This window comes from Microtus oregoni, unplaced genomic scaffold (genome assembly GCF_018167655.1).
Source record: "Microtus oregoni isolate MIOR12 unplaced genomic scaffold, Mior012 000107F_001, whole genome shotgun sequence".
NCBI lineage: Eukaryota > Metazoa > Chordata > Mammalia > Rodentia > Cricetidae > Microtus > Microtus oregoni.
The window spans coordinates 1-50718 of record NW_024544723.1 but is presented as its reverse complement, the minus strand read 5'-3'; the positions used below and the strand labels follow the sequence as shown (position 1 = coordinate 50718).

The window sequence follows — 50718 nt, the reverse complement described above, 5'->3', positions numbered from 1 at the left end:
TCATGAGCTCAATTTCCATAGAATGTTTTGCTCAACAACTCTAAAGTAGAAATGCCATGATAAACCATCTATAATTTTTCCATGGCAGAGTTTTCTTATTTGACTTCCATTAAATGAAAGTAACATATTTCAGATTTAGAAACTTCCATTTAATAATGTAGGCTTTTGGAAGAGCAGTTGATGGGCCAAAATTTCACTAGTACAGAAAAATGAATAGGCGACACCATCAGATAAATGAATGCTTTCTCTAATATTTCAACAAACACAAACGAGTCCCATCCTAGCACATAGTCTTACCCAAGAAAACCGAGCCTTAACAGGAAAACTGGATTTATCAGGCCCAAGTTGTTAGCTAAGGAGGCTGCATTATATCCAGGAAGGGAGAGGCCTCACATTCTTCTTCGCTTAATGCAAGAGTTATAGCCATATTCATGTCTTGAAAGATACAAGAAAGTAAGCAAAATAATGAAATCTGAGCTAAGTGGCTTTACTTCAATCTAATTGCTGGTATCAAAACAAGCGCATGAAGATCATATTTTCCAAATGGCTCTATAAACTGTAATCCTATACGGCGTGACAATAGGATAAAATCAATGGCAGCATTGTATCCTTGAAAGTATATAATCTCTATATGCAATCCAAATTATTTATCCTGCTTGATTTAATTATTTAAGCTGTTTGATAACACTCAGTACAAACAGTCCCTTCTGACATCTTCTGAGAATACCTCAGATCAGGTACCTAAATGCCAGAACAGTGATAAATGTTCGCCTTTTTCTGACATATATAACAGCACTGATTCAGCACTGCAAAAAAAAAATGTTGTATAAAAGAGGAAAGAGTGAGTGTTAATATGCTATAAATATGTGCTGGAAAAATGATGAGGACAGATGTAAACAATGTTATGTATGGAAATCAAATATAACTCTAATGATATGTAATGGAACAGCAAATGTTTTCCAGACTAAGTACCACTTCCATCACAACCGTTTTTCTGATTTTGTAAATGCCACTTTCATTGACCCACAGAAGCATTGCTTTGTTTGACTTTTAATAAAAGCAGAGGTAATTAAAGTATAACAGAAAATGACATTTTATTGAAATATGTTTTACTTCTGTGTAAGATTTGCAGTAGAATGGAAACTACTACCTTATTAATTAGGTCCAAATGATAATGCCATTGTATTCTTACTTGGCACTGTAAGATTTTTTTTTAAATTACTAAGTGATGAAAAATACCATCTTGATTTAGCAATGAAATTATTCTATGAAATTCAGGTTTAACTTTGTCAAAAATTATTTTGTGAACTTATGAATGGGACAGAAATGCTTACAATAAATTCTAGTTAATCTTACATTTTTTTATGAATGGAAACATGCAAAAATAATCTTTGTTGCGGGAGGTCCTTCTGCTCCTCCAGCCTATAGCCGCTGAGATACCAGCCCATTGGGGCGTAGTCTCTCTCCCTTTAAAAAAGCGGCTACTTCCTTCTCGCTCTCTTCGATTCCTGCTCCATTTCTGGCGACTAGACTCCTTCCTGATTGTGCAGAGGGCTGTTGTCTGGGACGGTTATCTGTAAGTTTTTTCCCCTTTAAATAAATTCCACCCTATTAATCATAATTCCAAACTGGTGTGGCATTGTTTGTGACTTACGCCTTCAGCTGGCACCCAACGTTTGGTTTTAGGACCTCTCCTTCCCCCCCTCGGCTGCCGGCCGTGAGTTTGGCTTGGCGCAAGCCCTCCCTTCCTCAGCCGCGGCTGTGCCTTATGGCCTGTGCCTTGTGCGTGGAGCCAGCAGTTTAATATAAATTATTACACAGTGGATTTTCTTGCTTCCGTTCTTTATATTTTCCCTTTAGACACCTCAGATTGACTTCATGTCCCCACGCACCCTATCGTCTGCCTCCCCACGTGGATTTAAACTCCAAAGGCCCGCATAGTCTCTGCCTGCGTGGTTTTCTCTTTTCTGAGTCGTTTTTAAATCTCCCTTGCAAGCACAGCTCTTAAGTGGCGCGAACCAGAGCACACGGTTGCCGGTTGCTGAAAGCTGCAACCCCTCAGGGTGACTCTGTCACTTGGAGGCATACACGGCTTCTGGGTTACTCTTCTCTACCCCTGGATTCTGGGTTTATGATTCCATGTACGGAATTGATTTAATTACATTTACTTTGTTGGGCAACTTGCATTTCCCAATTTTTAACAAATACTATGCGGACACTGAAACAGGACCCCCGTTTTTGTCGCGACTTGGCAAAAGTGCCACCTGCTGGATAATAGGTAATATGGCAGTTTTCGTTTCCAACACTAATTTTACTGTTTTGGTTACCAATAAAATGGGTTATATCATGCAAAGATTATATGACTATGGGGATAAGTTAATTTACTGGTAACTAGGTTTCAGTATTCTTTTGCATATTCTATCTTTTAGGAAGCATATGGCACTCCTAAGAACCATACAATCTTTACTAGAAACTCATGCAGGTCAGGAGATTCAGGATTCAAAAGAGACAATAATAAAAAGACATGAAATGATTGAAGAAATTATTGGAGCTGGTGAACAGAGTAAGAAGGCACAAGGACAGGATACAATGCCAACATGAGCTATTAGAACTGGCTTACCCAAGGTTTTAGTGGCATACCCTATACTTAATTCTGACAAAGCGTCAACTTCTAAAGGCTCAAGGGAGTCAGAGAAGCTAGATGGACGCCAATAGCAATGAATGATCTAAAAGAAATTAAGCAAACTGTTGTTAATTTTGTCTTCCACTCTGCATATGTAAAGGAAATGATAATGACTTAGGCTTCTAATGCTAGAGCTACCCCCCATGATTTCCATCAGTTAGTGTCTGCAGTTTTAGATAATTGACATTCCTTGATGTTTGGAATTTATTTCAGAGAAGAATCCAAACATATGGAACAGCAAGGAAGAGCAAAAGGTGTTGAGGTTTCCCAAGATCAAATTCTTGGTGCAGGAGAATATGCTGATCCACAGGTCCAAGCTCTTTATGATGATGAAGTACTGTGTCTATGTCACCAAGCAGCTTTAAATGCTTGGAATAGGATACAAGATCCAGAAAAAAGGGTTGAATCATATACCAGAATTAGGCAGGGACAGAGAGAACCCTTTATTGACTTTTTGCAAAGATTAATTAAGGCTCTGGACATAGGGGTAACAGACCCAGAAGCTAGACAAATACTTCTTGAATCTCTAGCTTTTGAGAATGCAAACATAGAATGCAAAAAGATAATTGGGCCTTTAAAGTCTAGATCAGCACCTATTGATGAATGGATTCAGCATACGATGAATGTTGAGACATTTAGCTATAATGATGAATCATGGGTAGGAGAAGCGATTTCCACAGCAATGAGGAGACATCAAACTGCCAGGTGTTTTAATTGTGGTAAATTAGGACATCTGAAAAGGGATTGCAGGCACAGAATTTCTAGGAATAATATCTCCTCTGGGAATGACAAAAATAGGAGACCTCAGCCTTCAGGTATATGTAGGAGATGTGGTAAAGGCCGGCATTGGTCCAACGAATGTAGGTCAACAACAGACAGATGGTGCAAACCAATATCATCAGGAAACTCCTTGGGGGGCCTCTCGCAGGCCCCCAAGCCAACAGTGGCCCAGTCATTCCCAGTCACAGTGGAGAATATGCCTCACCAAGAAAATTAAAAGCTCCAATGTCTGCTGTAAAAAGTAATAATGGTCTAAATGATGATTTACGTGTGGAGGATGAGTCAAAAAAACCCAGTAGGACAGAGTAAACGTATATTTTGGCAGACTTCTATTAATGATCAAAGACCAAAGCTAAGAGTCTGTATAAATGACACTTTTATTGAAGGCTAATTAGACACAGACTCCAGAATCTTGGCATCCAAATTGGCCTCTTCAAGAGGTAGATGTTCAGTTCCTGGGAATTGGAACCCTATCTCGTGTAAAACAAAGCACAAGATGGGTTGAATGCACAGGGCCCGAAGGGCAAATAGGAAGACTAAGGCCATATATAGCCAATATTGCAATAAATGTATGGGGCTGATACCTGCTACTGCAATGGAATACCCAGATTAACATTCCTGTAGTTCCAGGAACTCATAATTCTGGGAAGGATATGATGAGGTATTAGGGAAAAAGGTCACAAGCCATTCTGGCTGTACAAGAACGTACAGCAAATACCAAACCTTTAGAGGTACCAACAGCCCTACCTTTAAAATGGCTAACTGAGAAGCCAATATGGATCAAACAGTGGCCTCTAGCTGAAGATAAATTACAGGCATTGGAACAGCTGGTGCAAGAGCAACTAGATGCTCACCATATTGAAGAATCAACCAGCCCTTGGAATTCTCCTGTTTGTTGTAAAAAAGAAATCTGGTAAATGGAGAAATGTGACAGATTTAAGAGCTGTCAATAAGGTAATTCAACCTATGGGCCCACTACAATCTGGAACTCCTTTGCTTTCTCTGTTACCAAAAGGATGGCCTCTTATAGTTATTGATTTGAAAGATTGTTTTTTCATTATACCGTTACAAGAAAAGGATAGAGAAAAATTTGCCTTCACAGTGCCTACTTATAATAATTCTCAGCCTAATAAGAGATATCAATGGACTGTCCTCCCACAGGATATGCTCAATAGTCCCACATTGTGCCAATATTTTGTGAGTAAACCATTGGAAATAATTCATAAACAATTCCCCAAGTCCATAATTTATCATTACATGGATGACATCTTGTTATCTGATTCAAATAAAGATACTTTAGAAAGGATGTTTGAAGAAGTAAAGAAAGTCTTGCCTAGGTGAGGATTACAAATTGCCCCTGAAAAGATTCAAAGAGGAAGTTCTATTAATTACCTAAGTTATAGAATAGGGTTAGAGAAAATTAAAACGCAAAGCGCACAGATTAGGAGAGACCAGTTATAGACTCTTAATGACTTCCAAAAATTGTTAGGAGACATTTCCAATCTACGACCAGCAGTTGGGATAACACCTGATCTAATAGTTCATTTAAACCAAACCTTAGATGGTGATAAAGATTTGAATAGTCCAAGAAAACTGACAGCTGAAGCAGAAAAGGAACTGACAATGATTGAGGAAAAATTACATGAGGCACATGTGGATAGGGTGAACCTAAATCTTAGCTGCATCCTAGTCATATTGCCTTCCAGAATTTCTCCTACAAGGATTCTAATGCAGAGGGAAGATATTATTTTAGAGTGGATATTTATACCTAATAAACCTAGTAAAAAATTAAAAACTATGTGGAAAAAGTCTCTGAATTAATTATAAAAGGTAAGCCAAGACTTCGTCAACTAGCGGTTGTAGACCCAGGAGAAATTATAGTGCCTTTTACTACTGAAGAAATAAAAAAAGTTATGGGAAGACAATGAACTGTGGCAAAGAGCTTGTGTTAATTTTTTGGGAGAAATTAATAGCAACTATCCCAAAAGTGGTAGACTTAACCTCATAAAAAGAACTTCCTGGATTCGTCCTAGAATTATACGTGATGCTCCAATAACTGGAGCCCGTACATTCTATACTGATGCAAATAAATCAGGGACAGCATGTTATAAGTCAGATGAATTGAGTAAGGTGGAACAAAGCCCTTATAATTCTGTCCAGAAGGCAGAATTATATGCCATTCTTATGGTGCTAAGGGATTTCAAAGAACTTCTTAATATAGTTACAGATTCACAATATGCAGAAAGAGTTATCTTGCATATTGAAACCGCTGAATTTATACAAGATGACACAGAGTTGACTTCATTGTTTATCCAGGTACAAGACATAATCAGGAACAGGCTTTGTCTGATGTACATAACACACATCCGGTCCCATACAGGTCTGCCTGGTCCTCTAGCCCAAGGCAATGCTGAGATTGATCAATTATTGATTGGAAGTGTGTTGCAGGCCTCAGAATTTCATAAGAAGCATCATGTCAATAGTAAAGGCCTAAAGAAAGAATTTTCCATTACTTGGCAACAAGCTAAGGACATTATAAAGAGATGTCCTACTTGTTCTTTCTATAATCAAACACCGTTGCCTGCAAAGAGTAACCCAAAGGGTACTAAGAGAAATGAAATCTGGCAGATGGATGTGTTCCACTTTATGGAATTTGGTAAATTAAAATATGTACACCACACCATAGACACGTATTCAGGTTTTCAATGGCTACAGCCCTGAGCTCAGAAAAGGCTGATTCAGTAATCACACATTTATTGGAAGTTATGGCCATCATGGGTATACCTGCACAAATAAAGACAGATAATGGTCCAGCATATGTATCTAAGAAAATGAAACGCTTTTTTGCTTATTATAATATAAAACACATTACAGGTGTGCCTAATAATCCTACAGGTAAGGCAGTTATAGAAAGATCAAATCGTATTATAAAGGATATGCTGAACAAACAGAAAGGGACAAAAAATACCCCCAGAAATAGATTACATAATGCTTTATTAACCTTGAATTTTCTTAACGCTAATGAGAAAGGAACTACAGCAGCAGAAAGACATTGGATAATGGAAAAGTCTACTGAACTAAATCAACCGATTTATTTCAAAGATGTGCAGACCTCTCAATGGAAGCCATGAGATGTGCTACATTGGGGAAGGGGTTTTGCTCTTGTTTCCACAGGAGAAGAAAAATTGTGGATACCATCAAAATTAATAAAGTTTCGATTTGAAGAGGAGAAACCTCCTGGAAAGGAGAAATGACAACTCATCCACAATGATGATATTCATACAGGTAGTAAGAAAACCATATAGAATGTGGGCAGGGTTCTGTTTTTATCTCCACAGGAAAACACTCATCTTTGAAAAATTCAAGGGACCCTGGATGTTTGGATTCTGACAGATGGAAAAATACCTGCCCAATAGGAAATATCAAGAAAACTGAATATTTGTGTAAGTAAAATATATTAAACCATATTTCTAAATTTATAGAGCTGGTTTTGAAGTTGGACTCTGGCTCAGTCCCTCTCCAATTCCAAGCCTGTTAGTAAGAGAAAAACCCAGAGTTTCTGGAGTTTCTGTCTCATGTCAAGAGCCATGATATGGGACAGAAAGAAAAATGAGTTTAGAAAACAACTTTGCTTTTTTTCATATCTATCATACTTTTCATTGAATATATCTATCATGCCTTTCATTGAATATATATATATGTCTATATGATTAATGTTTAAGTTTTTCACAATGAACAATGAATTTTTCCTGAAGTGACATTTGAAGTTTCCAGGAAGAAGATGGGGCCCCATAACAACAACTCCACCTGGTTGATATGACATCATGATACTGATAGCCCTACTACAAGACCTGCTTTGGGTACCAGCTGTACAAGACAGTTCCAACTTGGTTAGCTGAAATGGTGCACATACAACATTTTGGCCAGACCTGCACAAAATACTCAGAGACTATTTGCAACTTTAAAAGACATTGATCTTGAAATTTATCCATCATTTTTACTTTCACAGGATCCCCCAGAAATAACGTTGCCCCCATGACAGCTGGAAGTAATTCTAGAGGACGACATCCCCTCTCCCAGTAAAGTTTGCCCTTGGGTTTAGGGACATCATTTAGGGGTTGATTATAATTAATATACAATTGAGGGTTGGGGGAGGAATTTTATAAGCTCAGGTATCATTTGAAAAAAAAAGAGGGATAATGGGATGATGGGATAATAGATTGGTACTTGTTGGTACTCGTGAGTTATTGTTTTGAGACAAATATATTGGTATCAATTCTTATATATTGATACAATGTGAAATTATATTGACTATTGTATGCATGCATGTTTCTACCTCTGTTTAAAACATTTTTTATGTATTGACATATATTGTATTGATATATATTGTATATATTTACCATATTGCAGTGTACATTTCTACCTCTGATTAAGATACTTATATAATGTTTGTGTATTGATATATAGTTACCATATTGCAATGTATATTTGTACATTGTTTATATTTGGAGGTCATTATCCTCATTTGTTACACAGTTGTTTATTGTCTTAGTCTTTAAGTTAGATAGATATTGAGAATTATATAGATCAATAGTCATTTAAGTTTGTCATTTATAATTAGACTAATCAGGTTCTTTAGATATATAGAGATTATACTCAGTATAGATAGATAATCTTCAACCTCTTCAAAGAGCTGTAGAAAATGGCCTTTAATCTAACTCAGAGTTTTGTGATAGTGAGACACAATTGCTCCTGGCAGCACCAATCTTTTCCCGACAGAATGTTGAACACCAAAGACACTCTACCTGGAGCCTTCCTTTTTGGCTGAACTGGTCTTTGGGCAAAGAAATGCCCATACCTAACCCCAGAAGCACAGACATTAAGAGCAACATTGAATAAATGGGACCTACTAAAACTGAGAAGCTTCTGCAAAGCAAAGGACACTGTCACTAAGACACAAAGGCAACCTACTGACTGGGAGAAGATCTTCACCAACCCCGCAACAGACAAAGGTCTGATCTCCAAAATATATAGAGAACTCAAGAAACTAGACTTTAAAATGCTAATTAACCCAATTAAAAAATGGGGCACTGATCTGAACAGAGAATTCTCAACAGAATAAGTTCAAATGGAAGTAATTCTAGAGGACGACATCCCCTCTCCCAGTAAAGTTTGCCCTTGGGTTTAGGGACATCATTTAGGGGTTGATTATAATTAATATACAATTGAGGGTTGGGGGAGGAATTTTATAAGCTCAGGTATCATTTGAAAAAAAAAGAGGGATAATGGGATGATGGGATAATAGATTGGTACTTGTTGGTACTCGTGAGTTATTGTTTTGAGACAAATATATTGGTATCAATTCTTATATATTGATACAATGTGAAATTATATTGACTATTGTATGCATGCATGTTTCTACCTCTGTTTAAAACATTTTTTATGTATTGACATATATTGTATTGATATATATTGTATATATTTACCATATTGCAGTGTACATTTCTACCTCTGATTAAGATACTTATATAATGTTTGTGTATTGATATATAGTTACCATATTGCAATGTATCCATCAGTTGCTGGATGAAGATTCTATGATAACAATTAAGGTAGTGATCAGTCTGATAACAGGGAAAAACCAGTTTAGGCATCCTCTCCAATGTTACTTCCTGTCTTAGCTCAGGTCATCCTTATGGAATCCTAGGAATTTCCCTAGTGCCATGTTTCTCTCTAGCCCGTTAATGGCTCCCTCAATCAAGATAGCTCTTTCCTTTTTCTCCCTCTCTGTCCTTCCTCGTTCTTGAACATCCTGTTCCCTCATGTTCTGCCCCACTCCTCTGATCCCCTCCCCCTCCACTTTACTTCTCCCACCCACTCCCAATCTTCTCAGGATATATTGTCTGTTTTCCCTTCCACAGGGGATCTATGTATGTCTCTCTTAGGGTTCTCCTCACCAAGGGCCACTTGAGAAAGCTACACAACCAAGCAGATTGACCTTACCACATAGTTGTGGTATCAGCCTCATGCAGCTGGATGCTGTTAATGTACAAATCCCTCCACTTGCTTTTGATCGCTTCTTCATTCACCCCAATGACTAGTAACAGTCTTCACTTTCTAACTCACTCTGTTCATCTTCTTGTTTCTCTGGGTAAAATAAAATACCTGCTTTGCACAAAAGAATTCGAATTTCTACCCGACCATTCACAATATATGTACACCATCTCAAGGATGATTAAGGGGTCTATGTCTTCCTTGTTCATGGGCAACCTCCCTCACAGGTGCCTTTGATCTATGCATGAATAATTACCTAAAATCAATCTTGCATGCACACATACAGACACAGTAACTGAAAGTTTAACATTAAAAACAAATAAAACAGCCCAGTCTCCTGACTCTGTCTCTATCTCTCCTGAGTACCCAGCCTCTCCCTTCTTTTTAATAGTGTGTTCTATACACTATACTTACTGCTTCCAGTTCCTGAACTCCTAGTCATTTCTAAAGCGCAACCTTGCTCCTGTCCATACACGTCTACCACAATTTCTGTTACTGAATGCAGTAAAAACCATGATATTTAGGGTCAGAGGACATTTTTTTTTTATTATTTTCCACTAGGCCTTTCCTGGTAGCTTTTGACAAGTTTTTTCCTCTCTATCTCTTGACCTTTGACTTCCAAATCCTGACTGTTGTTCTCTGCCTCCTTGAAGCTCATTTTTCTTTTTCTCCTGTTCTTAAATATCAAACTTTTCCCCTTCATCCAACTGTATTATCCGCCCTGCATACTCAAACCACCATGGCATGTATGCAAGTCCATAGTCTCAACTCCATGTATATGCTAGAGGCCACCTCTTGAAGGCATGGGGTTCCAGGTCCCTGTGCTGAAGTTCGACTGTGACTATCAAGAGATAGGCACTTAAAGCAGAAGTCACTAGCTTCTGCCCTCATTCTGGTTTTCTTCAAGGGCTCACTGCCTCCGAGAACAGAACTGACATTTCTCTAGCTACACAGATGTTCTTCTCTCTGACATTTCTCAACCTTTGGGTCTTGTCCTGTTCTTCATAAAAGTTGTCTCCGTTCCTTCCTTTTTTGCAGTCTCTGCCTTCTAACTTGTCACCCTGTTTCACATCTGTCTTCTCAGATCCCTCCTTCACATGGCAGACAGAGTTACAGTCCTTTATTTTTCCTTCAGCCACTTCTTCCCTTGTTCTTTCCCTGCCTCTCTTCCCACCTCTCTTTAGATCTTCATTTTGAATTGCAAGTAGAACTAAGAAGATTAGAGGGTAGGGAAAGAAACAGGTGGACAGTTCACGCATATTCCCTGGTGATGTTAGAGAGTTAGGAACTTTTTGTTAAAGAGGGAATTTAAAATCTATGAAATACTTAAAGAGTCAACGTCTCAGAGTTCAGGTGATGGAGGTGCGCCAGTAGGACAATACTGATTGTATCTCAGTAATAAATTATGAGAATTGCAAGTACCAAAAGAAATTTTTCCATGTTAGTAGAGTCATTAAAGGAACATTTTCAATTATGGTCATATCTTTAGTCATCATTTCATTATTTCACGGTGTTCAGTATTTTGGTTTCTTGCTCTCTTTGATGCTAAAATATATTTTCTATCCTTAATAGCAGCAAAGGGAGTTAAGAGGAACATGGAGAACTGTTTTTGAAACATCATAAGCCGCCAAATAGATGACAAATAGGGTAGTCATTGCTATCAAGCCCAATTCCTGTTGAAGGAGCTGCAGGCAGGCCCGCTTCCTGCCACCCAGCTCCTGGCCGCCTGGCTAGCTTATGCCCCAAAATAATGAAATACAAACTGTATTCATATAAACACTGCTTGGCCCATTTCTATTAATGTGTGTATCACCACGAGGTGCGCTTACCAGGAAGATTCTAGCCTATGTCCATCCTGGGTCCGAGCTTCATCACGTCTGCCCCAGAGAGGAGAGGAAATAGCATCTGTCTAAGGCGTCTTACCTCACCTCCTCTTCCTTCAAGCATTCTGTTCTGTTTACTCCACCCACCTAAGGGCTGGCCTATTAAATGGGCCAAGGCAGTTTCTTTATTAACCAATGACCTTCCTCCATCAAATTCCTATTTTTTTAAAAAAAAAAATGTGTTCTAGTTGCTTCCTCTTTGCATTTCTTGTCAGAATGCAAGCACAGCACATGCAGGGAAAAGGGAAAATGGAGCTTTCTCTTTCACTAGCATTTCCTTTAAGAGGATATAGTTTCTTCACATTTTAGATTTGGCTGAAGAATAACACTGAAACTTCAGCTCTGTAGAGAAACGTTGATCCGATAGTCATGTAAAGCTTTTAAAATATGACCCATATAACATATCAATACTAGACCACTTATTATTATAATCTGATTTCAAGGAAGAGAGTGCTTATATTTTAACAGTAATATTATAATTGCATTCCTTTGACTAGTATGTGATGTGTGATGAATGGAATTGGTATTAAAGATTTGAAATATTCAGTTGATGAGAACAATATAAACATGAATAATAATGAGGAAATTGGATAGTGAGACCTGTGTTGCATGATTTACATTTTATTCCTAAATGAAATCATTATAAGCAAAATGTTTTCAAATCTCAAAGAATATTTGGGAATTGTGAAGTTAGCACTCTAAAGATAGAAAAATAAAAAGACCTAACAGTTTTTTCTGTTACTTGTTCTGGTCTTCAGGTCTCCATTATGACAGTGCCAGCAGAAGAACCAGGAAGTTTTGCTGTTCGGGTCATTGAGTTATGCTCTTCAACGATGACATGCATGAAAGGCACATGTAAGCCCAGGACTATTTCTCTCTCTCTAAATTCTCCTGTTAATACTTTTTACTGATCTGTAAGACTGAAATGCATATTAGATAATATACTGTTTTGGTAATTTATACATTGTACAATGTATTATTTAATGTTGGTAAAGGTCTTTACAGAAAGTTCTGTCATCTGTAAGAAGTCACTATTTTTCCAATGTGGACACCTTTTATTACCTTGTCTAGATTGTTCTAGTTGGTACTTCTTACAATAGAATGAATAGAAGCAATGAATATGGATATACCTATCTCTTTAAAAATTTGCCTCTCCCCCTTTTATCATACTAGGAAATGAACATACAGCCTCATGTATTTCAGGTGATCTAGAACTAAGGCACAACTTCAGCCTTTAATTGTTCATTGTTGAATTTAACACAGACAATTTCTTTGCCTGTTTGCAGAAAATGAACATCAAGAGTGATAACAGCATGAAATAATAGGACCTGCCATTAATCCTAATAGTGATATTTTTTCGGTGCTAACGTTTACCCAGTGCCCTAGGTTGAAGTGGGTTTCCCTTCTCTGTTTCACTTCCTTTAGGTAGGTGCAAGTTCAAGTTTCTAGAAACATAGAAAAGCAGCACCACCGCCTAGGAAGCAAGTGTTCAATACACAGAACTTTGGCAAACACTTCACGTCCAAACTAAAACAATACATAATTCAGTTAACCCTCTGGGATATTTATTTCTAGATCACTGAGATGTAGAAACATTTTACATAATCATCACATTTGACTCTTTTTTCCTTTGTATTTTTTTCCTGTGTATTTCAAGAAATACAAAGAGGGAAAATGTGACATTTGTCTTTCTGTGTTACCTCACTCAATATAATCTTTCCTAGTTCCATCCATTTATATGCAAGTTCATGCTTTCATTTTTCTTTTATTTGAATAGTATTTCATAGTGTTTATGTACCACACTTTTATTCTCAGTTGAAGGACATTTAGGTTTTTTTGCATTTTCTAGAATAGAAACAGCAATGAACTTGGTTAAGCAAGTATCTCCAGCGTAGTATGTAGCATCCTGTAGACATATGTAAAGAAGTGTTATTGGTGGATCACGTGATTTTATTTATAGCCTTTTGGGGCATCTACATATTGATTTGCACAGCGGCTGCACTGCTTTCCCATCCCACCAGCAGTGAACAAGAGTTTCTTTTTCCTGCATCCCTTCTTCATATGTTTTCAGTTGCTCTCTTGATCTTTGCTATTCATACCATGGTGAGACAAAAATCTCAAAGCTGTTTTGATTTGCATCTTTCTAATTGCTATGGACAGTGAACATTTTCTGAGATATTTCTTAGTCATTTTTTTCTTCTTTTGAAAACACTGTCTAGGTGCAAAGCCCAACTCTGGGATTTGAGTTCTTTATATTCTGGATATTAATTGTCTGCCAGATAAAGAGTTGGCAAAGATTCTCTCCCAGTTTGTGAGCTCCAGAATGTTTATAAAGCATGTAATAGTATGTCTATGAATAACAAAGTATTGTTGTATATAGTAAATGTCAAATGCTGTTGATACGTTACAAATACATTGGATTATGGAGTCTATGTGTAACGAAACATTATACATTTTAATTTTAAAAAATCATATGTTTTTTCCCTTCCCTGGCTCCTTACAAATAAATCCCACATCCCTGTCCATCCAACTTCATATTCTTTCTCTCCTTTTATTTTTTTTTTTTTTTGGTTTTTTTTTTTTGTTTTTGTTTTTGTTTTTTGAGACAGGGTTTCTCTGTGGCTTTGGAGCCTGTCCTGGAACTAGCTCTGTAGACCAGGCTGGTCTCGAACTCACAGAGATCCTCCAGCCTCTGCCTCCCGAGTGCTGGGATTAAAGGCGTGCGCCACCATCGCCTGGCCTCTTTCTCTCCTTTTAACAACAACACAAAAAAACCCACAGTAAATCAAAAAAAATAATAATAATAAAAATGACTAATAAGACAAAAAAATCTCAAATAATATAAAAAGAAAAAGTCCGTTTTGTATTGACCAGCTACTCTTGGGCATAGTGCCTGCCCTTGAGTGAGGTTGCTAAACCCAGTTAGACTCTATTGGAGAAAACTTATTCCCCTTTCCTATAAGGTATTAGCTTCTTAGTTAGGGGTGGAACTTAGAATCCACTTCCCCTTCTTAGTGCTGGAATTTTTGTCTAGCTTGAATATATGCAGGTCTCTGTGTGCTCCCAAAGTCTATGTGAGTTCATATGTACATCATTCCTATTATATCTGAAAGACACTGTTTCCTACGAGTCATCCATCACTTCTGATGTCTACCCTGTCTTCTCTTCTACATAGATCCCTTAGCCTTACAGAGAAGGATTTGATGAAGACCTCCCATTTAGGACTGAGTGTTCCAAAGTCCCTCACTTTCTGTCCATTTTCTAGTTGTGGGTCTCTTTTTTTTTTTTTCTTGGTTTTTCGAGACAGGGTTTCTCTGTGGTTTTGGAGCCTGTCCTGGAACTAGCTCTTGTAGACCAGGCTGGTCTCGAACTCACAAAGATCCGCCTGCCTCTGCCTCCCAAGTGCTGGGATTAAAGGCGTGCGCCACCACCACCCGGCTTTAGTTGTGGGTCTCTTACTAACCATCTACTTCAATAAGAAGATTCTCAGATAAGGGTTGAAGTATATGCCGATATATGGGTATATCAGGATGCTACTATGAGTTATTTTATTGTTATGTTTCTTTCAGAGAATAATGGTAATAGATTTTCCCCCAGCACCATAACCAATTTAGTTTCAGATTCTTGGTCTCTTTTTAACAGTGTCTGGTATGGTTTCCATTTCATGAAGTGGATCTCAAATCCAATCAAAAAGTTGTTGCTCTTTCTCCTAACATTTGTGCCACTATAGCATTAGTACATCTTGTAGTCAGCTCTCTTTTGTAGAGCACAGGGTTTGTAGATGGGTGATTATTTTTCTCTTCTGGTATTCTACGGAGTACCTTCTAGCATGAAGAAACTAGACATCAACAAAATTCAATTCAAAAATTAGGTACAGATCTAAACAGGGAATTTTCAATGGAAGAATCATAAATGGTCAAGAAACACCTAAAGAAATTGTCAACATCCTTAGCTATCAGGGAAATGCAAATCAAAACAACTCTAAGATTCCATCTTACATATGTCGGAATGACTAAGATCAAAAACAAAATTGACGGCTCATGCTGGAGAGGATATGGAGCAATTGCTGTTGGGAGTGCAAACGTGTACAGCCATTTTGGAAATCAGTATGGTGGCTTCTCAGAAAATTGAGTCTGTCTACCTCAAGACCCAGCTATACTATTCCTGAGCATATACCCAAAGAATGTTCTACCATACCACATGGACACATGCTCAGCTATGTTCATAGCAGCTTTATTCATAATAAACAGAAGCTAGAAATAAACTAGATGTCCATCAACTGAAGAATGGATAAAGAAAATGTGGTACATTTACACAGTGGAGTATTACTCAGCTATTAAAAACAATAACATGATGGAGTTTGCAGGCAAATGGGTGGAACTAGAAAAGGTCATCCTGTATGAGGTAACCCAGATCCAGAAAGACAAACATCCACTCATAGGTGGATAGGTATTGGCCATAAACGATAACCATGTAGTCCACAGACCCAAAGAAGCCATAAACATGAATGGCTCAAGAGGGGACATATTAATCTCAGTGCAAAGGGGTATAGAGTAGACAATGGTTTAGATTTTTAATCTGTTATGTCTTGTCTCTTCACTAGAAGTTTCTGCTATCTAAAGTTTTATTTATTTAAAGTGTTTAGTTTATCTGTAGATGTGTGTGTGTGTGTGTGTGTGTGTGTGTGTAGTGCTAGGAATGCATATGCTAAACAGTTGATCTAACCTTGTAGACCTTGGGAAATTCTAAGTCTTCCTTAGAAATTATCTTAAATGATTTTGAAAGAAATCAAGTGGCAGGAGCCTCCAGGATTTGCGTGTAGGGAAGAAGCAACTAGTCACATAGACATTTTCAATAATGTATGAAAACATTTTAAACAAACTGGCCAAGATCTTTTTGATTCAGAAGCCCTTCCTTTCTTACTTGTTTCTACCTTGATAAAATTCTCTGGTCTTCGCTGTAACTTAATCATTTCATATCAATATAATAGCAGCAATGTGTACAAATACACTAGCTGGTTTTCCCTTGTTTCTAGCCTGAAAGAGGTACTCTTGAGTTCATTAATGATACTTTGCCTTATCACAGAGAAAAGGAAGCTCTTGATTATTTTTCAATCTGTTTTTCATTCATTATGCAGTATGTGTTATTTTATAAGTTAATAGTGAGACTTAAAGTTTGTTATAATACGTAGCAAAATTTAAGAAAGATACCATATTTGTTATTTCCTTACTTTGTGACTTAATTAGAATTTTGCTTCTGCCTTTCCTTATGCTTTAAGCCTCTTCACAGACTTTCAGGAGCCATTTTAACTCAGACATTGAAAGTTTTTAATAGCACATTTTCCTGTTGCTCCCTAATTTAAGAGTCATTGATGTCATATTTAGTTTCAAATTGTTCTGTTCTTCATCTGTCTTCTAAAATAGAATTGTCTGATAATATCACAGAAGACTTCCATGTCCTATTCCTGTTGCCTTCATTTTCATTTTGTCTTTTTCTATTTCAAGTCAGGAAAAAAAAAACAGGCAAATATGCCGTGTTTTTATTTTGTGTGTCCAAACCTGCTCCTACTTCATTTATTTTTCTCATTTGATGTTCCCTGATGATAAACATAATACTTTATTCAGAATGTTACACTAGCTTTTAAACTACTGCTCTGTCTCTTTTGAGGACTTTATTTTTTTTTCCTGAAGCTTTGAATAAAGCACATTGTGGACACAATAGAACATGTTCTTAAAATCTGCTTAATTGTCTCCTCACAGTCTTATTCAGAAACAATTTAATCCTTTCTCTCGTCAAGCAGAGAGAAATGGTAAACTACTATGTGGTATGGTAAGATCCCACATTTTGGATTCTCCTCTGGATTTCTCGTATTTGTTCTAATTATGATGAACTGCAAATGATAATTCAGGTTGCTTGTGTTGTATAGATATCAACAAGTAAAATAACATTCAAGAATAATTCTCCATCTGCAGATTTATGTGTATTTAGGCACTTAACTATAAATGGATTTTGAAGTGACTTGTTTTCCCTGTGCACAATTACTTAAGAGTAATAGAAAAATCCTAGCTGATCACATTTTATATATTTTATAATCACCTTGCCAAATATATGGAGCTGAACACATGTACTTGTCCTAAAATCAGACTGAAATGCTTCAATCCTAAGTGAAATTCATCATTCTTTCTATTGGAGGAATCACTTGACAAATGTTGGCAAGCACTGTAACTAATGCAGTTATACCTGAGTAAATCAAATGTAGTCCAAATATATTCCAGTGGGGCTGACTGTATCCATTCCTCAGAGGAAATGAAATGAAATTTATAGAAAGTAAATTATGTGAACTTTGGTGGTTTAAGGTGAGGTTGTTAAAGAAATACATTTTAAATATTTCAGATATTACCCAAGAGCAAATTAACTTTTTTTCTGAGATGTACTTTATAAATAATTATGATTTTATCATAAATAGAGGCAAAGAATTAAGGGTTGAAAGATACTGAGATGTTAAAAGTGTTTCACGTTAGCTTGTTCTTGTAGCATATGCTTTTTTTTTTAAATATTTATTTATTTATTATGTATACAATGTTCTGTCTGTGTGTATGTCTGCAGGCCAGAAGAGGGCACCAGACCTCATTCCAGATGGTTGTGAGCCACCATGTGGTTGCTGGGAATTGAACTCAGGACCCTTGGAAGAGCAGGCAACGCTCTTAACCACTGAGCCATCTCTCCAGCCCCCTTGTAGCATATGCTTGATAAAAACTTACACTTTTCAGAAAGAAGCTGAGAATTATTTACTAAAGGTATCTTTTTGTACTTTCATGGTAGTCTTTACTGTTTTAAAATTTTGTCAACTAATAATTATATATGTTAATAAAATGTGACATTATGATCTATATACATTGTCAAATATTACAGCTGAAATGATTGTCATGTCTATCACTCCCCTGATATGTTCCCCCTGTGGTAAGAATATTGAAAAATCTGTTGTTCAGGCAGTTAACTGTGGTGACCCTAATGTAACCTGATCACTACTAAACTTACCATTTTTGTACAACCAAAACTTCACACACTTTGATCATTGTCTTTTTTTCCTCTCTTCCTACCCTTGGTGATGAGTTTTCTAGTTTTTATAGTATTGACTTTTAAAAGTGTGTGTGTGTGTGTGTGTGTGTGTAATTGGGGAGAGAATATATGTATATATATATATACATATATATATACATATATATACATATATATACATATATATACATATATATACATATATATATACACAGACATATATGTTACTGACCATAATTTATTCTTGTTTTACATGTATTGGAATAGCATTGTATCCCTTAAGTGTATAATATTATTATGTATTAATTACTTAATTAATTAATTAAATAATATTATTATGTACTTGCAATGAAGATGGAGACCAGTGCTTCTCAAGATGCTCATATGCAAGCCATGCTGAAGGAGATGGAAATGCCAACTATCTTCTTATGATCATTGCACATTATACACATGTTTTATTGTGTTATTACACTATTCCATATAATACATAAAATTTAACTTTTATAGAACAAGCCTATAGAGACTTGTCGCCTAAGGAAACTAGAGATCTGGTCCTTCAAAATAAAAGTGTTTTCAATATCTTCTTAAATTAATTTTCAGTACATTAGAAGCAACTCCCATAGGATAAGGTTGACTACTGCTTAGAAATGTCATTTGTGGATACACACTATTCCAATCCTTCATTATTTATTCAACACACCCTACTATGCAGTGATCTCCTCGGGTAGAGCCAAAACTGTTTTACCGATCTTCACCTTTTTAACATATATCTCACATTTACTTGCTATGCTGTTATAATTTACAGATATCAGAATCATTCATTATTATTATCCATTGTAATTCAGCAGTGCCCTTGAAGGCTACTGAGGTGTTGAGGCCTATTTGCTCCTATGCTAAATGACCCTGTGTCATGCTTTTGTCACTTCTTGTGTCTACATTTTATATGTCTTCCTTTGTTCTCCTTGTCAGGCTGCTTTCCTGCGCCTGGCAGAATGTGCTCTCTGGCAGCACAAGGTACTGAAAGAAAAAGAAAACAAAACCAAAACCTAACATTTAGAAGTCAAAATTCTCTCAACACAGTCAGAAATAACTGTTCACCAAAATTGTTCTGTATCACTGATTTATCTCCCACGATACCTTATTAGCCAGACTTAATCTACCGACGGTCAGAAACCAAGATAAGTAAGCTTGCCTATAATACCTGTAATATTAGCATAAATAAGTCCTTAGTGACGGATTGGGTAGTAAGTTTTTTGTTTAAAATATTAGGAAAATAAAACAGGTACACTCCCAGTTTTTTGACTGTTGAGAAACACCCCTTTGGATAAAAGCAACATTACTGTACTTGCAATTAAGATGGAGACCAGTACTTCTTAAGGTGCTCATTTCTTCTAGTAATACAGTCCTTTTCTTGGCAACCCTGGATTAGGTAAATTATTATAGAATTTGTTACAGATTTAAAAGTCTTTACATCAACTCAAAGTCGTGTTCTCTTGGTTAATTTGGTTTTGTGCCACTGGGACTATTTAGAATTTGGCATTATTGTGTTTTGTAAAGCCAAACAAATCGTATTATTTCCTAAATGAAGGTTTTTTTCTAAAATTATTTATGAATGAGCAATCATCATCTCTGCAACCTTTCCATTTGACATTCAAGTTCATGTTTTTTTATAGTTATTCATATGCTGTGCAGTTAGAAATCTTTTCCTATACATAATAATCAGGCAGTAACAGCTGTTTTATTCTGGGATTTTATGTTACAGGAAGTTATTTATCTGTGAGATGACTATAGATTTGTGAATATCATATATAATAATGAATAATATAAAGTTTCATGAATGTTCTTGTTTATATATTTCTTTCTGGTTTTCAGCCCTACTAGGAAAAAGGTTACATACCATTAATGAAACAAGTTTAGATAATTTTAAACAATTTTCAGTATCTTCTTCCGTTTTGTTGCTTGAAAATGTGATATTTCCAATTGTCCTTATTAGTATTGTTACAAAGCACAGATTTTATTTTCTAAGTATGCTGAAATTTTTTCCTCTTGATCTCAGGTTAACAATCTGGAGCGGTGTTTTTTAAGCTTAAATTTTTCCGTGAAAGTGGAAGTTGAGTCAAGTTTTATTTATTTATTTATTTATTAAAGATTTCTGCCTCCTCCCTGCCACTGCCTCCCATTTCCCTCCCCCTCCCACAAACAAGTCCCCTTCCCTCATCAGCCCGAAGAGCAATCAGGGTTCCTTGCCCTGTGGGAAGTCCAAGGACCACCCACCTCCATCCAGGTCTAGTAAGGTGAGCATCCAAACTGCCTAGGCCCCCACAAAGCCAGTACGTGCAATAGGATCAAAACCAAATCAGGAGCAGAAGGAGAGAGAGCACGAGCAAGGAACTCAGGACCGCGAGGGGTGCACCCACACACTGAGACAATGGGGATTTTCTATCGGGAACTCACCACGGCCAGCTGGCCTGGGTCTGAAAAAGCATGGGATAAAACCGGACTCGCTGAACATAGCAGACAATGAGGACTACTGAGAACTCAAGAACAATGACACTGAGTCAAGTTTTTCAAAGTTGGTTTATGAAACCAAATTGTGTGACATGTGCCAAACTCATTTCCCCATTTGGCAGTATAAAGAAAACGTTTTTTCTGACCCTTTCACTTTTATGGGCACATCCAGGCATTCTTATTTGTGCTATTTTGCATAAATTACAGTTGACTTTTATAAATCTATATGAAGGATAAGTTATGAGCCACATCAACCCCTATACATATACATTACATTTTTTTTTTGGTGATACAACAAAACATACTTTGTTGACTAGCTTGTATTTCAAAATTCCTTTAAAACCTTTGGAACAGATTTGTGTTTTTGTATTCAGTGAATAATTTTAGTGTGTCTGACTTCAGAACATTGAGGAACAGACTTCTTACCTTTTTTAACAGCCATTTGCTTATTCTTATTTTATATTCAGATTTTAATGCTGTAAATTTTTGGTTTGCACTTTTATTATCACTAAAATTTTATAGTTTAGAGAATTGGCTTTATAAGACTTTAGCAGTGATAGTACAGATGACCTAATACCACACTTTCTGCTTAATCATGAGGACACCAAGGCCTGAGAGAAAAACTGCATTAGCATTACAGATAGAGAAAGCAGAAGAAACATGAAAAAACAGGACTGTATTATCGTGCTGTACTGTCTCACCCAGCTACCAGATATTAAACTTGTCATTTTTGTATGTCCTCCTGTATGTATTTCAATGTATTTCTGAGTGGAAATCTTCTGTCTTTCTAATCAGTATCTTGTGAGAGATATTAGTGTTCCAAAGCAAGTTTTCTAAACAGTTATTTCTGACTTTGTGCTGAGAGAATTTAGACTTCTAAATGCTAGGTTTCTTTTTTTCCTTTCTATTTTCAATGATAATGACTGTGATTAGTAACTGGTTTTGCAAGGGTTATCATTACAGACTGGTAATTAAATATTACTTTTATATATGATTTCTTAATGCCAATATAAGTCTTTTGATATCATAGGAATGGTAATCAACAATATATTGAGTTATCTTTTTAGCCCAGTAAGCCTTTAAGCAGTTGCTCAATAAAGTGAAGAGAATGTAGTTTGTAAATTTTACAGTTAGGATTTGCATTTTATTTTAATCAGTTATCCAGCACAGTATGTACTCACTCATAAGTGAATGTTAGATGTAAAGCAAAGGATAACCAGGCTACAATCCACAGCCACAGAGAAGCTAGGTAACAAAGAAGACCCTAAGAGTGGACAAGCACAGATTACCCTAGGGAGGGGAAATATATGAATTCCCCTGGGTAAACTGAAGGTTAGCGGGAGGAGAGGAGAGGGGAAGAGGGATAAGAACACGAGAGAACAGGATGGTAGAGTTGGAGGATGGACAGAGAGGGAGAGCAATTAAAGAGGTAATTTAATAGAGGGAGCCATTATGGGGTAGGGAGAAACCAGGGGCTAGGGAAACATGGAGGAATCCACAAGGATGACTCCAGCTAAGATTCCTAACAATAGCAGAGCGGAGAAGGTGCTTGAATGGGCCTTCCCTGTAATCAGATTGGTGACTAACTCCTAGTTATCATTATAGAACCTATATCCAGTAACTGATGGAAGCAGATGCAGAGATTCACAGCCAAGCATGGGCCCATCTCTTAGAGTCCAGTTGAAGAGAGGGAGGAAGGATTATACTAGCAAGCAGGGGTCAAGATCATGATAGGGAAACCCATAGAGACAGCTGATCTGAGCTAGTAGGAGCTCATGGACTCTGGACTGGGGAGCCTGCATGGGACTGAACTAGGCCCTCTGAATGTGGTGGACAATTGTGTGTGTGGCTTGGTCTTTTGGGGGACCCTGGCATTGGAACCGGGATTTATCCCTGGTGCATTAGCTGGGTGTTTGAAAACCATTTCCTATGGTGAGTTACCGTGCTCAACCTTGACATGGGGAGTAGGGTGAGAGGCTTGGTCCTGCCTTAACTTGATAGTGCAGGCTTTGTTGATTGGCCATGGGAGGACTTACCTTTTCTGAGGAGTGCATGGGAGGTAGAGGGGAGGCAAGGGAGGGGGAAATGTGGTTAGTATGTAAAATGAATTTTAAAAAGAAAAAGAAATTCTCATAATGCCTGTGGGAAATGTTGCAACTAGTGTTGCATATTTCAAAATAAAAGTTGTCGGTAGATGCTAATTAAATATAATACTTTTAGGAAATTATTTTCTCTGCCTGATCTAATTTATAGACTTGTTCACATTTATTGAGTGAGATAATTCCATAAAGAAAAAATAAACTTTTGGAATGAAAGTACATGTCTTATAGCGAATAAGAGAAATATGACAATATGCTGTACAGGTTGGCTTTGAATTTGTATTATACTTTTAAGGCAATCACATATTTTTGATCATGTATCTTTTGAACACAGCTGTGTTGACAACCACAGTTTTTCCTAAGAAAGCTCAAATAAATGCATATACTATTATTTCTAACATTACAAACAAGTATTTGTAGTAGCAAAACTATAATATCCCTTGTAAATATATTCAATGGAATCTAGTAATCATATATTATAATAGGAAATCCTGTAGAATAGAACTTTGTTTTGACATAAACTCTCAGGTGTATATATATATATATATATATATATATATATATATATATATATATATGTATGTGTGTGTGTGTGTGTACGTGTATGTGTGTGTGTATTTATATGCATATAAATGTACTATGTATGTACAAAATATGGGGATTCAAACCCAACATTTCACTTGTCACGCAAAGAACAAAATTGATAATTGCATGATGTTGTAAACATATTTTTCTTTTTTTCTTTTCTCTTTTTTTTTGAATTACTTTTTCTTTTTTTATTTATTAAAAAGTTTAAAAGTTCCACCTCCTCCCATTTCCCTCCCCTTCCCCCCCCATCCCTCTCCAGTCCAAAGAGCAGTCAGGGTTCCCTGCCCTGTGGGAATCCAAGGTACTCCCCCCTCCATCCAGGTCTAGGAAGATGAGCATCCAAAAAGACTAGGCTCCCACAAAGCCAGTACATGCAGTAGGATCAAAACCCAGTGCCATTGTCCTTGGCTTCTCAGTCATCCCTCATTGACCGCCATGTTCAGAGAGTCCAGTTTGATCACATGTTCCATCAGTCCCAGTCCAGCTGTCCTTGATGAGCTCCCAATAGATCAGCCCCACTGTCTCAGTGGGTGGGCACACCCCTCGCGGTCCTAATTTCCCTGCTCATGTTCTCCCTCCTTCTGCTCCTCATTTGGACCATGGATGCTCAGTCCAGTGCTGCAGTGTGGGTCTCTGTCTCTATCTCCATCCACCGCCAGATGAAGGTTTTATGGTGATATGCAAGATATTCATCAATATTGCTATAGGAAGCCGGGCGATGGTGGCGCACGCCTTTAATCCCAGCACTCGGGAGGCAGAGGCAGGCGGATCTCTGTGAGTTCGAGCCCAGCCTGGTCTACAGAGCTAGTTCCAGGACAGGCTCCAAAGCCACAGAGAAACCCTGTCTCGAAAAAAAAAAATATTGCTATAGGAAAGGGCCAGTTCATGCTCCCTCTCCTCAGCTGTCCAAGAAACTGGCTGGGGACATCTCCTTGGACCCCTGGGAACCCCTCTAGAGTCAAGTCTTTTGCCAACCCTAAAATGGCTCCCTTAATTAAGATATATACTTCGCGGCAAACATATCCACCATTCCTCCATCCCAATCATCCCATTCCCCCAAGCTCTCCCCTTCTCACTTTTCTCTCCCCATCTCCCCTTACCCTCACCTCACCCCCGAGCTCCCAATATTTGCCTGGCAATCTTATCTACTTCCATTATCCAGGACGATAACTATATGTTTTTCTTCAGGTTCACCTTCTTATTTAGCTTCTCTAGGATTACGAATTATAGGCTCAATGTCCTTTATTTATGGCTAGAATCCAGTTATAAGTGAGTACATACCATATTCATCTTTTTGGTTCTGGGTTACCTCATTCAGGATAGTGTTTTCTATTTCTATCCATTTTCATGCAAAATTCAAGATGTCATTGTTTTTACCCCTTAGTAGTACTCTAGTGTGTATATATGCCACAATTTCTTTATCCATTCTTCCATTGAGGGACATCTAGGTTGTTTCCAGGTTCTGGCTATTACAAACAATGCTGCTATGACATGGTTGAACAGATGCTTTTGTAGTATGATTGGGTATCTCTTTGGTATATTTCCAAGAGTGGTATTGCTGGATCCTGGGGTAGGTTGATCCCGAATTTCCTGAGAAACCGCCACACTGATTTCCAAAGTGGTTGTACAAGTTTGCATTCCCACCAGCAATGGATGAGTGTTCCCCTTACTCCACATCCTCTCCAGCAAAGGCTATCATTGGTGTTTTTAATTTTAGCCATTCTGACAGGTGTAAGATGATATCTCAAAGTTGTTTTGATTTGCATTTCCCTGATCGCTAAGGAATTTGAGCATGACCTTAAGTGTCTTTTGGCCATTTGAACTTCTTCTGTTGAGAATTCAATGTTCAGTTCAGTACCCCATTTTTAATTGGGTTAATTAGCATTTTAATGTCTAATTTCTTGAGTTCTTTATATATTTTGGAGATCAGACCTTTGTCTGTTGCGGGGTTGGTGAAGATCTTCTCCCAGTCAGTAGGTTGCCTTTTGGTCTTGGTCCTAATGACAGTGTCCTTTGCTTTACATAATCTTCTCAGTTTTAGGAGACCACATTTATTCAATGTTGCCCTTCTTTTCTGTGCTACTGGGGTTAGACGTAGGAAGTGGTCTCCTGTGCCCATATGTTGTAGACTAGTTCCCACTTTCTCTTCTATCAGGTTCAGTGTGTTCAGATTGATATTGAAGTCTTTAATCCATTTGGACTTGAGTTTTGTGCATGGTGATAGATATGGATCAATTTTCACTCTTCTACAGGTTGACAACCAGTTCTGCCAGCGCCATTTGTTGAAGATTCTTTCTTTCTTCCATTGTATATTTTTAATTCCTTTATCGAAAATGAGATGTTCATAGGTTTGTGGGTTAAAATCTGGGTCTTCTATTCGATTCCATTGGTCGACTTCTCTGTTTTTATGCCAATACCAAGCTGTTTTCAATATTGTAGCTCTGCAATAAAGTTTGAAGTCAGGGATGGTAATGCCTCCAGACGTTCCTTTATTGTATACGATTGTTTTGGCTATCCTTGGTTTTTTGTTTTTCCATAAAAGTTGATTATTGTTCTCTCAAGGTCTGTGAAAAATTTTGTTGGGATTTTAATGGAAATTGTGTTGAATTTATAGATTGCCTTTGGTAGAATTGCTATTTTCTCTATGTTGATCCTACCCATACAAAAGCATGGGAAATCCTTCCAATTTCTGGTGTCCTCTTCAATTTCATTCTTCAATGCCTTAAAGTTCTTGTCAAATAGATCTTTCACTTCCTTGGTTAGAGTTACCCCAAGATACTTTGTGCTGTTTGTGGCTATTGTAAAAGGTGAAGTTTCTTTGGATTTCCTCTTTGCTTCTCTATCCTTTGTGTATAGGAAGGCTACTGATTTTTTTTTGAGTTGATCTTGTGTCCTGCCACATCACTGAAGTTTTTTTTCAGCTGTAGAAGTTTTTTGGTAAATGTTTGGGGGTCACTAATGTACACTATCATATCATCTTCAAAAATGAAAGTTTGACTTCTTCCTTTCCAATTCAAATCCCCTTGATCTCCTATAGTTAGAACTTCAAGCACTATCTTGAAGATATATGGTGAAAGTGGACAACCTTGTCTTGTTCCTGATTTTAGTGGCTTTTTCAGCATCTAATGAAACAATCATTAGGTTTTTTTTCTTTCAGTTTATTTATATGGTAGATTACATTGAAAGATTTTCGTATATTGAACTAACTCTGCATCTCAGGGGTGAAGCCTACTTGATTATAATGGATAATTTTTTTAATGTGTTCTTGGATCCTGTTTGCGAGAATTTTATTGAGAATTTTTGCATCAATGTTCATGAATGAGATTGGTCTGTAAGTCTCTTTCTTGATTGGGTCTTTGTGTAGTTTTGGAATCAGGGTAACTAGCTTCATAAAAAGTTTGATAGTGACTCTTCTGATTCTGTTATGTGAAACACATTAGGAGTATAGGTATCAGCTCTTCTCATCAGGTCCTGGGCTTCTTTTGAGTGGGAGGTTTTTTTTTTTTTTTTTTTTTTTTTTATAACAACTTCTATTTCCTCACAAGTATTCAAATTGTTCACCTGGTCTTGATTTAATTTTGGTAAATGGTACTTATCTAAAAACAAGTCCATTTCTTACATTTTCCAACTTTGTGGCATATAAGCTTTTGTAGTAAGATCTAATGATTCTCTGAATTTCCTCAGTGTCTGTTGTTATGTCCCCCTTTTTCATTTCTGATCTTGTTAATTTGCATGTTCTCTCTCTGCCTTTTGATTAGTTTGGATAAAGGTTTGTCAATCTTGTTGACGTTCTCAAAGAACCAGCTCTTTGTTCTATTGATTCTTTGGCTTGTTTTCTGTGTTTCCATTTTGTTGATTTCTGCCCTCAATTTGATTATTTCCAGTCTTCCACTCCTTCTGGGTGAGTGTGCTTCTTTTTTTTTTAGAGCTTTCAGCTGTGCTGTTAAGTCTCCAATGTGGGCTTTCTCCGTTTTTTTAATGTGGATACATAGAGCTATGAACTTTCCTCTTAGGACTGCTTTCATAGTGTCCCATAGGTTTGGGTATGTTGTGTCTTTATTTTTGTTGAATTCAAGGAAGACTTTAATTTCTTTCTTTATTTCTTCCCTGACCCAGGGGTGGTTCAGTAGTTGACTATTCAACTTCCAAGAATTTGTAGGCTTTCTGTGGGTTGAATTATTGTTAAATTCTAACTTTGTTCAATGGTAATCCGATAAGACACAGGTGGTTACTAATATTTTTTTTATCTGTGGAAATTTGCTTAGTTACCAAGTATATGGTCAATTTTCAAGAAGGTTCCATGAGATGCTGAGAAAAAGGTATATCTTTCCTATTTGGGTGGAATGTTCTGTTCTCTAGATGTCTGTTAAGTCCATTTGATTCATTACCTCCATTAATTCTCTTATTTCTCTATTAGGTTTCTGTCTGATTGACCTGTCCATTGGTGAGAGAGGAGTGTTGAAGTCTCCTACTATTAGTGTGTGGGGTTTGATATCTGCCTTGAGTTCTAGTAATGTGTCTTTCACATAAGTGGGTGCTTTTATATTAGGGGCATAGATATTCAGGATTGAGACTTCATCCTGATGGATTGTTCCTGTTATGGGTATAAAGTGTCCATCTCCATCTCTTCTGATTGGTTTTAGTTTGAAGGCAGTTTTGTTAGAAATTAGAATGGCTACACCCGCTTGTTTCTTAGGTCTGTTTGCTTGAAAAACCTTTTCCCAACCCTTTACTCTGAGTAGATGTCTGTCTTTGTGGTTGAGGTGTGTTTCTCATAAACAGCAGAATGTTGGATCCTGTTTTCGTATCCAATCTCTTAGCCTGTGCCTTTGTATAGGTGAATTGAGTCCATTGATATTAAGTGATATTAATGACCAGTGGTTGTTCACTCTGGTTATTATTTTTTTTCCTTTTTTGGTGGTAGTTTATGTGTTTCCCTTCTTTGAGTTGTGCTGGTGAAGGGTTGCTAGGTTTCTGAGTTATTGTGGTCATTGTTGGATTCCTTGGTTTGTGATTTTCCTTCTATTACTTTCTGTAAGGCTGGATTTGTGGCTACGTATTGTTTAAATTTGTTTTTATCCTGGAAAATTTTGTTTTCTCCATTGATGTTGAATGAAAGCTTGGCTGAGTATAGTGGTCTGGGCTTGCATCCATGGTCTCTTAGTTTCTGCAGCACATCTATCCAAGATCTTCTGGCTTTCATGGTTTCCATAGAGAAGTCAGGTGTAAGTCTGATTGGTTTACCATTATAAGTTACTTGACCTTTTTCCTTTGCAGCTCTTAATATTCTTTCTTTATTCTGTATGTTTTGTGTTTTGATTATTATATGGTGAGGGGATTTTTTTTTTTGATTTAGTCTATTAGGTGTTCTGTATGCTTCTTGAACCTTCATAGGAATATCTTTCTTTAGGTTGGGAAAGTTTTCTTCTATTATTTTGTTGAATATATTTTCTGGACCTTTGAGCTGTAATTCTTCTCCTTCTTCTAACCCTATAATTCTTAGGTTTGGTCTTTTTATTGTGTCCCATATTTCCTGAATGTTTTGTGATGAGAATTTGTTGGATTTGCTATTTTCTTTGATCAGTGCATTTATTTTCTCTATGGTGTCTTCAGCAGCTGAGATGCTTTCTTCTATCTCTTGTATTCTGCTGGTTATGCTTGTTTCTGTAGTCTCTGTTCATTTACCTAGATTTTTCATATCCAGCTGGCCCTCGGTTTGTGTTTTCTTCATTACCTCCATTTCAGTTTTCAAGTCTTGAACTGTTTCCATTATCTCTTTGATTGTTTTTTCTTGGTTTCCTAGGGTATCTTTTCCGGATTTACTCATATCTTCAAACTTTTTGTTATTCTTCTCATCCATTTTGTTAAGGGAGTTTTTCATATCCTGTTTAAGGGAGTCTATCACTTTCATAATGTCAATTTTTTCTACATCTTCTGGATTAGGGTGTTCAGGTCTTCCTGTTGTATGTTCGCTAAGTTCTGGTGTTACCATGTTGTTTTTCAGATTGTTGGAGGAATTCTTGCATTGACGCGTGCCCATCTCTTCCTTCAAATGCTCTCAGGTGGATCTTCTGGTACAGGATCAGGGCCCCTTGCTGTCCAGGGACCTTGCAGACAAAAGGTCTAGTTTGGTGCCTGCAAGCTTAGTGAAACAAAGGAACTCCTGCCCGGTTGTACTCATCACCAGGTCCTGGCCCAAATACAGGCTGAGCTGGGGGTGGGGGGGTCTTATGTCCCCGGAGAAGGTACGGGGCGCCTGTGCAGAAGCTGGGATGGGATAGGAAGAGAGAGTCAGTAGCTGGGGAGAGAAGCCCCTGCAGAATGACCAGAAAGATTAGGGGGTTGAGGAATGTCGGCTCTCCATTTCTGGGGCAGAATGGGGCTTCTGCCACCAGTCCGGAACACACTCACCCCTCCGTTGGATATTCTGGTACAGGATCAGGACCCCTTGCTGGCCAGAGAGCTAGCAGACAAAACCTAGAATAGAACTTTTGAAAATCTCACAGAACTGTAAACTTTGAACATTGGGGTACCATCAATGCATGATGATTTTGTGAGATAAACAGAAAAGTAAAAGTGATTGAAAAGCATCACATGGTGAAGTGGAGGAAAGTAGGATCGAACTTCTATGTAGTGACTTCTATATACTTAGCATTACTTAGAAAATGTTTTGTATTATAATGTGCACTACTGACTGTAATGACTATCTGTGTTTTCTACAGAGGTCGACAGTCACACTCTATCTTCTCATGACAGTAGAGAGGACAGATGTTCCCCAGGCACATACGTGGTACTCATCAAGCAGAGTCCCAGTTTTTCCTTTTACCGGCTTTGAGATATCTGCTCCACTCTTAACCTTCCACCTCTTTTCTCCATTAGAATGATAATGTTGTATGTGCGAAATAAAATAGTGTTTATAACATGCATGCACAGACAATTCTAGGATTTTTTAAATTTATTTAAGAATTTTTTTAATGCATCTTATAATTTTATGAGCAATTCTTGGCCAGATTTAATTTGAGGGTGGTGAGATCTCTTAGAACTTTCTGTGCTTTTGTCATGGTATATGAATTTCCTGCATTTCACATAAGAAGTCAGTCAGATTGTACTCATACTCATATGTGTGTATGAGGGGGATTGGTGTGTACATGACTCTTCAACGATGGCAGTAATTAATACGAGCTCATGACAAGGACATTTCATTAGCAACAAGTGTGTTTATTAAACACTGACTAAGTAAAAGTTTTGTTTGAGAAATAGAGAAAAGTGATTTTTAAAGTTTGGTCCCGCAAAGGATCCATGAGGTATAAAGATTGATAGTTCAATTTCAAAAATAATCCTAATTTAAAATAACGCTTAATAATCTCTAATACAAAGAACTCCAAAGTGGAATCAGAGAAATTTAAAATTATTAAAGTAAACTGTAATATGACTTTCTTTGGTAGACCAGGAGGGCTACAAAGTTTGATATTTTGATCACATGTATAAAAGTTCCCCAGGGCTTAGGATAGGGTTCTTTGCATAAAGTGCTTGTGTAAGATGAGAACTTGAATTATGATCCCCAGCACCCATTTGAAAACCCCTCACTCCTGCAGTCTCAGTGCTAAGAAGCAGAGACAGATGGACCCCTGGGGTCTACTGGCAAGCCATTCTAGCTGAAACCCAGAGCCCCCAGGACCAGTGAAAGACACTGTCTCAGAAAATAAGATCCTACTGAGGAGTACATCACAATGTCAGCCTCTGACCTCAACACATCACCCTCACAGGAAAGCTCACCTGCTCCTGACACACATATACATCACACATCTCTGTCACACACACACACATATACCCACAGTTCCCCATTTCATTCACCAATATTTTCCATCATTTGAATAGGAGATTGATTTTATTATGTATTAATTATACAAAGGAACAGATTTTATTATAACGTTTGCATACACTCATGAAATGTGCTCTGATGATAGTCACATACACCTGGTAACCTTTCTAGGTTTCCTCTCTCCTTCCCTTTTTACACCCTAAGTACTCCCACTTCTGTGTCCACACACCTTCTCCCAAAATTATACACTTATAAAAAGGGGGGGATACTTGTCTTTTGGGTCTGACTTATTTTGTTTGGCACAATAATATTAAATTCCATCTAGTTTCATATAGACCACATGATTTGGTTCTTCTTTATGGCTAGTTAAAACTCTGGTGTGGATATATGCTACACTTTCTATATCTATGGAATGAATTTAAATGTAAGAGTCCTATTTTGATTTGGGCTTTCATAAAATTTGAAATATCTTTACAGGGTTGTTCAAAATTCTACTATTGTAAAACTCTTAGAAGAGAGATGTATATGCCTTTTTAGTGGTATATTTGGAAAAGAATGTCTTGGTACTTTCTCTTCTCTGTTATATTGTTATATTGTTTTTTGCTGATATTTTATCCCACTATACACACAGTCTATCTTTCAGTACATAAGACTTTCTCGTTGTGGAAAATTTGTTTAACTGTGCAAAGATGTGTTGCTGTTTTTTACCTGATTTGTAAAAGGCGCCTTATTGTTCTAATAAAAGCTAAACAGCCAATAGCAAGGGAAGAGCTATAGCAAGGGAAGAGCTATAGGTGGAACTTCTAGGCAGGGAGAATAAGTAGGAGGAGGAATTTAGGATGAGGTGGTGTCAAGGGAGAAGAGAAAAGAAAAGGAGACAGTGGGTAGATTGGCCAGATAGACAAACATGGAAGATGCAGCAAAGTCAGACTTACAGAATAAAGAAAGTTAAAAAGCCCTGAGACAAACCGTAGATGAACAAAAACAACTTAACATTAAAAAGCTAGTGGGGCAAAGCCTAAGCTAAAGCCAAGCATTCATAATTAATAATAAGTCCCCATGAGAAGCTGATAGGAGGCCCAAAGAAAATGCCAACTACACTTTCTCTTTGGACATATACCTTAAGAAGTTCTGTCAGTCCTTGCACATGATAGTATATTCTCAAACCTAAACATTATCCAGGTCTAGGTGGTGTGAGTAATTTAGAATTCCTCAAAATATTATATAGACTTTTGACTCCCATTTTATGGACTTTGAAGTATTCTATGATTCAAACTAAGTCAGCAGTGTTTCCTCAAAAAGGTTTTATGAAATTTCTGAAATGATAGATGATTTGTTGTTAACTTATCAACCAAGTGTGAATAATGGATTCTTCTTTTTGCTAATAAATATACTTTGCTTGCTCTCACCACCCGTGTGTGTGTGTGTGTGTGTGTGTGTGTGTGTGTGTGTGTGTGTGTGTGAAAGAGAGAGAGACATGTGCGTGCATATACAAATGATTTCGTAAGCTTCACTACTTTATGTTTTGCAAAATTAACTTTAGCTGTTACTTACCTTTGGGTGTTAGTGTGATTTTTTTCTTTTAACTATCATTCATATACATTTAATTTTTTGTATGGCATGATATATTGGTTTTACCTGTACCCGCATTATTAGATTGTAAATTCATTGAACAGAGGATCCCTGATTTGTTCAATCACTACTGCCCATGATACTTAGTACTTTGAATATGAATAAAACAGTTACGATAAGCAGGTAGTCAAGATGGTTTTGTGGTTTTTTTTCCAGATTTGGTGCATTTGACTTGTGTGTCTTCTAAAACAGCAAGAGAAGATTTAGAACCAGTAGTACAGAAATTGTTTACTCCATATACAGAAATGGAAGCAGGTAAGAAAATAGGGCAGTTGTGGTGGACAGTTAATGTAACATGATATTCCCCTTAGATATCTCAGGAACTGAACTGAGCCTGAATTAAAGTTCAGTATTTTAATTTTTTTATTCAGCAATTACTCCCACATATTTACTAAGGATTTTGAACATAGTCATTGCACAAAGAAAAGATGTGCAGTCTTTATTGTTAAGGGAAAGTACTCACACGTATAGACAAAAACCCCATAATTATCAAATGCACATTTATATGCATACATACTCACATGCCTGAGAAAGGGGAAGTACTGTTGGGAAATTTATTAATTAATTTTGGTAGTATTACAGGCACTTTTTCATAGCTATATTTCTTTTGCAGGATTTTTATGAAAAATATATAGTTCTTTATAAAATGTGTATTTAACTTTCAAAAGATTAAAATATTAATTGGCAAGTATATAAGTCCTGACTATAATTATCTTTAAAGTGCTATATGCCAAATACTTAGCTTTACAAATTGTATCTGTTTCTGACTCATAGTTAAAGAATACATTTCCACTTTGAACTTTTAAAATCACCTCACCCATAGTACGGTACACCTAGTAGCTCTGAGTGGAAAAAAATATTGCATATATAATATGTGAGTGATCAAAAATATAATGTGATAACTCTTCTTCATGTGTGTGAAGTAAAGGTCATTTTCATTAAAGCATTTTTGTGTTCTCTAGATCCCTTTCACTGTCTTCCCTTCTTACATTGCAGTGTTCTTTAAATGATACATTTATTCAGCCAGCCATTTGTTTTTATTCCTAGTGTTTATGTATTTCGGTCTCCTGTGTGTTGACTACTTTCTTAATGCAGAGATGATACAGAGTGAGATATAAACATTTACATATAAGACACAGTGTTCTATTTATACCTGCTAATGTCATTTCTTTTTGAAACCCCCAGTTGTATAAATTCTTTCAATCTGAAAAACTTCATTTGAGTTTAAATTTAGTCTATTTATGTATATTTTTCATTTGAATGTATTGTATGAATGTTTGAGTTACTGTTAAAATTTTGATTTCTAACTTATAATATATACAACCATATTCCTCAAACTAATGTAGAGTCTTCAGGCTTTAATTGCATCTGTATCTTGCTCATAACCAAGATTATCATTTTCATAGTGTCTCCGTTATAATTGCAGTTTATCACTGTGCCACACAATACACTTAACATATCATTATTCCTCACTTTTTAACTACATTTAATTTTCTGGTTTACAAAATCAAGCTGGCGGAAATTGCATGTTGGCTAACTAGCATCCACTAGCCATTTTAGATTTTTAAGATTAACCTTAATGGTTCAAGTGATCCCGGTTTGAAATGATGTATTGTTTGGAACCCCAGGGAAATTCTTTAGCAAGAACTATGCCAGAGGGGTCCTCAGGTGCACCGAGGCACTGCAGAGCTAGTTTGCACTGACACATAGGCCTTTTGATCATCAGGATGAGGTAGTGGTCATATTTTAATTAAAATGTCAGAACAAATACTGTTGGAGTTATTGAAAATGAATCACCAGATAAAGTGAGCACTGGGCCATGGCAGGTCAAAGAGGCAAAGTCACCTGCAGAAGAGAACTCAATTCATTTTCCTGCCTAAATGAGGGAGAAGCAACTTTGCGAGCAATATGAACTTTTCATACATTAAAACACATTCTTCTCTTGCAGAAGCTTGTATGTCTACAGGCTTTTATTGTCTTTTGGTTATTCGGCAATCATCTGAAACTTTGTGGTTTAGAGCATTGTCAATAATTTTGCTGAAACATGTAGCAGCAGAAGAATGCTGTGTGGCCTTGTTTGTTTCTCCATGGAGTTCAACATTCTCCATGGTGTTGTGCATTCTGAACCTTTATGAAAATTAGCCTCATCACCTTACAGGAAAGTTCGTTTCCTACAAAGGATGGTGTTCTCTTTACCACTATAAGACTGATTGACAGTGTGTGTTTGGGGGTGGCGGGCAGATTGTGGTAAGGTTCTGAAGACAGTACCTTATCTTTCTTACCTTTCAGGTTCATGAATAGCAGCCAGAAGTATTCAGACTGTCCTCTCCAAAGAAATCATTGTACTCATACCCACCCACCAGGCTCCTTTAAGCACATCAAATATCTCTAAATCTTTGTCTATGTTTTAGTCTAAAGAAATATCAGATGATTTATGCTTAATGAGCCTCATTCTATAGGTTAAAAAATCAGGTCATTTCTTACAATTCATTTTCTTGTGTAGGGTCTAGGTTATCCTTGTAAACATTGAGAGGTGATAAACTGAGTGCTATGCGGGTCTCACTGACAGAACTGTACTGATTTCTTATTTTACCCAGAAATAGAAGATTTTTCAATACAAGGTAAAGCCGGAATTTTGTTAGTACAGTATGTATAAATGTCTAGAATCTAGTATTATCATAGCATCATCTTCTTTTTATTTTTTTAACCCTCCAATCTGCCTGGTTTGTCGAGTTGCCTCATTTATTGTAATCATTTCTATCTCTAAGAGCAATGCTTCCTAAAAACAAATTCCCTTCACAGATGAGTGTGAATTTGGTGGCTTGTAAGGATATTAACTGTACCAGGAAAGCAAATGCCATATCTTAATTTCTGGTTTTTATTTCACTTTTATATTCCAGGGCTTATGCAGCTTAGCTAAATGATTTTACTTGTTTCCTGCCCATGGCATGTACCTAGAAACATATCTTGCTTTTATTTGGTTTGCCTTCACTGATTTTCTTTTCCCTCTTTATTCAGTACATACACTTGTTTAATTACCACAAAATCTTATTCTCTGTCACCTCTTACCTCCTTAGTCTAGCATGTCATCTAATTGATCTGATTGAAATGAGCTATTATTTAGTAGCTTTAGTAGTTTTAACTATTATTTGCTTCAGAGTGTATATTGTTTTTCCAGCGCTCTCTCTCTCTCTCTCTCTCTCTCTCTCTCTCTCTCTCTCTCTCTCTCTCTCTCTCTCTCTCTTTCTATCTCTATCTCTCTGTCTGTCTCTCTCTCTCTCTCTCTACCTCCAGCTGACCTCCAAGAAAGATGAAGCAATTACATGTCTCTTTGAAGGTTCTAAGGTCAAAGCTTGATGGCTCCCTTGTATCCAGACCATTGATCTTCAGACTATGTCAATTTTCACTTTCAACAGAGTTGCTTGTTAAAGCCTTAACCTTTGTGAAATCTCTTTCCTAAAATCTGTTGAACTATTCATTTCAGCTGTCTTGTATTGAATGAAAGCTGTCCTCAAAGGCAGAGAACACTTATGAACTAGAAGATAGGTTCACCTAATATTTACCTAGATATGACCTGGGTCCTACTAAAGACCTTCCACACCTTAGCTCATTTTCCTGCTGTGGTGTTTGATGCCATTACACATAGATGGCATTTCCCCGCAGTGTTTGATACATGATGCAGAGGTTGTGTTTTTAAATAAATTCTCACAGTTTAGTGAAGCTAAACTCACTAGTCAGTTTAATAAAACTCAAATGAAATTAACTATGAAATACCGTTTTTTTACAGCTTTTGTTAATAAGTAGTTTTTGCTGTGTAATGTGTCTCTGCATGAATTAGTGGTCCCTCAGACTCAGATCTTAGCATCAGTATGAGATTCATTTCCTTGGGGCTGGAGAAAAGAATCAGTGGTTAAGAATTTCTGCTCTTCCTAAGAACCTGGCTTCAATTTCTAGTACCCACATGGCAGCTCACAACTGTCTCCAGTTCCTGAGGGATTTTTATGCCCTATTCTAGCTTCTGCATGCAAGTGGTGCACAGCCAAACTCCATTCAAACCACTACCTACCCACATAAAATAGACAATTATGATAAATTGAAGACTCCTTATAAGAGCACTTCTTTCATTCAGTTCCTTATCTTTTCACCCTAATAATTATGAATTATTCAGGGCAAATAAGAAAATATGGCATATAGCTCTTCCTACAGAAGACGTATTTAAAATTATATAAAATTTATTTATTCTGGGGCCTAGGGCATTCTTATTAATTGAATGATATATTTAGCTAAAATTGTTCTACATTGTTTACTAATTCAATAAGAACAGTAATTGAATAATTACAACTTTAACATTTTCTTGATGATTCACACAGTGTCTCACAGAGTTTCACTACTGTCATAAACATTCCTTATTACCATTATGCAGACTTTTGACTTTTTGGCAGAGTTGGGCTAGAGAAAACTATAATCGATACATGTGATAACAGCAGTTTTTTCTGTCTTCAACCAAAGAAATTTTAATTATAACATTTTAAAAGAAAAGAGGCAGAGGAATGATCATTACTATAATAAGAAATGAGCTGTAGGAATTGAGATTAACAAGATTGAACCTTTCTATAAACACTTTATATTTTCATTATGGAGAATATTACCAAAATGCATTCATAAATTATTTAGTGAATGTATTTTGTGTGCCAGGCCCGGTATTAGAAGAAAATGTTAAATACAGGGGAATCAGAACTAAGTCTACTCCATCTGTATGTCCCCAGATCTTATGTCATTGCCTGACATGCATAATGGATGCCTGCTGCTCAGAGAGAACTTGTACTCACAATGACATTTGACCTAGTGGCCTCATTTTTTTGCAAATTCCTTTTGTTGTTTGCCATTAATTTTGTGATCCAGTAACATAAAGCATTAGAGTGAGAGTTAGTATATATCATTTTAAATTCTGTATGTGTTATTTTAAGTAGTATTTTTAAAGCTATTATTCATATGCCATAAAATTTTCACATTTCAGGTGAAGCTCCAAGTTTTAAAAGCTATAGTCATAGAACTGTCTAAACAGCTGTAGAAACAACTGTAAAACACTTCTGATTCTGCCCTCTGCCAAAAAATTTTCATATCCATAAATAGCCACCTGACCTTTGTCCCCAACCCCCTTCCCTGACCTCTAAAGTACCCATTAATTCCTATCTCTATTTGCTATGCTTTTGTTTATTCTGAATAATATCAGTTTATATGATTGTCATCTTATATGTATATACTATTAAGTTACTATATAGCATTAAGTTGTTTTTCTATCTGAAACATGATTTATGTTATCTTTTCACTTAGGGGAGATAAATTAAGGGTGGCTAGGATTGTAAGAACTTTAATATTTTGTTGCATCCATCCATTCATTCATTTTTGTGTGCATCTGTAGGCATTGGTCAGAGAACAATTCAGGAATTGTTTCTCTCCTTCCATCATGTGAGTCCCACACATGATGGCACACCAGTCTTCAGGCATAGTAACCAGGGTCTTAACCTGCTGAGCCATCTTGCTAACCTTTGAGAATAATTTCTAAAATCTACCTTCTTCTGGACTGAAAAGATTTCATTGTGTGAAATGCCATATTTCACCTTAGAGTTTGTGTTTTCACATTCAGTAATTGCTTATTTATTTATTTTTGTATTGAGAAAAGCAAGAAAAAAAAAACAAGTTTCCACCTCCTCCCAGCCTCCCATTTCCCTCCCCCTCCTCCCACCCTTCTCCCCCTCCTCCCACTCCTCTCCCCCTCCCTCTCCAGTCCAAAGAGCAGTCAGGGTTCCCTGCCCTGTGGTAAGTCCTAGGTCCTCCCCCCTCCGTCCATATCTAGGAAGGTGAACATCCAAACTGGCTAGGCTCCCACAAAGCCAGCACATTGCGTACAATCAAAACCCCGTGCCATTGTTCTTGGCTTCTCATCAGCCCTCATTGTTCACCATTTTCAGAGAGGGGCATTTTATACTCATAACAGGAACAGTTCATCAGGATGAAGTCTCAATCCTGAATATCTATGCCCCTAATATAAAAGCACCCACATACAAAAAAGAAACATTGCTAAAACTCAAGGCAGCCATCAAACCGCACACACTAATAGTAGGAGACTTTAACACTCCTCTCTCACCAATGGACAGGTCAATCAGACAGAAACCTAACAGAGAAATAAGAGAATTAATGGAGGTAATGAATCAAATGGACTTAACAGACATCTATAGAACATTCCACCCAAATAGGAAAGAATATACCTTCTTCTCTGCAGCTCATGGAACTTTCTCAAAAATCGACCACATAGTCGGTAACAAAGCAAACATCCACAGTTACAAAAAAATATTTGTAACCACCTGTGTCTTATCAGATCACCATGGATTAAAGTTAGAATTCAACAACAATGCTACCCGCAGAAAGCCTACAAACTCAGGGAAACTGAACAGTCAACTACTGAACCATACCTGGATTAAGGAAGAAATAAAGAAAGAAATTAAAGTCTTCCTGGAATTCAATGAAAATAAAGAAACAACATACTCAAACTTATGGGACACTATGAAAGCAGGCCTAAGAGGAAAGTTCATAGCACTAAGTGCCCACTTAAAGAAAACAGAGAAAGCTCACATTGGAGACTTAACAGCCCACCTGAAAGCTCTAGAAAAAAAAGAAGCAGACTCACCTAGGAGGAGTAGAAGACTGGAAATAATCAAACTGAGGGCTGAAATCAACAAAATAGAAACACAGAAAACAATCCATAGAATCAATGAAACAAAAAGCTGGTTCCTGGAGAAAATCAACAAGATTGACAAACCCCTATCCAAACTAATCAAACGGCAGAGAGCGAATTTGCAAATTAATAAGATCAGAAATGAAAAGGGGGACATAACCACAGACACAGAGGAAATTCAGAGAATCATTAGATCTTACTACAAAAGCCTATATGCCACAAAACTGGAAAATGTAAAGGAAATGGACACTTTTTTAGATAAATACCATATACCAAAGTTAAACCAGGACCAGGTGAACAATCTAAATAGACCTGTTAGTCACGAAGAATTAGAAGCGGTTATCAAAAACCTCCCTACCAAAAAAAGCCCAGGATCAGATGGTTTCAATGTGGAATTCTATCAGAACTTCCAAGAAGAGCTAATACCTATACTCCTTAATGTATTTTACAGTATAGAAACAGAAGAGTCATTATCAAATTCCTTTTATGAAGCTACAGTTACTCTGATACCAAAACCGCACAAAGACTCAACCAAGAAAGAGAATTATAGACCAATCTCACTCATGAACATCGATGCAAAAAGCCTCATCAAAATACTGGCAAACTGAATCCAAGAACACATCAGAAAAATTATCCATTATGATCAAGTAGGCTTCATCCCAGGGATGCAGGGCTGGTTAAACATATGAAAATCTATCAATGTAATCCATCATATAAATAAACTGAAAGAAAAAAATCATATGATCATTTCATTAGATGCTGAAAAAGCATTTGACAAAATTCAACATCCCTTTATGATAAAAGTCTTGGAAAGATTAGAGATACAAGGGTCATACCGAAATATAATAAAAGCTATATACAGCAAGCCGACAGCTAACATCAAATTAAATGGAGAGAAACTCAAAGCCATCCCACTAAACTCAGGAACACGACAAGGCTGTCCACTCTCACCATACCTCTTCAATATAGTGCTTGAAGTTCTAGCAATAGCAATAAGACAACATAAGGGGATCAAGGGGATTCGAATTGGAAAGGAAGATGTGAAACTTTCGTTATTTGCAGTAATTGCTTATTTATAAAAATATTTTCTATAAAGTCTAATCATGACTTTGTTCGTATTTGGCCATATAGTATAATAAATTATGATTTTCAATTTGATAAAATTTATTTTTACTTCCAGAAAATGAACATATTGAAAAGCCAAGGATTCTATGGGCACTGTATTTCAATATGAGAGATTCATCAGATATCAGCAGAGATTGTTATAATGATTTACCATCCAACGTTTATGTGTGCTCTGGCCCAGACTGTGATCTAGGAAATGATAATGCAGTCAAACAGGTACGGCATGGCATTTCTTAGTTTTGTATTAAAAAAATTGATATACTGGGATAAGTGAGTGGTTTTTATCCTCCTGGGTAGAGGGGAAAGAAAGTAGTAAAACATCTTTCTTTTTCATTTAATAATCATTGGCTTTTTGTCTGTGAACTACATTGCTACCTTAAATACTCTATCAACTGTTTTACCTCCTTAAATTGTATAAGGAATTATAAAGGCTTATTTATGAGAACTACTTTGAGAATAAATAATGAAAATTTTAGAAATATATATTGCTAAAATGAATTTGAAATGCCAATATTCTTAAATATTGCTTCTAATAATTATTGGATTATTGGTGCATATTTAAAAAAAAAATGTTGTTCTCCAGGAGCCTAAGCCATTTCCAGGAAGGTTAGAACAAGCAAAGTATGTAAGATTTTTTTTCTTTTTCTTTTTGTTTTTTTTTTTTTTTCTTTTTCATGACAGGGTTTCTTTATGTAGCTTTGCAACCTGTCCTGGAACTCACTCTGTAGAACAGGGTGGCCTCAAACTCACAGAAATCCACCTGCCTCTGCCTCCTGAGTTTTGGGATTAAAGGTGTTCGCCACCAACGCCCGACATATGTAAGATAATTTTACAATGGTCTCATGCATTTCTTAATCTTGGAGAGAATGAGTAATGTAATTTTACGTAATGAACATAACACCATTAATGTTTTGACTCAAGCCAGTGCCTCCAAAGCTGCTGTTATAGTTGCCAAAAAGTATGTTAAATCCATGTGGACAATTCTAGGTAGAACGGTGAAGAAGGGCACACTTATTTTAGATGCCAAAGGTACACTCTGATTCCAGTAAGCAGAAGATTCTTAGGACATATTTTAAAAACCCCCTTTTTACCTTGATAGGAAGAAAAGAAGAGAAGGCATGCTTTTAGGCAAATGTGGAAACTTTTGTCAGGTCCTTTTGGTACTTTCATCATTTAATCAACAAGTCAATAATTTAATGATTTTTAGTAAATTTTGTTCTTCGCAATTCCATGTATGTACTTTGTGTGTTCTAAATACTCTTTTACCCATTCCTATTTCCTTGCCAACCATATCAGTAATCTCCCCCTACACACACACACACACACACACACACAGAGAGAGAGAGAGAGAGAGAGAGAGAGAGAGAGAGAGAGAGAGAGAGAGACTGACTGACAGACAGACTGACAGACACCCTACAAATCTCTTTCCCTGTTTACCAGCTTTGGTTTTGTTTAATGCCTCCATACAGTTTAATTAAGGCCAAGTATGTAACCGTAATTTCAAAACTAACCTTGAGGACCTGAACTAATTAGTATGCAATGGGTTACTCTGCCTCCCCAGTCCTAGAATCTATTGGTTACCAAAATATATGCAGTAAGTGTAGATCACCTTCAGTCCCATCTCCTTCTCTGTACCTGGCAGTTATGAGGGTCTAGCTTCTGTGAACACAGCTGTTATGAATTCATGGTTGCCATGGCTATATCTTTCTTACTTAAAAGATGGTATTTCATGTCTTCTTTCCACCCCCTTGTCAGCAGTTTCCTGAGTTTTATGGAATGTGTGTATGTGGGTGGGGGTGACTCTAAGACCACAGAAGACATGAATTCAATTATATTCTCACCAGTAGCAGCGATCTTTTAGTACCAAGTAGTTTTATTGAATCCTTAAAATACCCTTTCGTCACAGCAATAATGTATGAATAGTGATGCAGCCTTTTGCTATAATTTTATAAGTCATCATTAGAGCCTAATATTGGTCTTTGAAAATTATGCTAGACCCTGAGCAATGTCACACAAACAGGGAATTACATCTCGTACCCATAGCTTAAGATTTGCATTTATGTCTTAAGCTAATAATGTTGTTTTTACTTAGTGACCCATTTTTCTTGAAAGAAGAAAATTTTCAAAAACCCTTTATCTAATTAACTTTGGTTAGGCTGGTATTTTTTCTGAGTAAACAAAACATTGTTTAAACCAAAATAGGAGAATTTTAAAGTAAAGATTTATAATACAAGTGCTTTTATATATATACTGTATACTAGAAGATTACAGTTAAAAGGCAATTTTTCAACACAGTAGTTTGCTTCACAGAAAGGTAACTTTCATGGGTTATATGAAATATAATGAAGAAAACAGCATTAATGTTTAAATACTCACTAACATGTTATATCTTATATCCACTTGAGGAAAAGTATGCTTTCTTTAAAGAGCATCAGTAATATTTATACATTGCCAATTTATTTGGATAAATTAAGCTCTAATTCCAGTATATCATCATGTGATTATATGAGTTACCTATTGCCAACTTCTGTTTTCTAATTAAGGAAAGTATTCATGAAAGCTCTCAGAATATTATCTTGGCTTTGCCTATATAAATTACACAGGCTCCTGCAGTGTTGTAATATATTTCTTTTTCAACTAAAATTCTACATTTTAGCTTTTGGAAATTTTGTTCCTTTCTTTACTTCATATTGCAAAGAGATTGAATATGTGAATCTGACTCTCTTGTATGCATATGTGACAGCTTATGATTCTAAGATGCACTGATGACTTACTAATAATACTTCTGGATCTGACTTTAGAAGCCTCCAGTTCAGTATGCGTAGATCTTAAGTGTTCTAACTACAAATATCCAAAATGATATCTGTGGTTGGTTTTATTTTTAAGTAACATAAAAAGTATTTCGAATCATTATGGCATTTTCAAACAAAACTTAATTGTTGTCACTCTGAGTTTGAGCCTTTTTCCTTAATATACTTTCCAAATTCAAGTGAAAGCATGTTTTATTTCATTTGATTTTGGTAACCATTGTACTATGTATGCCAAGATGTCACTATATATACATACACACACACACACACACACACACACACACACACACACACACACACACACATATCCAACTAAATGGTTAAATTTTTTAAGTATATACATAGGAAATGTTCTGTTACAAAATATGTGTACACTTGAAGCCTACCTAAAAATCAAATTACTTTCAAATCCATATTAAATTAAAACAAATGGCTATGTGGGGTAAAGGTGCTTGCCATAAAAGCCTGACAACCAGAGCTCAAATCCCATAACCCAAGGTAGATGGAGAAAACCAATTCTGGGAAGTTGTCTTCTGGCCTCTACATATGTACAGTGGCACATGTATACACACACGCGCGCGCACACACACACATACACACACACTAAAAATAAATAGTTCAAATCAACTTTAAATGTTTCTATGATTCTGTCATTACCCTTCCACCAAACTCCCAGAATAGTGAAGGTCAATATTTAGGTTGTTCAGCCTGTGTCCTCCTCATTGCAACTTCTCAGCTCTGCCATTAAAGAGAAAACGCAGATATAGATAATAGGTAAACTAATGAGAATTGTGTTCCAATAAATCTTTATTTAAAAAAAATCAAGAGGTAGTCTGGGTTGGTCCCTTGGGCCATAGATGGTCAAGTTTTGACCAAACAGATAAAGCAAGAGATATTCTGGGTTGGACCTTACGGCCATAGGTGATTAACTTTTGGCCAAATAGATGACCTTGCATATGTATTACAGAAAAGAGAGAAGCAGTATAGGAAATCAGTATGTTCTTTAACACCTTAAAATGACTCTTCCTCACCAGTTGCCAAAAATAAAAGCCCCCTATCATGATACAAAGCTTTAACTAACAGTAAGGTGGATTATTGCAACTTGCCACATCTATTATATTTATTATTAGTATCATGTTTGCTATTTTATTCTCTTACCTTGTCCTACTAAACTCAACCACATGTACTGGTTAAAACGTAATTACATAAATTTTTAAAGATGTGATTTTTTTTTATATAATGTCACAAATGTACATACATTTGAAGCTGATGTTCAAAAATTAATTTGTCCTTTCATCCTTGTCTAGGCAGAAACACTCTTCCAGCAAATCTGCCCAAATGAGGACTTCTGTCCAGCCCCACCAAATCCTGAAGATATTGTCTTTGATGGAGACAGTTCACAACAAGAAGCATCAGAATCCACTGTTATATCAGAGACCAACTCGGAGACTCCCAAGGGAAATACAGACCTGGGATACCCAGAGGAGCCCTCTAAGTAGTGGATATGCATTAGACTTACTATCCTAATTTGAGAATTCTTGGCTTCATAGTCCTGATGGATGGAGTATATGAAAACTTAGAAAGCAACAACTAGTAGGCAAAATTACAAAACGAAATGAGTCCTAGAAATCTAAAGGGCAATTTTCTTCAAAGAAAGCATTTCTGGGAAAATAAAACACTTATAAAGCACATTGACTTGCCTATTTGAAGATAACAAACCTGTGAGATTAGCATTCCTGGGAATGTAGCTATGATGTTAAAGGGATCCTATGCATTGTAAGTAATTATGTGGTATTCACATAAATTTGCCACATCTGGAGAATCAGCTCTCATACTTATTTTGTTTATTTGAATTATATTTTCATTCTGGGTATGATATAACAGATAAGAGCATATGTAAATACAATAGAGTAAAGCTAAACTATCATAATCTGGCCAGAAGCCTATATTTGGAGTAAAAGTTGGTTTTATTTTATATGTTAAAAACTGAAAATGTTAATACTAAGGTGTTTAGATGATTTGCTAATCATGATTTGTTAGTAAGTAGTGACTTTGGTGTAATATTATACACACTGGCTAAAGTTTAAAGATGAAACGTAAGAATAGAAGCATACATTTGGATAAGATCAGTGATCCTTCATGATTCTACTAAGTCAGAGTAACGGAAGCACTAACCTTGTTCACAGAACTAATTTTGGTCATGGCTATGCAACTTAAAATATTGGGCAGCTTGTTTAACTTCTTCAGTTTCTGCAGATTTAAAGAGGACTACTGTGCCTAGTGTGTCAGAATAGTTATGAAGCACCATCCTTAGAGTGGCTCCTCTGGAAACACACTGTTTGGAACTTTCCCATTGGTTGACCTGTGGGTAAATATCAAACCAACCTCACGATCACAGTGTTACATGTATTGCGCTAAATTTTTAAAATGCAGCCTGGTGGTGGTGGCACACACCTTTAATCCCAGGACTCGTGAGGCAGAGTGATTGTGAGGATCTCTGTGAGTTCAAGCCCAGCCTGGTCTACAAAAGCTAGTTCCAGGACAGCTAGAACTGTTACACAGAGAAACCCTGTCTCAAAAAACCAAAAAAGAAAAGAAAAAAAATTAAATGCAAGTCTGTTTCCTAAACTCATTAGTAGCAAGTGGATTGGTAGTTTTTAAAGACTTTAAAGTTTTTAAAGTCTTAGAAATATTTTATAAATTCATATTCCTCTTCTGGCAACTAAATATAAGATCATGGAAAACTAAACAGAATCTGGCAGTTAATATACTGTAATACACTCTTTACATGAAAACATGAGGGCTATACAATGGCAGCAAACTTATTTGCAATGCCTGTATTTAAATTTCTCTGAGCTCTGATGGTCTACTTTCTTTGAGCAATAGTTTGGACCTAGAACTGCCTGTAAATAAATAAACAATAAATAAACCCAGTTTCCTGTCAGGGAGCCATGGCTCCAGTGAACAGCACAGAGTTCTTCATGTGCAGCTGGTTCCTGGCCTGGCCAGGTTTCAGAGAAGATCTCAAAGGAAACTCCCAGCAGAGAGTCTTGATAAACAGAAAAATCCAAGGACTGTTGCTCTTGCTGACCCCTTCAGATTGAATTGGATTGAGAACAACAGGGAAAGCGTCCCAGACTCCCAGACTGCTCTTCTCAGGCTGCCTGCACTCCCGCTGTACAGCCCTCTCCTCTGTAGTACCCCTTCCCTTTTGTAATGCCACACAAATCAGGGACAGATTCACATTATGACCTACTTTGTCACAAAGCTTCAGCTCTTCAGTCAGCTGTTGTTTCCTGAAGCCCAACCAGGGCATGCACTAAATGCCAAGTACATACCTGTACTGCACCAGGTATTGGTCCTGCCTCTCCATGCCAGCAATAGAAAAGTTTCTCTTAGATGAGAGTATTAAGTTGGAATACAATCACAGTAAAGTTGCACCAATAAAAATGTTCTACTTTGTTATAATATCTAGAGTTAAGGATTCCTAAATACAGCATGCACATTTATCTAAGGAGACAGGCTCTTAGATAGGCTAAGAGTAAATAGAAACCTCTGGACACTGCAGCTATGTAAATTGTTGAGCAACTGTGTTATGCTTTCATGGCCTAGCTCATACTGTATCTTTTTCCATTCCTTTGATGACATCAAAACCAATTGCTCTTCCTGGCCATTTACTAAATATATTGTTGAAATGCTTAAAGCTCCTTAAATACCATGAAACTTTTTTAAAATTGTGGACAATTCTGCCTATTTCCTGTCACCTCAGAATGCAATACGAAACATTTTAAGAGCTTTTTCTTGTTTTCTTAATTACTGCAAGGAAATACTTGATTTTACGGTTTGAAGTTCCAAACAATACCAACAACAAACATTAAGATAGTGTTGTAAAACCGTAAATCTAAAGTCATATGAAGAAAATTGTTGTTTTACATAATGCAGATGTTTCAGTAATTTCAAATTTGAAAGTTGCTGTAATCAAAGAATTTATACTTGTATGTTCAAAATATTTAAATATGCATGCCTGTTTCTTAGTAACCAAAAATCCTATCATTAATTTAAGTGATTGATATCAGATCCAATAACTAATCCTATGTTGCTTTTGTATATTTTTTCTAATTGGTGTGCCTGCCCAAGAAAACATAAATAATAGATGTCACTTTCTATTTTTCTATAGTAAAATGGCCACCACGTCATGGGTAACTTATAGAATAGTGAAAATTTCTAAAATAATATCAATTATAAAGTTGATTGTTGACAATTATTAATTTCTGACAAGATTGTTTCTAGATTGTTTCTGTCTTCAATTTTGTTTTCTAGTTCCTAAATAGTAGCAATCATTTAAAGAAATTTAAACCATTTTCTTGCAAATTACTTATACACTGTTATTGGTATTAAATAATTTGTCTTTTGCTCAGTAAACTTTCTTATATGTATTTGAAAAAGCATGAATATATAATTGCATACTGTAACAGGGAGTTTTCAGAGGAAATAAAGACTTTCAATGCCTTTCCACTGTAATGGCCTATTTCTTCATGCTTGAATTTTGTATATAGGGTTAGAGATGCACCTCAGTGGTAGAGACTTTGTTTAGCAAAGTCTACCTACTAGAACTTTTAGGAGTAGATAGCCTGTTCTATCGCACTTCCACTCCTCATCCAAGGTTCCCTTAGCTTATAGTCAACTCTGCATGTGTTTGATTATAACTTAATAAGGATTCTTTAATAGGAGACTGACTTAATGTATATTGATTGGTATAAAATACTAATCCCAAAAACAACTTTTAAAAATATATAAGTGTTGGATGGTGGTTGCACACCACTTTAATTCCAGCACTCAGGAGGCAGAGGCAGGTGGATCTCTGAGTTTGAGGACAGCCTGGTCCACAGAGTGAGTTCCAGGACAGCTGGGGCTACACAGAGAAACACTGTCTCAAAAAACATGTGTGCGTGTGTATGCCAATAACTGAAAGGTTGTCTTGGATCTGGGTTACTTTTCTGCTCTTTTACTGCTATTAAATAATTGTCAGCTATGTGTTTTGTTTAATTTGCAGGCTTCTACCTACCCACAGTGGTAAATTAGTATGACAGACTACCAAACTGAGTGGCTTTGGTTTACTTAGCAAAATATTCTAGATACCAATATTAATGTCACTATCAAGCAAAAGTCGATAGTAGTTTATCCTGAGATCACTGTTACGGAGGCTGTGAGGCATACATAAGCTATGGCTTTACAGTACGTTGATCACCTACAGCCTGCTTTCACATCTTAGGAGATCCAAAATGGTTTTTCATGTTTGGTGATGAAAACTGGAAATACTTGATTCTCTTACAGCTTATTTGCAGTAGGAAAAATTATTGCTTCTGTTCTTTGTATGCAGAAATAATTCATTAAGCTATGGTTTTTCTTGAACGAAATAATCAAAGATTACTGATATTTTCTGTCAATTCCAAGTAGTTCATGAAGTTCCTCAGAACATATAGAAAAGCTAATCTAACCAGAACTCTTGCAAAACAAGCAATTTTATCTGTGAGATTATTAATAAATCAAGTCTTTGAAAGCTAAGGTTGATTGAATTTTTAAACAAGTGGCTGTGTATCCTTCAATCACCTTGTTGCTCATAGAGTATTAAGACTCTTTTAAGAAATCCTGTGATATGTTCGAATTCTCTTTAATTATAGCTGTTTAGGACACCAAACAGTTTAACAGTGGCTTTCCGAGTCACATTTTGAAGGCCATGTTCTTCCCATTAATGCAGTTTTGCTATGGACTCCAGTGAGAAATTCCTCCTCTGTGAGTTACTGTGTCTCCTCTATCTGGTGATGAGGATTCAGGATTCATTTGATAGGCCATCAGTCATTAGAACTTGAATCCTAGGAGACTGTAGAGTCTTTTTGCCGATCTCTCTAAGATTTATTCTGGTAATTCCTATCAGTGCTAATAGGACTTGCTCCTGTAGATCTTCTTTCTATAAAGTGGACAATCGAACCCTAAAAGAAAATTAGCTAGTGATATACACTGTCACGGATCAAGAAGTAGCACCGAGTAGCTCTACTCTAGATTTTCCTGTGTGGTGGGAAAGCGTCAGTGTCAGCAGATTGTTGATAGAACCTGAAAGGCTCTTGATTTTCTATTTCCGTTTTAATACATAATAGAAACTTCCTCTTCTAAGAACTACCAATATAAGTTTTTCTCATACAAGAGAAAACTTTTTTCGATTTTGTTTGTTGGTTGGTTATTGCTTGTTTGTTTTTGTTGTTTTAAGCAGTATCTCACAACATATCTCTAGATGGTCTAGAACTTACTATTTACACAAGATTGGCCTCAAACTCACAGATCACCTGCCTCTGCCTCTTCAGTGCTGGGATTAAAGGTGTGCACTACCACATCTGGCAAGAGTAAACGCTCAAATTAATATTTTGAGAAGTTCATACATGAGTACTATATGTCACTTCTGATTCCTCCTAATGCTATGTCTCTGTCCACTCTCAAAATCAGGACATCTTTAATTATTGTTACATATACACACTGCACAACCTACAGAGCCCATTTAGTGTTGCTTATATGTGCTAGCTTGGACCACTTGGGACTGCCTAACCTATCAGAAAGCTCATGCCCACAGAAAACCAATAAATGCCTTCTCATCACTCATTGATAGCCTGTAGCTCTCTATGTAGGAGTGGAACCTTGTGAAATTTACACATTCAGTGTTGGCATGTCAACATAAATATTGGCACAAAAGTGAGTGCGGACACATGGGGAAGTTGGAGGGAGGGGTCACTGCTCTCTAGAAGTGGGACCTGGAGAGAATGGAGTTGATAAATGGGGTGGGCCAGTCTTCTGCACCAATTTTATTCAGAGCATCAGACAATTTATACACTGAGCATAAAGAGAAAACTCATGAATAATGTTCTCGTGGGTTCAAGTTGTGTACAGTTG

General features: G+C 36.6%; 1 protein-coding gene across 2 annotated transcripts; it reads left to right on the top strand.

The window, feature by feature from the left end:
- Positions 1 to 12161: 12161 nt before the first annotated feature.
- On the top strand, positions 12162 to 45962 carry LOC121443457 (rab proteins geranylgeranyltransferase component A 1-like). Of its 2 annotated transcripts, none has more exons than XM_041645208.1 (4): positions 12162 to 12255; positions 33265 to 33363; positions 41025 to 41185; positions 45087 to 45962. In XM_041645208.1, the coding sequence occupies exons 1-4, from the start codon at positions 12168 to 12170 to the stop codon at positions 45276 to 45278; spliced, it is 540 nt and encodes a 179-aa protein (XP_041501142.1). In that variant the 5' UTR covers positions 12162 to 12167; the 3' UTR covers positions 45279 to 45962. The 2 variants fall into 2 exon arrangements, with proteins under 2 accessions (XP_041501142.1, XP_041501143.1); XM_041645209.1 differs by lacking the exon at positions 12162 to 12255 and adding an exon at positions 18106 to 18197.
- The last annotated feature ends 4756 nt before the right edge of the window (positions 45963 to 50718 follow it).

Coding starts and splice junctions, on each gene's coding strand:
- LOC121443457 (XM_041645208.1), top strand. CDS start 12,168: ATGACAGTGCCAGCAGAAGAACCAGGAAGTTTTGCTGTTCGGGTCATT. Junction 12,256..33,264: donor GACATGCATGAAAGGCACAT/GTAAGCCCAGGA, acceptor TTTTTTTTCCAG/ATTTGGTGCATTTGACTTGT. Junction 41,186..45,086: donor ATGATAATGCAGTCAAACAG/GTACGGCATGGC, acceptor ATCCTTGTCTAG/GCAGAAACACTCTTCCAGCA.